Genomic DNA, 70,711 nt, shown 5'->3' with positions numbered 1-70,711 from the left:
TGGGAGCCACACCGTCCCCAGCAAGTGACCACTCGATGTCCACAGGAGGAGGGTGGAAAGCGCTGGTTTTGCAGTGAGAGAATCCAGTCTCAGATCCCAACTCCACCACTTGCCTTGTCACTGCGGGCCTTTGAACAAGTCATCTAACCATCCAAGGCATTTGTTTCCTCATCAGAAAAACCAGGGGGTCTAACTAGATGGCCTTGAAAGCCCCTTCCAGCTCTAAATGAGTGATCCTCTGACCTCTGGTGTCGGGGAATTCACTACCGTTCAAAGTACTTTTGGACAGCTGTCACGGTTACAAGGTTTTTTCTAAGATGAAGCAGGAATCTGCCCACCTGTAACAACCATCCATTGGTACCGGTTCTGCCCTCTGGGGCTAAACAGAGCAAGCCCAATCCCTAGCCCACAAGTCAGCCCTTCGAATGCCCAAAGGTAGCCATGATATCTCCCATTCAAGTCCAGTGCTTTCAGCTGACCCTCCCACAGCCTGATCTCCAGAGCCCTTCAGAGAGAAGCATCGCAGCCCAGTCAGAGGCTGCTCTGTTCAGACCTGGGCTCCTTCCTTGCTGTGTGGGCTGTGGGCAAGGCCTTTCCATTCTCTGGGGCACAGTTTTCTTATCTGGAGGATGTGTGGTTTGCCTCAAAGGTACCATCCAGCTCTACAGCTATGCCCCTGGATCAATTCAGGGCTGTCTTCTCCTGGAAGCCACCCAGTTTAGCTCTGTCCTTCTAAAATGTGGCTGAGACCCAAGACTGAGCACAGGGTGATCCAGCTGAGACACAGCACAACAGGATCCTCAGCTCTCTAATCCCCAGTTTCTCTTATTGCCCAGCTGAAGATGGCCTCTGCCTGGCACAGTGCCGGGCACACAGTGGCTTACCAGGGGCTTGATCCATCAACCTGCTTCAGGGCCATGTTACACTATTGAATCAGTTAGCAGCCTGGCAGCCAGCTGGTGCAGTGAATAGAGCACTGGGACTGGAGTCAGGAAGACTCAGATTCATGAGTTCAATTCCAGCCTCAGACACTTGCTAGCTGAGTGACCCTGGGCAAGTCACTTAACCCTGTATACCTCAGTTCCTCATCTGTAAAATGAGGTAGAGAAGGAAATGGCAAACCTCTCTAATATCTTTGCCAAATGGTCATGAAGAAACAGACATGACTGAAATGGCTCAACCACTAACTACCCTCACTACTCCAGCCCAGCGCCTTTTCATTCAAACTGTTGTCTTCTCCCTCCTTTACTTGGGAAATTGATTGTTTGAACCCAAAGCAGAAGTTTACATTTATTCCCATTATATTCCAGCTTCTTAGAATCCAATCTATCAAGATTCCCTAGTCCCCATACAGAGACATATAGACTCACCAATAGACTCACACACCAACTCTCAGAGACATGTGCATCAACATACATTTGGAGAAGTGCCTTTCCTGGTCCCTTGGGTGGTTAGTGCCTCCCCTTTCAGATGACCTTCCATCAAGTATCTCTTCTGCCTCTCTCCCTCTCCCACTGTCTCTCTCTCTTCCTTTCTTTGTCTTTGTCTCTGCCTTTGTCTTTCTGTGTCTCTGTCTCTCTCTGTCTCTTCTCTTTCTCTGCCTTTGTCTCTGTCTCTGTTTCTCTCTCTTGTCTTTTCTCTCTTTTCTCTCAGTCTCTGTCTCTCTTCATCTCTTTGTATATGTCTCTCTGTCTCTCATTTTCACTCAATCCATATGTCCGTGTGTATTACATCTACCTAATTATTCACGCCTTGTCTCTCCCGTTAAAACGTGAACTCCTCGAGCATGAAGGACCGTTTTTTGGCCTTTCTCTGGATCCCATGACACTTAGTACAGCACAAAATAAGTGCCTAGTGACAACTTGTTGACCAACTGATCAAACATGGCCTGAGACCCCTGGGTTTTCATGACTTGGTTAGCAGCCTGACACCTCTCTCCTGTCTCCTTCCATCCCCCCCAAACACACACACACACACACACACACATATACACATCAGTCCATTACCAGCAGGTCTTGTGTCCAAGAGCTGACATTGGTGGGCCTGGAAATGAGGGGCCACTGTCCCTATCTCAGGTGCCCCTAGGGCAGTCAAGGGGGCCAGGGATGATTGAGCAAATACAGTGGTGGAAGATCTCCAGAAGATCTTCAGATCTCTGGCCAATGAGAAATCAGAGCAGATTTCTTCGAAATCAAACTGTAGACTAAGCATTCTAATAACACCTTACATTTTTATAGAGCTGAACAAATCACAAATCATTTACAGACATTAATAGCTCCCATTTATGCAAGGCTTTAAGGCACTTTCTGCCCCCACAGGCCTGGGAGGATGTCAGGGCAAGTATTAATCCCATTTTATGGAGGACAAAACTGAGTCTTGAGGAACTTAAACACCTTAGCCGAGTCCTCCAGCTATAAGTGTCTGAATCAAACTCGATTTTCCTGATTCTGTTGGAAAGAGAAGGCTGGCTTTGGAGAAGGGGATCTGAGGTGAAATTCGATTCTCTGTGTGGCCTTGGTCCAGTCACTTAATCTGGGCCTCCTCAGTTAGACTGGGAGGCAGGAGACCCAGATTCGAGGCCGGGCTCAGTCAACCAGCTCTATGACCCTGGAGGTATTCATTTAACCTTTGTGGGCCTCAGAAGCTTCATCTGTAAATGGGATCATAATCCCTGCCCTGTCCCCTTTTCAGAAGGGGCAGATGAACGGTAGAATCAGAAATGTCCAGCTGGAATAGACCTCAGAGACCACTAATCCAATCCCCTCATTTTACAGGAGGGGAAGCTGAGGCCCAGAGGGGACTTGACCAAGGTCTTGAAGACAGGATAGAGCAGAGTTGAGATTTGAATCCAAAGTGATTCCAAAATCAGTCCCTGGCAAGATCTGAGGCTTCTTTTGAGAGATCACTGGCTCCACTCTAGGAGGCATCTGCTAAGAAAGGAACCTCTTTCCTTCCCATTTCCAAAATGTTCCTACTGCCTGAAACGATCCCATCAATGAGAGGGGTGGAGGGAAGAAGTTTGGCAGATTGGGTTTCCTGAATTTTCAGCCCAAAGACCCAGGTTCAAATCTCAGCTTTGCTACTTGGAGCCATGTGACTATGGACAAGTCATTCAATCTCTCTGGGCCTCAGTTTATCCATTTATAAACCAAGGGGGTTGGACTGGAAGACCTCCAAAATCTCTTCCTTCTCTGGATCCTTTGATCCTATGGAAAGGGACAGACATGTAAAGACTCAGCAAAGGTGTTATCGGGATACAGTTGGAAGAGGTACAAGGGGAAGAGAGACCTCCCCAGCTATATACCCCAGCTCTGCCATTTACTGGCCGCATGACCCTGGGTAAGCCACTTCACCTCCAGGCCTCAGCTTCTCCATTTGTAAAATGAAAGTTGGACTAGTTGGCTTTGAAGGTCCTGTCTGGCCTTATAACCATCAGCCTTGTCTATTTCTAGTAGCAGAGGGTCTAGAAGAAACCTGGGGAGAGGAGAAAGAGGGAAGTAGAGGCTGGCCACCCTCAGTCCAGTGGTCTTTCTGATCCCTCTCCCATTCCCTGTCCTCCAGGGAAATTAGGGCATCTGTTTTATCCCATTGGGGCCAGAACTCACCCCTGCTCCAGAGGTCTGTGCTCTGTCCAGCCAATGTTGGTGACCTAGCCCTGGCCACCTGGAGAGGAGGAATACCTGGGAAAGGTGGAGCCTTAAACCTGAGCAAGCCTCCCAAGGTTCCAGGTGTGGAGACGGGACTGCCCTTCCCCCCACTCCTGGACCGTTGCAGAATTTGGACCAGCCTGAGCTTCTCCCTGTGCCCAACATGATCACGCCCTAGTGTGGGACTGGAACACTTGGTCCTCTCACCTGTCTCAGGGCTGATCCTGCCTCCGGACCCTTCCTCCCAGCCCCTAGGAAAATGAGGGGGGTCCTGAAACCTGCAGAGGATGAAGTGTCATTGTATATCTGTGCCCTGAGGTATAACTGTTCACGCAGAGGTCAGGATACAGAGGGGAAAGCAGAGGATTTGGGGTCAGAGGAACAGGGCTACATCTCAGCCATTCACTCTCTATGTGACCTTGGGGAAACCATTCAAGTTTTCTGGGCCTTGAAGGAAACTAGATCCATACTCCTCTGGGCAACCTGCACCACCATCTTGCCCATCCCCTCATCTTCCTGATGACAGAGGAAATGAGCTACTCAAGGTCACACAGGCAGTTAGGAGTCCTGTAAATGTGAGTCAGAGTGTCCAGGCACTGTGATTTCATTGAGATAGGGAACACCCAGGGAGAAAATTCCCTCTACCAATGTCAGTCAGCCCCCACTCAGTAACTACTGGCCTTCTAGAGTGGGCTCAGGCCCTGAGAGTCACTTGTCCAGGTTCACCCCTCCAGGATGTGTCAAAAGCAGGACTGAGGCCAGATCTCATTGGTTCTGAGGTCAGCTATCCATCCAGCGCACTGGGCAGGGCCTAGTGGGGTTATGGATTATTATTGTATATAATATCATAACAGTACTAGTGGTGGTGGTAGCTGCAAAGATGGTACTTAGAGCTAGCTCCTCAGACCCCAGACCCAGACTCTGGCTGTTGTATCCCCCTGCCTCACTTTAATAACTTCAAGACTACAGCTTTGAAGAGACTTATCCAAGGTCATACAATATATGACAGTGCCAGGACTGGGACCCCAGGCCCATACTCTTCTCCCCCCTCCCCCACTCTCTGAGGTGTCCCTGGGTCCCCCTGTCCCCAGTCAAGCTTAGTCACAGACCTCTGGAGTTCCCTCAGAGAAGGCATCCCCTCCCCATACCTGATATGTTGAAGTAGATGGGGGAGCAGGGGATCAATGGAGAGCCAGAGGGAGCAGAGCAGAACCTGACTCCCTGCTCCTTCCCCTCTGTCACGGTCCTTCCTCCCACCCTCTTTCTCTACAGAGGGGTGGAACCGGATGGCAAGGCCCCCTCCCCCACAACCCAGCAGATGGCGCCCCCCTCCCCCAGGGACCCAGGGGCTCTGGCTTTTGTCACACCTGAGCTGCTGGTGGGGGTTGATTTATGGGCGGGGCCTCGGCCCCCTCTTTCTCCTCCCCTCCTCCTCCCCTTTCTCCTCTTCTCCCCTCCTCCCTCTCCCTCCCCTCCTTCTCCTTTGCCGGCCGGCCGGCTCGGGTTTTCCACGGAGTCAGGATTTCCCTGGGGCCAGGGGCTGTGGGCCAAAAACAACACCGGACTGGTTCCCCCACCTCTGCCTCTCCCGCCCCTTCCCCCTCCTCTTGGCTCACACGCCCTGGCTGCTGCGCCCCCCCCCCCACCCCGCCCCATCTCTCATGCGGAGGGGGAGGGGTGGGAGCTACGTTACCTCGCTGGTTCGGCCTCTTGGGGAAGGGGGTGGGGAGTCACAGGAGCCAGCTTCAGAGCAGGCAGGTCCCGTCTACCCAGGGTCCTGGGGTCCCCCCTTTCCTGTAGGTCCCCCTTCAACTGTGCAGTGCTGTAAGTAGGTGGGGGAGCCCACCAAGGAGCCGCGCGCCGGAAAGGCAGAGAACCAGAGGCTCTCTCCAGGGTGGCCTGGGGGGCAGGACCAAGGACAGAGGAGAGCTCTGGGGCTCGGCATTCAAGGTTAAACTGGGGGATGGGGAAATTCCAATCAGGTTCCCCTCTTCCCCCCCCCCATAAAAAACTGGGTTCGAGATCTCCAAGGGAGAAAAAGGAGGTGGGAGAGGACTGAAAGACCGTCGGGTACAGAACTCCAGGATCCAGGAGTCCGAAGGCCCGCGGGGTTCTAGGGCCGCCCCTGCAGCGGACACCCGGCAGCTAGAAGGCCTTGACCAATATACTAGAGCCAGTTACAAGTCCTCCCAACAGCCCTTCGAGAGGGAAGATGTTTATCATTCCCATCTAGAGAGGGGAAAACTGAGACCCAGGAAGGTTAGAGACTTGTCCAAGTCACACAAGTGATAAACTAGTCACAATTGGAACCCAGATCCCATCCTTCGGCATCGTCTCAGGGGGAGCTGGAGACAAGAGGCCAGTGCCTGGCCCAGCGCAGGGCCTCGGGAAATACTTCAAACCCAGGGTTCTCTTTCCACAAGCTCCCTCCGGTCTTTTTTGGTAGAGTGGGGCTGATGTCAACAAGCATCTATTATGTGTCTACTGTGTGCCAGACCCTATGCTAAGAGAAAATAGTACTGGCTCCATGTTGTGAGGGTCACAATGAGGTGTCCCATTTAGCATGCTATCTCGAAGTGCTTAGAGGCAGTGTGGACCGATGGAAGGCACACTGGGGCTAGGGTCCGAGGATGGGGCTTCAAATCCTAGTCCTACAACGTGTAAGTCACGCGGCTGTCCATAAGGCCTTCTCTTCCCTGGGCCTCAGCTTTCTCATCTGTAAGATTCCTTTGAGAAATGGTAGCATCCATGGCACACTTGCAGAGGGTCCACTGTGACCCCAAGATCCCCTTCAAATAAAAAAGAGAAGGCACCCCATCTTCCAAGAGAAACTAGTCCTGACGTACAGAGAGTCTTTACAGGATGGACTCTCCATCAATCGCAATCACCCTCTGGCCAGCGGGACAGGAAGGCCCCACGTTCAGGGAGAGGAGCTGACTGCCTACCTGTCTAGACAGCTTTCCTCACATGCAGCCATCTCGTGCCCCCGGCTGCCACCCCACCCCACCCCCACCCCCGTGCCACTCACGTTTCCCCACCAAGGTGGATGGACCCAGCTGCAACGAGCCAAGCAGTTCCTGACTTTCTGACACCCATCGCCTTAGTCCCCTCCATCCCCACGGCGTTCCTCCTCTCCTCTCCTCCCTCCCCATGCTGGAGTACCCTGAATTTCCCAGAGGCCTATGTCTCAGGGGAAAGGAAGGCCTCTGAAGGCTAAGACCGACACTGGGGACCAGCGGGGATAAAGCCAGGGGGCTGGTAGAGTTCACTCTCCCACTGAAGGTAAGGAAGCCCTGAGAAGGACCTGTCAGAGAGCAGACACCTCCCCCACGGGGATGGGGAGAGTTTAACCCGGATTTCCCTGGTGGGTCTTTGCCCCCTGGCTCCCTCACCTCCCAGCAAGATCTTGGCCCTGTCCCAAGGACCCAGGGCAGGAACAGCTGTTTGGGGGTGGGGGTGGGGGTGAGGGAGGGTGGAGCCAAGGGCAAAGATAATCTCTCTCTCTGCCTCTCTCTCTCTCTCTCTCTCTCTCTCTCTCTCTCTCTCTCTCCCTCCCTCCCTCCTCCCTTTCTCCCTCTCTCCCTCCCTTCCTCCCTTCTTCTCTCCCCGCCTTCTCTCTCTAGCCCATGCGGAGGTGTCCTGGCCAGACTCCCCCACCAAAGTGGATGGGACCCAGTTTCCTGCTTCCCCTCCCCTCCCTAAGAGAGGGGGCTGACGCTGGCCAATTTGTTCAGAGAAGGGGCTCTGGTTTCACAGGCTCATTTGAATGATTTCCAACACGAATTCCTGCCTCCTCCCTATCAAAGGAGCCCCCAGTCTGGGCCTCCCCCTCCCCCAGCCTCCCAGCCTGGCCCTGGACAGCACAGGCCCCACTCAAGGGGACTCTGATGGCCCTGGTGGTGGCTGGAGGGGGGTGCAGTGGTGATGACTCAGGACTCAGCTGGAGCCTGGGGCCCTGGACAGGTGACCTGACCTCCAGGAAATGTGCCCAGACTACAATTTGGGGCCTCCAAATGCTGGGAAGCGGTGGAAAGAATGCTGGTCTGGGGATCAGAGGCCCCAGGCTCAAATCTCAGCTCTGCTAACTCACTACCTGGGTGACCTTGGGCAAGTCACTTAATCTCTCTGAGACTCACTTTCCTTATCGGCAGATATTCAGAGGAAACTGGAAAAGGCCTTAATGGATTGCTACAAAGTGAATTGAGACAAACAAGGACAAGAATTTCTACAATGATAACAGCATTACGGAGAAAAAACAACTTTGAGAGACTTTAGAATTCTGTGCAATGAAGTGATGAAGCATTAATCCACGGGAATGAAGATGGAACTCTCCAGTCACCTTCTGAGAGAGAGGTGACGAACTTCAAATGCAAATTTGGGGATCTGGCTAACGCAGGAATTCGCTTTGCTGGGCTATGCAGTTTTGAACTGAGGGCTTCATTTTTTCAAGTTTTTTTTTTTTAATTTGATCAATAAGGGAAGGGTTAGTGGGAAGGACAGATTAATTTAAAAAGCACTTGTTACTTGAAAAATAAAAATAATAAAAGAAAAAGGCCAAACCAAACATTTTTATTAATTTTTTTTAATGAGAAGTTTCAGCTATATGGCCTCTAAGGTCTCTTCCAGGTCTCAAAGGGTTCTCTAATGAGCCTCGGGCACTTTTTCTTCTCTGGGCCTCAGTTTCCCCATCTGTAAATTGAGGAAACTGGCCTCACTGGTCTTTAAAATCCCTTTCAGCTTCAGATACAGGAGGCAGTGATCTATGAAAGGACTGTTCCCAAAGACAAACTCACTCAATCTTTTTTTTTTAAGCATTTGCTCAGCCCAGCCCAGAGCCCGTTCCCTGGTGCCTAGTCACCTTCCCCTTCCCTTGCCCAAACTCCTCCCGGAGCCTGGGAAAAGCTTTCAGTATAGGGGACATCTGAAGGGAGATACATCAGAGCTTCAAAAGAAACCAGGCAGTGCAAGTGCAGAGAGGATGGGGGTTTGGGGAAGGGGAAGATGGGGGAGGGAACCAAGCTCTGCTACGAAGTTAGCCCTGTTTTGGGGAGGGGCACCTTCCTAAGAGAGAGGGCGCAGCTGAGCTCTCCCCCTGGGAGCTAGGACCCTCAGACCCAAAGGCAGAATCTCCCTGGGCTCTTGTCCCCCTGTCCCCCTCCCACTCCCCCAGATTGGCCCCAATCTCTCCAGAGCCAGTGTGACCCCAGCGCCTCCCCCTGAAGCTTCCCCGGGGGTCAGCATTGGGGGTGACTCATCTCTCCCAGAGATGAGACTCAAGAGGCCCTTTGTTCTGAGCTGGGGTGGGGGAGGTGGCTGGGCTGCTGAGGAGAATGCCAGAATCTGCGGGCAGAACCTGGAGCCCAAGCCTAGAACCTGCCCATGACCAGCTGAGTGACCCTGAGCAGGCGACGCTCCCTCTCTGGGCCTGTTAGCTTAGCTGTAAAATGAAGATGCATCCCTCATGTTGGATAATCTCGGACCTTCGCCTCGCCATTACTGTGTAGCCATGACCTGGCCCCTCTCTAGGCCTCTCCGTATGAATCCATCTATCTCTCAACACCCTCTACTTCTCCAGGTCCTCCCTGCCCAGAGTGAGATGGAAGTGGGGGCAGGAGGGGGGGTCAGGGAGGAGCCCAAGGGCAGGGGGAGAAGAGGAGGTGTCTGCCCTTCTCCGCTAAGGCATCCAGGAAGCCAGCCGGGTCGACACCCCTCCCCCACTAGTTCAGCATGCTACATCCCCCCAGGGCAGCCTCGTCTGGTCCCTCTCTAACTGCTGGTGTCTGGAGTCCTCCCAGCTGCCCCCTCCACCAGGCTTCCTTTGCTAAAGGACTGTGTGGCCTGTGCTAGAATTCTGGGCTGTCCTTCAGGGATGTCACGATTCCTGAGCCTTGGGCCAGCAGACCAAGTGGCCCTAATTCTGTCACTGCTCTACTAAGTTCTAAAAAAACAGGGGCTCGATGATCCTGAACAAAACACAGCTGCCTCTTTCCTTCATCATCAGGGGACTGGACTAAATGGGCACTAAGCTTCCACTCACCTCTGGATCTAGAATGGCTGTCTGTTGTTAGCTCACTTTAGAAAGGGAGGTAAACCTTCCCTGGACTCCTGTAGCTAGCTAGTAAATCTCAGAGGCAGGATTTGAACTCAGCTCTTCATGAGTCCCAGTCTGGGGCTCTAATCACTACTCCAGACAGCCCCTCCTGGTAGGCCACTTTGAGGCTCTCCCCAGGGTAGAGAAAGATGACGTTAGTCTTGGCTTCCCCTGTCCCAACCAAAGATGCATATTCCACTTCCTCAGTCTCCCTTCCCCATACCCACTCTGGGGTCCCCATGAGTCTGACAACAAATGACTAATTCTTATTCCACCATGGTGGCCCTGTTGGCACTGAGCCCAGAGGGGTTGGGGCATGAGAGGCCCTGGACTGGGGAGGGGGCCACAGCCCACCCCCAATCTGGAATAGCTCCAGCCAGCTCAAGGAGGCAGCCCAGAGGCTCCTGGTACTAGACTTCGGATATCCTCAGGAGTATCCAGACAGGGACCTCCTGAGCTGGGAAGGCCAAGAAAGCAGCTGGAGCCCTGGGTAAAGGCAGGAGGTAAGCCAGACCTCAGGATCTCCCATGAAATGGAGGCACGGGCCTGGTGACTGACTCCTTGGTTCTGCCCCTGAGGTTTCCTGGATGGTGTACCTCAAGTTGCTTCATTTCCTGGGCCTTGGTTTTCTGTAAAATGGGGAGGGGGGTGGACCAGATAACATCTACATTTTCCTCCAGTTCTAGATCTCTGATTCTATGATTTGCCCCCAACACCAAGCAGCAAATCTTTGCTCCTCTTTCCCCTGCCTAATTGGCTCAGAAATCATACTATGGGCTCATTTGACCAGGAAACCTTCTTTGGGTAGCAGAGAGTTGTCCCTCCCCATTTCTGATCTCAAAATGTATACCAAGGGAAACCAGGGCCCTAAGGGTTAACTGGAAGAAGGTGACCTAGGTGAGTGGGAGGGTGGAATGTCTGAGCCAGACCTTAGTCAGTGGGCACAAAGGGGTACCCAAAGGGCATTCTGTATGGCATTCTACAGGTGGCCTTGAGATCATCCTGAACCCAAGGCTAGCTTTGCTGTCTTATCTCTGGGTGAATTTGGTCCTACTTCTCCAGCTCCCTATCCCCAGCCTGCCCCCAGGAACAGGGTCATCCAGACCCAGCCTGAAGTAGGGGGTGTGACTGGCCCTGAAGACCATTATATAGGATTCACAGGTGCCAAAGGAAACCTATGACAAAGGGCAGAGGAGTGGCCCAAGTGACCCTAATATGTGCTTTCTGCCCCAATTATGGCTCTAAAACATGATGGAGAGCCTGTCAAGACTTATCAAGCACACTCCTGACCCTCAGCTACTTCTGGGGATTCATATGGAAAGAGGACAGGGTTGGGTTTTCTTTGGTTTTGGTTTTTCAAATAGAATCTTCCTGGGTATCAGGGATGACAACATTTCAGAGACACATTCTAGCGTATATGGGGGCCAGCTTTCATGAGCAGTCACTTCCCTCAAAACCTGAGAAGCTCAACTCAGTTCTTTGTTCCTTCTCACCAACCTTAGATAGAAACTGACTATTGAGAGACAGGGAGAACACAGTGCTAGGATTCGTCTCCCTTGTATCGTCCCAGAGGGTTTGACCCTAAGGGAGACACCACCACAAACACAAAAGGTCAGTTGAGGAAGGGATCCCAGACTCTGTAGGAAGGGAATCCCTCACGGTTCAAGGCAATTCAAAAGCAACTCATCTATGAATTACAGAGTTCTTTCTTGGCAATAAATGACCTCCAAAAGTGGTTAGACAATCAGATCACCAGCATAAGAGGAGTCCTGGATGCTAATAGACATAGCGATGGGTTAACTCCCTCCAGCCGGAAAGCACCTCCTGAGAACACGGGTTATGCCTGTTCTCTCCCTCCCTCTTGACCTCTTGCTGTGATGGCTGGCTCCATTAACCATCATTTGTATGGGGCATGGCTTTAGCTGACAGAGTCTGAGTTTGTTTACTTCCTGCAGGGTGTCTGCCCTCTGGAGCACCAGAATATTTCCCTATTGTCAGGTGCAAAGAATTCCACCTGCTCCTACTTATGGGAACAAATTATATCACCAGAAGAAACACGCAAAATATTTCTAGTGACTCTAAAGATTGCTATGGTAGTCCCCCACCCCTATTCCCACAAAGGACTACTTGAGAGCAGGGATTGTTTCATTTTTTTGTATTTGTATTCCCGTCGCATAACACATAGTACGTACCTAATAAAAGCTTTTTGATTAATTAATTTTTCCAACTAAAGATCAGGACTTTGGAAGAAAAGGGAAGATATGGAAATTAAAGATAGGGCTTTATGGATGAGGTTATTGAGTAGTATTTAGTCTTCTTGACTATGACTTAAGATACCAGGATAATGGGCTTCTGGCAAGGTACAGCATGAATCTCTAGAGAACTGGGAAGGAAGTATTTGGGAGGAAATACTGACCAAGGAGACTTTAGGCTGAAATTTGAGAGAGAAGGAGAAATGCCCAGTTATCCTTGTAAAACCAGATACAATGGAGGATAGCGGATATGACCTAGAAATAAGAAGAGTAAAGGTGGTTCCCAGTAATTTGCACGAGGAAATGACCAGGAAGAGGGTTGGCAATAGCACTTAGGGCTTCAGATATTCATACAACAATGCAAAGATGGTAAACAAAATGAACTTGGATTTATTCCATCCAGAAGCAAATAGGATCTCTTAGTCATTACTGAGACTTGATGGGGTAGGAGTCATGGCTATTCTTCAAAAGAAACATGTCTGAAATAAGATGCATGTCTATATAAAAACTCATGAATCTGAGGGCAGAAGCACAGCAGAGAGAAGTTGGATTAGAATTAGGAAAGAACAAGAAAGAGAGATTAACAAGAATGTAGTATAAGCCAGCCAGTCAGATGGGGGATACGGATGATGTTTTCCTACTACAGGTCACAAAATTGACACAGGGACAAAACATGGCAGAATCTATTTCGACTGTCAGTTTACTAGAAAGATTAGATCATAGCTAAGACAGAAGGGTTAATCATTAAAGGTAAGAAGACAGTAAGAGAACCCTGAGCTGCTACAAATGATGTCAAGTCTCTAGCCACTGAAAGAAGTCATAGATGTCAGTGATTGATTGGCCCTATAGTGAATGACTAGGATCAATGGATGAAAGTTGCTCTCTAAAAGTGAAATGGGCTGCCTTGGCAATTCATCGCTTCCTCCTCCCAAATAGAGACTGTTTGGGATAACCATTGTAGGGGGATCTTATCAAGGGGATCCTGATTCAGGTATTTGTTGGACTAGATGCTTCTGAGATTTTTTCCAGCTCTAACATTCAATTTATCAAGATTTTGGTTGAATGCTTACTAAGTACTAGGCCCTGTACTAGGTACTAGGTATCCAGAGACAAAAACACAAATCTCCTGCCCTCAAGGAATTTACACTCTATTGTAGCAAGCAACATGTACACAGATGAGTAAATAGGAGAATATATGTACTTGTTAAATGCAAAATAATCTTGGGAGAAGGGAAACACAACTGAAGGATCAAGAAGACCTCCTATTGGAGGCAACACCTTAGCTGTGCTTTGAATGAAGATAGGGATTCTACAAGGTGGAGGTGAGGAAGACATGGGGCACAGCCTGAGCAAAAACATGGAGGTGGGAGATGATTTTTGCATTGCATAACTGCATATGTAATGACATATTTCACATGATTCAATCATTCTGAGCCTTGGTGTCCAATGTAATGTGATTAAATGGTACCATCCAACAATGTTGAGGCTTGTGACATTTTCCCTTCTAAAATACCAACTGTGAATTCATGTCTGTAACAAGAGAAGAGAAGATGGCAGCTTGGGATCATTCTCCCTGAGGTATGCATGTGGGTCTGGGCCAGGACTGGTTTGGCAGGGAAAAGGAGGAAAAAGAAGGCATTCGAGGAGTCCCAGAGTGAACCAGCTCCTGAGAGTCACAGGACTTTCAGGGAAAAGGAAGGTAATTGTTGGAAGAGGGCAGATGAGCTCGCCAAAGCCAGCCAGACATGTGTGGGTGTGTTCTTGCTGGCAAGAGTTGGATGGGGGAAGGTTGGAGTAGATGGGAGGAGGGAGGAAGGAGAAGGTACCCTTCCTCCTTCCCGGAGAATTGCACCTTTCTCATTAATAACAATAAAAATAGCTAGCATTTATATAGTACCTATTATGTGCTAAGTGCTTACAAATATCTCATTTTATCCTCACAACCACCCATGAGATAGCTGCTATTTCTATTTTACCTTTGAGGAAACTGAGGCAAACAGAAGTTAAGTGACTTGCCCAAAGTCACACAACTAATACATATTTGAGGTAGGACTTGAACCAGGGGACCTCTGGGAGTCACTTTTGCACAGGGGGAGCCCCACCCCTCATCTCAACTCAAGTGACTAGAAGAGTGGTCTAGTGGGAAAGATCACTGGTGTGGTAGAAAGTATATTAGACCTGCAGGCAGGAAAACATGGGTTCAAATCCCATCCCAGATACTTACTAGCCCTGTGACCCTCATTGTCACCTGACCTTTCTATTCCTCAGTTTTCTCATCTGTAAAATGGTCGGGGAAGGGGCGACCTCAAAGGTTGCTTCTAGATATAAATGAAGGCTCCTAGAATACCATGATCAGCTTCCCTTCAGCTTTCTCTGCCTTCCCTGGGCCCTACCCCTCTCTCTGTCTCTGTCTCTGTCTTGCTGTTTCAGTCTCTGCCTGTCTTTGTCTCTCTATCTCTCATCTCCCTACCTCCTCCTCTTCCAGTCAAAGTCAGGTCCGACAAACAAGACTAAGCCAACTATCTCCAGAAAGAAGCAGAGCAAGCTGGTGGTTGCTGCCTGTGCTCCCTCCGAACACATCCAGAGCAGGCAATGCACCAAGGAGTGCATCCCCTCTCCCTGAGACAAAGCCAACTCTCAGGCCACTCTGCCACTATAGTGGAATTCTCATAAAAGCGCCTGACACATCTCTAGCTTTCCAGGGTTCTTTACAGACATTATCTCACTGACTCACAACAATTCTTTGTGGGCAGGAACTAGAAAGATTATTAACCCCACATTACAGATGAAAAAATTGACATCAAGAAAAGTCGAGTCACCTAGGTCACCCAGCTAGTAGGTCCAACCTAGGCTTTGAATCCAGGCCTTCCTAACTTCCAGTCCATCACCCACTCCACTATGACACTAAGCTGTGGGGTTTTTTCCCATAGACACAAGATAATTTTGCCCCCAAATACTTTATTTCTCTAAACCCATAAGAAATTGACTAATAATGATAACCCCTGACCTCCCGACCAACATTTATGAATTCTGTCAATATGTTTCCAAGACAAAAGTCTTGTGTGGCTTAATTAATTTGGGAAATGTCAACTTTGGGGTTTGCACAGTGCCAGTCAAGAGCACGAGTCATCACTCACTGGGGATGTCAGAGATCCAGGAGTGCCCTAATCCAAGCAGTGTCCAGACCTGGGAAGGTGGTAGCCTGCTGGTCCCTAGCCTGGCCTGACCAGCTCAGCAGTATGGTGTCCCATATCTGGGCACCAGGATTTGGGAAGATTAACAAGCTCGAGAGTGTTTACAGAGAGATCAGGATGGCAAGGGGACTAAAAACTACATCAGATGAGGGTTTCTAAAGGTCCTGGGGGTATTTACACTGGGGAAGAGAACACTTAGCCAGAGATATTATGTCTCCAAGTGTCTGGAGGGCTGTCACCTTATAGAAGGATTAAGTTTGTTTTCCTTGACTCCAGTGAGTAATGCATGAACGTTTCAGGCGAAGAGATTTAGGTTCAAACTATAGAAAAGAATCCTCATAATTAGATCTGTGCAAAAGTGAACTGGGCTTTTTGCTAAGTAGTGAGTTCCCTATCGTTGTGGGCACGTAAGCTGAGGCTATATAATGAATTGTTTGAAAGCTCAGGTATGAGTTGCAATAGACGAATTCTGAAAGCATCACGTAAGCTCATGGGAACTGGCAGGGATGTCAGAGGTTGTCTAGTCCAAACCCTCATTGCACAGTTGAGGAAACTGAGGCACAAAGAAATGAGGTCACAGGGTAAGCAGAAGAGTCGGGATTGAACCCTGGAACTCTGATGCCAAGCACAGCGCTCTTCTCTTCTTTTTTCTCTTTTTTTTTTTTTTTGCAGGGGGGAAGGCAGGGCAATTGGGGTTAAGTGACTTGCCCAAGATCACACAGCTAGTAAGTGTGTCAAGTGTCTGGGGCCGAATTTGAACTCAGGTCCTCCTGATTCCAGGGCCGGTGTTCTACTCACTGTGCCACCTAGCTGCCCCATGACTCAGAAGGGTTGGGGGCTTCAGCAGAAAAGAAGCTAAGAAAGCTTCCTAAAAGTCTCCAGACCAAGGGTTACTGATCATGCTAATGCCAATGCTAGGAGGGCATGTGGAAAGCCAGGCAGGTGTTAGCGGTGTTCTCCTTATACAGGCAGCCAATTGTAGACGTTAAGAACTGGACAAGCTGGGAAACAGTGAGAGTGGTTATCCTCCCAGATGCCCAGCGTTGAGCAGTTGGGGTGTCACCAACCTCTCAAAGATGGCACAGGGTCAGACAGTCCAATCAGGTGCCAGCCCCCTCCCAGCACTGCTCCTGACCTCCCTCCTCTGTCTCCCAGCCACACTCTTTCCCATGGTATTATTGACTCGGTCAGCCATCAGCCCCAGGGCTCCCTCTTCTCTCCTGGCTCCCAGAAGCCACCCACCCAGAGGCCACAGCCCTTAGATTCCAGAAAACACTCCCACTGGATTCCAGAGGCCACACCCCTGAGGTGAAAGGGAGGAGGCAAAAAAAAAAAGCTAGCTTGGTCAGGTAGCAGGGTCGAAAGAACGTGTTTTCAGTTTCCTTCTAGGAGGAAAACTTGTCTCAGGTAGAAAGAGAAAGAGTCAATGGGGGAAGGGAGGAAAGAAAGAGAGAAAGGGAGGTGGGGAGAGAGAGAGAGAGGGAGAGAGAGAAAGAGAGAGAGAGAGAGGGAGGGAGGGAGGGAGAGAGGGAGATTGGAGGTACTAGAGAACCAACCCACAAGCATTTATTAAGTGCCTACTGTGTGCCAAGCACTGTGCTAAATGTTGGGGATATAAATTCAAAGAATAAAAAAGAAAAGGGGTTTTAATTGATGGAGAAAGCAATCGTTGATGTAGAGCTGGAAAGAAGTTCAGAAGTCACATAGTCCAACCCCTCTTTTTTTAACTAGTGTGGAAGCTGAGGTCCAAAGAAGTTAAGTGACTTGCCCAAGGTAATAAATTTCCAAGGTAGAATTTGAACCCACGTCCTTTGACTCATGGGGTCCTGAAAAAATTCCTTCCCCTAGTAGAATGTAAGCTCCTTGAGGGCAAGGGCCATCTCATTTGTGCCTGTGTATCTGTGCTTGGCACATAGTAGAGGAGGGCTTCATAAATTCCTGTTGATTGCTTGAAGAGATAGAAAGGGATGGGATCAGGGACATGTAGGTGAACGGGACCAGCCTTAAAGAGGAGGGGAGGGAAGGAGGATGTATGAAGAAGCAGGCAAGTGTGGGGGTGGGGAGAGGATCCGGGGACCTGAAATGCCAGGGTCTCTATCTTCTTAGTCAAGCAGGTTCCCCACCCCTGGTCTAGATCGTCAGCACAGTAGGAAGGTCTGAGGGCAGGGAGGAGTGGGGGAGAGGGAAGCCTGAGGTGACTATGATTTTCCCCACAATGAGCCATATCCTAGAAGTGGGACTGAGAGAAAGCAGATAGATGGGGTGGGCCTAAGAGTGAAAGTCAGACTAGTCAACAAACAATCATTAAGCATTCCCTGAGTACCCGTTTGGGAGAATGCAAATACAAGCAAAAGCAAAGGTGGTCCCTGCCTTCAAGGAGCTTATATTTGAATGACAGAAGACTACACAAAAAGGGAAGTGGAGGGAAGAGAGAGTTTGAATTTGGCTGGCCTGGGCACTTTCTTTATGGAAATTCTAGATGGAACTTACCAATCAGAGAAAGTGGCCCAAGGGACAGTGGGATCTTCCTGGGTGAGAAGGCTGCCATCAGTCAAGGTCAAGGGGTTGAGGGGTTCTAGAGTAGGACCTAGGGCTACGGGAACGGACACAACCGATCTTTTGGTCTTGGAGGGATGGGGAGTCAAAGTGCTATAATGGCCCCAATGGAGAGATAGCTGGGCTCAGAACCAGGAGGTCCCTAATCAAAGCCCTGGCTTTGGCACATGTTGGCTGTGTGACCTTAAGCAAGTCATTTCTCCAAGCAGCTCTAATTATAATTCTCTCTAACTGTAAATAACAGGAAGGATGGATGGTGCCTTTGTGGGGGGGGGTGCCCTTATACTAATGAAATCATAGATCCAGTCCCTATTCCCTATATGCCTCTCTGTCCTGGAGATACAGGGACAGAAAAGATACAGCCCCTACCCTCTACTGCCAAGGAAGTGACTCCAGAAAGGAGCCACTCTGTCAGTTGGGTAACATTGGGGAAGTTGCTTAACTCCCATGGGCCTTAGTTTCCTCATCTACAAAGCGGGAGCATGGGTCCTTCCCAGCTCTAGATGCTGTTCATATCATCCCAGAACTGGGAGACTTGAGACAGTGTGAGCCACAGGGAGTCCTGGGGTCAAATCAGATGTATACTTCTCCCGGTGTGCGGCAAGACCTTTTCCTGGACCAGTTGTGCTCAATGCTCCATCAACACTCATGCCATGCTCATCAAACAGACAGAGGGAGAACCCATATGGAAGAGCATGGAGAACGGAAGCAGTCATTGTGTGGCATCAAGAACATTAGAAGATCTGTAAGCCAGAGAAGAATCACATGATCTCAGAACTAGAACTGGATAAGTCCTCAGAGGCCATCCAGCCTAATGGTTTCAGTTTAAAAAGGAGAGATAGAGGTCTAGACAGACAAAGTAATTTGCCCAATCTCACAGATAGTGGGATTTGAACCCAGGCTCCCTGACTCCAGAGCACACAGATATACTCTTATGGGTTCAAGATAAAGTGACAGAACTCTCTAAATGCTCAACCTATGACTATTATTAAGTATTGAAGAATTATTATAGAGAAATCATGTCTATATTGAAGGACAACAACCCATTGTAGAGGAAAGAGGGAAACCTTGTGGATTTCAGCCTGACAGATATCTGTAAATAACCCAGACCTGCTTATTGTTGTCTGGCATGGCATTGACTTAATCCTAGGTGGAGTTCTCTCTCTTTCTCAGAGAATTCTGCCCCCATATTCCTGGCTCCTGGACCGTGTCCATATGCTCTTAGGGCCCAGTCAGGAGACTGGGAAAATCTTCCACTCCTCCGACTCTCTCACAGCTATGGAATCTGTTCTCACTCTATTATATTTATTAGAGGACAGAGAGACAAGGCTCAGCATCGATATCCAAGTTCAATCTGTTTAGAGAATTTGGTAGGCCCTTCTCTCAGCAGAGACATGGAGAACTATATATAGGTATGTAATGAAACATAGATTGCCAGGCACAGCCAACGTATTGATTTGTTTTGCTTAACTGTTCTCCGGAGTGTTATGTTGAAGCTATGGGGAGGAGGAAAGGGGGTGGGGCGGAGTACTGAGGAATCATGGGGATATAAAACAGACTCCCAAATAAGAGCATCATAACAAATTTTCATTTTTAAAAGAATCTTGCAGGACAACATTCACAGGGTTTTCCCTTTCTTCTCCACAGTGAATTGTGGTCCTTGAATAGAAACATAGCTTCTCTGTCATAATCCCCTGAATAAACAGCTGCCCTGGACACAGAGAAAAGCAACAAAGAAGGCCTGCTGTCTGCCACCCAGTTAAGGACAGATTTTCCAAACAAACTGGGACCCCGTCACTCGAGAGCTTGGCATACATTATGATAAGCTATGAATGTTGGTCTGGAATTGGGGGGAGATCTTGGGGTCATAGGATACCCCCAGGATAAAGAGGAGCCAGAAGCATTTAGGGGCAAAGAAGCAGCACAGTGTCTGGCACACAGTAGGCCCTTTATAATGAGGGCTTGCTGAATGAATGGAAGAAGGCAAATCTATTTTCACACTGTCAAGTTGCCAGATGTAAATAAGTGTCCTTGAACCCCGCAAATTTCATATTTAACATTTCAGAGGGAAAAAGATCTGCCACACCGACATTTTCCTCACCCAAACTCACAGAACCTCAGAACCTGGAATCTGGCCTTGCAAACCCAGCCCCCCGAAAACTGAATGAATAGCCTTGTGAGAGACAGAGGACAGGGATGTTTTTGCAAAACCGGGCAGGGATGGCTCAGAGAAAGCAATGTGTACAAGGTCAGGAGGATGAGGGAAGTGGAGGGAGCAGAACAAAGAAGGCTTACACATCCCTGCCAGCAGAAGTGGGAGGGCCGGCTTGGGATGGGGCGGGTGATGGGGTATGTAAGCCTTTGGAAAAGGGATCTGAGCTGCCTGTAGCCTTGGGCATCTGCTCCCTGGTCTGCCTGGGCCTGAGCTCCTGAACTGTGCTCAGCACCCCCGCAGAAGGAGGAAGGCGGTTGCAAGCCCCTCCCCTCAAGTCCAGGGCATCCCAGAATCGGAGGTGAACATTTTCTAGTCCTCTAGCCAACTCATTCATATCACCCTAAATCATGGATCGTGGATCACGGAGTCTGAAGGGATCCCAAGGGCAGTCTAGTCCAACCTGTAATCTGGCCAAAAAGGCTCTCTAGAACAGTCCCAGCTTTGCTTTGAGAGGGACCCCACTACCTCCTGAGACAGCTTGGTCACCTAGTGGATAATTCTGTATGGATATTTGGCCTCAGAGTCACGACTTTAGAGTGAGGAGGGACTCTGGTTTGTGCCACACCTCCTTCAGCTGCAGCCTCGTGAAGTCAATGGGCTTCTTCTCACAACCGTGTCATTAAATGTATCACATAAGATGTAGAGGGTGGCAGAAAAAAAAAAAAGACTGATTATACTGAGATTCAGTCATGAAAATGCTCATTTCCAAAAGGATCCTGGGGCCCAGGTTCAGAACCCTCGGGGCAAAGTCCATAGCCGTCCTTCATAAAATGAAGAAGCTGGGACTCTGAGGGGTGAGGAGAGTCTAGATGGAGCTACAGAAGGGACCTGAGAGGCATCTAGCCCTGCCCTCTTCTTTTACAGAGGAGAAGTGATGGGCCTTGCTCAGTGTTGCCAAGGTGGCCAGACTCAGAAAAGAGTTCTGACCCCAGACCCTCTGACTTCAGAGGCAGCTGGCACTTTCTGAGGTACCATGGGGCCTCTTGATCAGGCCTCACCATCAGGAGGGCCGTTCTCTCTGAGACTCTGAGACCATGCAGAAGCGGCGTCACCTCTCCTCATGGGAGAGTGCTTCAAATACTTAGAGAAGCCTTTCTCCCATTCATTTATTCATTCACTCACTTATGCACTCATTCAGGTCCTCCCAAGGTTTCTTGTCTCAATCATTCAATGCATCAATGGTTCCCACTCCTTTATCTTGCACTGGAGATGACAGAGGTAGCCAGGTCTTCCTGGGAGCCAGGCCCAAGACTATGACTTACTAGAGGGCAGGGAGCCCCAGGCTCTGTTATATGTCTTGGTGACTCAGGACAGGATCCAGGCTCCAGAGCTGGAAGGGACCTCAGAAGTCAACTAGTCAGACCCTCTCATGTTAGAGTTGCGGAAACTGAGACTCAGAGGGGTTTGCCCAGGGTCACAGAACCAGGGTCAGGACCTTCTAGAGAGCATGTGGGAGCAGGCTTAGACTCATGTGCCTGTAAGTAGACAGGGTCCATCATAGTGATGAAATGAGCAGTGTGGGACCTGTAGCCAGGAAGACCTGAGTTTGAGTCTTGCCTCAGATGCTTGATAGCTGTGTGGCCTTGGGCAAACTTTGTTGGACCTCTGGAAAATAAGGGGGCTGGACTCAAAAGTCCCAGCTCTAAATCTATAATGCTATGATGCTCCCTACCCTGATCCCAGAGTGAGCTCAGCAGCCCAACCCCCAAGAGCATCCCTAGACCCCTGCCTCATTAGCCCAACAAGGCTGTGGCCAGAGAGAGTGGGCTCCCAGCTGAAGAGGGGATGCATTTCCCAGGGGTAATGAGTTCCCAGGTTCAAGCTGTGGCCTTGTCATCAGGCTCGTGGAGATGAAAGTTATTTGATGGGAAACTAAGGGACTCTAGAATCAGGCTTTTTGGACAGCTCCAGGCTGCCATTGAAGTCACCAAGGCCCATGGCAGGGAATGGGGTGGAGGAAAGGACTCCACACTAGGTGCTGAGGTCATGGAGGAAGGTGGGAGAGAGTATGGAGTTCTGTACATGATGGTGATGAGAGGAAGAGACAGAATGAGCAGATGGGCCTCAAGAGAAGAAGGCTTGTTGAGTGATGGTGGTCCAACAAATGTCTAAAAACAGCAAAGGGGATCTGGCCAATCCCTCCTCCTCCTCCAGCAAACTGAGTGTGTGTCTGGGGGGGTAGAATTGGGAGGTGGGGGTGGGGTGGGAGAGGGAACAGCTGGCTAGAGAGGGAACAGTCGGGTTCCAGGGCCCTTAGATTCCAGAGGCCCCACCCTTCGACCCATTATAACCTCTCTCACCTGCTTTCAAAGGGCTATGAAATCAAGCCCCTTGTTTTTCCTATGAAAAACGGGTGGGGGGAGGAAAGGATTGAATGAAATTTACCCCCCAGAATCCTTGGCTCCTATGGTTCTCTCGTTTCAGTTCCCTCCCAGCCTACTGTCAAGTGGGGAGCCCCTCCATCCACCCACCCACTCTTTTCCCCAGCCCCCAGCAGTCAGGGTCAGGGCAGGAACCTCTGGGCTGATGTCAGCTGCAGGCCTCTTGCCAGCTCCTGAGTCTGTTTTCATTCCTGTTCCATGAGACGGGAATAATTAATGAGAAACAGAGAGGGGGTAGGGGGAGAGAGAGTCCTACTTGCCTCTTACTCTGTCCCCCCTGCCTCAACAACCCTCACTGGGGCTAGGCTAACCTCCTGACTGGGCACCAGCCAGGTTCATGTTTCCCTTCCCCAGCTCATGCTCTGCTGAAATGATAGTGCCCTCTGTCCCTGGGACTGCCATACCCTGGCCCCCTGGGTGCCAACCAGCTCAAGGTGCAGTCAGGGTGCAGGCCACCTTTATGTAAGCCAGAGGCCTCCTCCCTCCCTCCTGACTCTGCTCACCGATGTAAACAATCCCCACAGACCAGGGGAGGTGGAGATGAGGGGCTCAGATGGCCTAAGCATATTATCAGCAACCATGGTAAACATTTATCTCGTTGTAGGCTTGGAATAGGGGAGGATGAGAACATGGAAGTCTGATGACTACACTCTCTAGAAGTGGATACTAGTGACTACTCACTGTCCCTGCTCCAGCCACTCTGGGTCTAGTCTGAAAGGTAGCAGGTTCTGTTGGGAATTCCCTCCCTTCCAAGCTAGGGAGCCTTGTTCTCTGACTGAGCCATTGGCTGAAGGGTTGCTGGATCCTAAGAAGCAGGTGGCTGGGGGAGGGGGCACTTTCTCCCTCTGCTGGGCATCAGCCCTGTTGGGGAGGGGCTGCAGAAGGAGGGGAGGGCCCATTGTGGCTTAGGAGGGGAAACTCAAGTCCAGCCACCTGTGAGCTTCTTCCCCAGAATCCCGAAGGGAAGGGATCTCAGGTTAGGCTGCACCTAACTAACAGTCCCCTACAGCCTCCTCAACAAGGAACTAGGTGGCCTTTCCCTGAAATCTCCAGGGAGAGAGACAGAGGTAGGGGCCACTACCTCCCAAGACAGCCCCTGCCCCTTTTGGACAAGTCCAACTATTAGCTAGTTTGTCATCATATTGCCCCTTGGGATTGCCCTCCCAGTACTAACTATCCTCTGGTGCTAGGCAGAAAAACCTAATCCTTCTATGGGATAATCTCCCAAAATTTGAAGATTGCCCCCAATCCATTTTCTGCAGGCTGAACTTCTTCAGTTTGTAAGGTCACAGATTCAGAGCTGGAGGCAGCTCCAGAGGCCATGTAATCTGGTAACCCTTTCATTGACTTGTCCAAGGCCACAAGGATACTAAGTGGCAGAGGTGGGAGCCGAGCCCAGACCCTCTAGTTCTAAATCTAGCCCCTTACTTCAAAACTTTAACTTCATCCATGCTCAGTCCTCATACAGCAAGATCTTAAGGCCCTTCATTATTCTGGTCACACTCTCCAGGGTGGTCACTAGCTTGATGAATTTCAGTGCCAGCCCCTAGCTCGTAGTAAATACTTGATAAACGCTTTTCCATTTTTCCATTCAATGAGGTGCCCACAACACTCCAAGTGTAGTACAACCAGGGCAAAAGACAGCCGGAGTCTCATTTCCCTCCTCCTGGACACTGGACCAGATAGACAGGACTACCTTTGCCAACATGATATCTCCAGCATGGTCTCCTCTATCATGTCTAAAATCTTCCTTTGGCCCCTCTAACCACTGGAATCCCTCCTGTAACTCCACTCAAATAGGATAACCCCCACATCTAGATCTCTGATATCCCTGTGGAGCCAAAAAGAGGAGATTCTGGGCTGGAAGAGTTTGTCCTTTCCACCACATTGCTCTCCCTCCAAAATCTGTTTGGTCAGAGTCACTCCCATCCCCACATCAGAGTAGAGCCTCCTGCCTCTCACAATCTCAGTGCATCCAACGCAATGTCAGGAACACAGTAGGTGATCACTGATTGAGTGATTGATCCCCTAGGATTGAGTCAACTGTGTGCCAGGCTTTGTGCTAGGAGCTGACAATGCAAGATCAAAAAACGAGAGTCTGCCCTCAAGGAGATTACATTCTAACAAGAGAAATAACACAAAAAGTTCTAAGTGGATACCTAATACACACAAAGCTGATACAAAGTAACCCTGAAGGGAAAGGTGGAGTAGCTGGGGTTTATAGGGTGAGGAGGGGTAGCTGAAGCTTCCTGCAGAGCCAAGTTACACTGGATCCGGGACAAGCTAGAAGGTGGTGAAAGTCCCTCTTCTGGCTGAGGAAGTTAGGCCTGGAGGCTACCAGGTTTGGCAAGCCCCAAGCTGGGCCTGAGCCCACCTCCTGCGACCTGTGACCCCTAAAGGGGGATAGTGGGGCTCTCATGGTCAGAGGAGGAGGAAGAGCAGAAGGAAGAGGAGAAAGATGAGGAGGAGGAAGAGGAGAAAGGTGAGGAAGAGGAAGAGGAAAAGGAGGAGGAGGAGGAAAAGGAAGAGGAGAAAGAAGGAGGAAGATAAAGAGGAGGAGGAGGGGGAGGAGAAAAGAAGAGGAAAATAAAGGGGAGGAAGAGGAGGAGGAAGATAAAGAGGAGGAGGAGGACAAATGACCAAGAAGGGTCATTGCCTGCCCCTCCCCATGCTACTCCATTCACCAGGTGGATAGAAGCTGGGCCCAGTACAGGAAAGGCCTCCCAGCCTTTCTCATTCCCATTGGCCCTGAAGGCACCCATTGCTTTCTTTGTTTGTTCCCCCTCCCCCCACCCTTGAGTACCCAGATAGACTAATTTTCTTCACCTAGACACCGGGGAGATGGGTGTGGAATGGGGGGAGGGGATATAGGGTACACCTTCCACGACATCTGAGGATAAATTCCATCACTCCAGGGCAGAAGAGAGAGGACTCGGTGTCGTGGGGAGCCCAGGGGAAGTCAAAGGAAGGGAGAGGGAGGCCGGCTGTTCAAGCTCCTACAGGGAGCCCTGGGGACCAGGAGCGAGAGGCCAAAGCCCGGCTGTGACCTTGTCAGGGTCTCTCTGGACCATTCCATCTCCTGACTCAAGCTAGGGGAGGGGAGGGTGGCCCGGGGTCTATTTCCCCAACACGTCCCCTCTGGGCAAGCCCAGCCGAGCTAGTGTTCCCGGCCCCCGGCCCCATACTGCTCCGTTTCTCACATCAAGGAGGGAAAGACCATTTCCCAGGGAGCCTAGCTTTATTCACATCCTCCATCACCGATTTGAGGGGGATGGTACCTAATTTGGAAGAGGAAGGGGTTGGGGTCGGGAAAAGACTAGGGATGGAAACCTGGTCGTTTCCTTCACTCCTGCCCTAGGGCAAGGAACGAGGGGCAAGCTGTTGCGGGTAGAGCAGGCTCGCATCCCACCCCTCTCCTACGTGTTGGTGTTGGAGGTGGATGAAAGTTCCCCGTGGGTTCTACGAACTGGGGGCGAAGAGGCCGAACCCTGAGGAAAGGGGCGCCATCCCAGGACTCTAAGGAAGGGTTGGGAGGGCACCTTACACCCCTCTCTCCCAGCCCTAGCCCTGCAACATCTCTCACCGGTGATTGGGCCCTGCAGCGCCTGGGGCCGGCGGAGGGGCTTAGGAGGACTTCTCCCCACGCCCACATCTCCCCACCCAGAAGCTGGAGGCTGGAGGCTGGCTAGGGGGCACGGAGACTGGCTTCTCATCCAGTGCTATTTGAGACCCCGGGGTTCCCAAATCTGCGCACACACCATGACTTCGCTCGCGCGCGCGCGCGCACACACACACACACACACACACACACACACACACACCCGCCTCGGGACTCAGGTGAGGGGCAGGAACCAGAAAGAAGAGAGAGCAGAGAAGAGGCAACTGACCCCCACCATCAATCTTCCCCAGACAGAGAGCCCGGACAGTGTAGGGGGTAGGGGTGGAAGGTGGGGAGGCCGAGAAGGGGCCAGGACCAGCCTGGGCTCCTCAGTCTCTCCGACTTCGTCCCTCCCTTCTTCCTCCTTCCCGTCCTTTCCCTCCTCCCCCTCCTCCTCCTCCTCCGCTGCTCGGCGCGGGCACTGCGGAGGCCTCACTCCGTGGGGGGAATATTAAGGAGCCTGGCTCGCCAGCGCCAGGAGAGAGAGAGAGAGAGAGAGAGAGAGAGAGAGAGAGAGAGAGAGAGAGAGAGAGAGAGAGAGAGAGAGCAAGCGCTGGTGTGTGAGATCCTTTGTGCCTGTGTGAATACAGGCATGTTGGCTGCCCGTGTGTGCATGTGTGTATACGTATGTGCACAAGGAACCTGGGCGGGAGCAGCAGGCCCTTCTCACATCCCGGGGTCCCACCAATCCATTAGGATTTTACGGCCTATCCATGAACATCAGCTCTGGATATGACTGGGGGATAAGGAAGAAGTGTCTTCAGTCTTAGAGAAGAGCTGGTTCGGAGGTGAGGAGGGGCCTTCTGGGGCCCTGCCCCATCTGCCTCCCTGCCCCCCTCCCCTTCAGTTGGCTGTCAAAAAGGGCTTCAGGCTCCTACCTGCCCTGCCCGGCTGGGCCCCTGCATGACCCCTAGGTGACCCTCACACCTGGGCAGTCTCTCTGGCTCTCTTTGTGTGCCCCCCCCCAACTTAGAGAATCAGGAAGGTGGGGGTGGAGAGAGGGGTCCTACAGAAAGCCTACGCCTTCCTACCCTCTTGCTGGGCACAGTCTAGAAGGGAAGTAGGCCTGTGAGGAAGGAGCAGGATTCTGAGAGGGGCTGGGGGGAGGGAGCTGTGTCTGGATTCTGGTTTGGGACTGAGAGAGGGTCAGGCCTGAGCTGCAGCAGGAAACTCCCAGGCCTGGGTGGTGACATGGGCCCTGAGGCAGGTGGGAACCGGCCACCCACAGTCCATTAATGTGTCCTCACCCCATATATCTGGATTTCCTCTTGAGAAAGCCTCTCCTGGTTCCCAGCAGGTTCAAATTCCTTCCACTGGGTCTTGGCTTTTTTTCTCTCCCTCCCACCCCCCACCCCCCACTCCTCCTCACCTGCCTTCTAGTCTAAAGCTTCCATGAGATTTGAAGGCAGAAGACCTGGGTTTGACTGTGACCTTGGACAAGTCACTTCTGGGCCTCAGTCTCCTTATCTGTAAAATGAGCTGATTAGACAAGGTGTTCTCTGAGGATCCTTCCAAATCTAGACCTATGACCCTTCTGGTCCAGTCACCTCTAGGTCCTTTAGTGGCCCCACCCCCAGCTCCGCCCCCATGAATCTCCACGTAAATGACACCTTGATCTTTTGTTCCTGTTAGAACCTCTCTGACCAAGCCCATCCTTTGCCCTGCTATACACACACACACACACACACACTCACACACCAGCCACACACACAAACACCCACACACAACACACACTCACATACACACCACACACACACAAACACACACACCACATACACACCCCCACACACAAACACATACCACACACAAACACCCACACACCACATACACACCCCCACACACCACACACAAACACACACCACACACAAACATCCACACACCACATGCAAAGACACACAACCACACACACACACACACACACACACACAAATACACACCACACACACACTCCACATCCCCCCCACCCCACACACTCACTAGTGCTTGAAGCCTCAGATTAGCTGCGGGAGGAGGCAGGTGCTCTAGGCTCTCTCACACCAGCTTCCTTCATCCTAAACCACTAAGGGCTCCAGACTATTCCCAGAGCTCCACTCCCAGGGATCGCCAGGGGCTGGCAGCTCCTTCCCACTGTCCAGAAACAGGGCTGTTACTAAAAGGCTGTTACCTGAGCCCAAGCTATTTGGGGATCTCCAGGAGATTGCACAAGCTCCCAAACCCATCTCAGTGTGCCTCCATCCCAGTCCCAGGGCCTCCCTAAAATTCTGTTGCTGAAAATTGAGTCTTCCTCCCCGTGTTCTAGAGGGAGAAAAAACTGCTTCACCTGAATCCATCAGACGTCGTGTTGGAAGGGACTTCAGAGGCCATCTAGTCTAACTGCCTCATTTTACAGAAGAAGAAACTGAAGCCCCACCTTCAGGGGGTGAAGGTGACTTGTCTAAGACCACAAGAAATATGTGAAAGAGCTAGGATTTGAATCCAAATAATCTGCAGCTCACACACCCCTGCCCGGGGGTTGCCAAGGTCATGCTATTTCAGGCAAAATCCATGCATCTATTAAACACTTACTCTGTGCTAAGCAATGGGGTTACAAAGACAGAAATGACCTCACTCCTGTCCCCATAATCCCTCAAAGGCTACAATAGAGCCAGAGCCTGAAACCAAGACAGGATCTCTGGAGCCCTACACTAGAGTACTGAATTTTGAGGGGGCTGAATTGCTTTTGCATGTTTTAAGTCCTTCACCAGCGTAGCACCTAGTTAGCAATAGCAACTAGTTAGACTAGAAATGACCAGTGAAGCTTGCTCTAATACAGGGATGGGGAACCTGCAGCCTAATCCTTGCCTACCCCATCCTGAATGGGCAGCCTGCACAGCAGTAACCCTGACGCCAGCGTCCTAGGGTCTGTTTCTTCTTGTAGGTGAGTGTCTTGCCTAGGTGCCCTCCATTAAGGGAGTGTTTGCCCTGGGCACAGTTTGGGAACTTTGGCTATAAACAAATTCCTGGTTCCAATTCTGCCCAGAGGTGAGCTGAGTCCCAGGACCTCCCCAGCAGTGATCTTTTGAGGTTCGATCTTGGTGGACTGGGGGGTGGATAAAAGAGTTTCTTATTATTCATGGACAATTTGAGGGGCTTTAATTCCCCGGCACCTCCCTCCCCACTTCCCCAGGGGAATCACTTATAGGATCATAGAACCACAGGATGGCCCAGCTGAAGAGGAGCTTAGAGACAGTCTGTTACCCAAATCCTTCATTTTACAGATGTGAGAACAGAGTCCTAGAGGGGGGAAGAGACTTTTCCAAGGACTCGCAAACAGTGGAAGAGCTGAGGCTGGAACTCCGATCTCCTAGGATTCCCAGTCCCACGTTCTGTCATTCTACATAACACATTCAAGGGACAGGGACAAATTCTTTAACCTCCGGGGCGGTGGAGGGGATCTAGCTCCCCAAACCCTGAGATTCAGTGAGCTAGAGCTGGAAGGAAGCTAGCCCCCACCTCATTTTACAGACGAGCAAACTGAGGTCCACAAAAGGACAAAATAACATGCTAAGGTGGTAAGTGGCAGATTAAAATTTGGATCTCGAGATTTAAAATAACAATGAACCCCCTCAGCCTCCCCACCTCTGTCTATCTCAGTCGGTCTCACTCTCTCCTCCCCTTGTGCTCCTTCCTCTTCCCCATCTCCCTCTCTTTTTCTTTCTTTTCCCCTTCCCTCTTCCTTTCTCTATCTCCCCTTTCTCTTCCTCCTCTCCTTCCTTCCTCTATCTCCTCCTCTTTCTCTCCCCCTTCTCTTCCTCCCTCCCTCTCCCACTTTCTCTTTCTCCTCTCTTCTTCCTCACTCTATTTCCCTCTCTCTCTCCCCCATCCTCTCCTCCTCTTTCTTTCTTCCTTTCTTTGTCTCCTCTCTCCCTGTTTCTTTCTTTCCCCTTTCCCCTCTGAATCTTTCTCTACCTTTCCCTCCTTTCCTCTTTCTCTCTCCATCCCCCTCTTCCCAGCACAAAGACTCCAATCCTATTGGTTTCTTCTCCAACTCAAAGGCCTGGGATAAGACAGTCAGGGAGACCCTCAGAGTCTCTGTTGTGGGGTATAGAAACACCCAAAGCAGCTCACATGAGCAGGGGCAAAGGAGAAGAGGACAAATGACCCAGGAGGCTAGTTGAGGCAAGGAAAACTTGGAGGAAAGACGCTGTCCACAAGCTCCCTGCAGGGGTTGGGGGACAGCAGGAATATGTCCTACCCAGCAAAACTGCAGGCCTGGTAGATGTGCCCAGACACTGGCACACCCCTTCACATGAATCCAGCTTCCAGGATACCCCTGGCCCAGATAACCCACTACCCCAACAGAGGGGAGTCCAGTGGGGGTTTGGTTAAATAGCTTGTTTGATCTAGGGCTGGGGGTCCAACTCCTGAGGCCTACAAAGGCAAATGCCTTACCCAAGTGGCAACAGGCAGATTCCTCTATTTAAAGTGCGAGGGGACATTTGAAGGTCGGCCAATCCAACCCCCTTATTTTATATTTGGGCAAACCGTGGTCCAAAGAGATGGGCTGAGTGACGAGCAAGAGTGCCCTTCCCCCTCCCCCCAAGAAGTGGCAGAAGCTAGATTTGAACCTGGGTCCTGGCTCCAGGCCTAGACTTATCCGCAGCCCCTCGCCCCCCAAAAGGGCTTTGAAGACATTCAATCGCTCCAGAAGGGTCTTGTCATTATCACTGGCCATGCCTGGGATTCTTTGGCGTAGGAAAATTTCAGTGAGGGAAATGCCTTCACCATTTGACCCGCAATCTGCAGTCCCAGAAGGTAGCCTGGGGCACTGGCTAGTTAAAGGACTCACCTAGGGTCACACAACTAGTTTGGGTCAGGAGTAGGACTTGAATCCTGTTTGCCCAGATGGGGTCATGGAGAGTCAGATGTGACCGAACCATGATGGACCTCCCTGACTCTGAGGCTAGCTTTCTAACCCCTATCCAATGTGCTGTTTACGTATCCCCAATGCCCAGGATGGGGGAGGGGCAGGGGCAGCAAGCGTCCCTATTTTCTATGCCTTTGCTCTGGCTGTGACCCGGGCTTGGGGCTGCTCTCCCTGCTCCTTTTCCAATCCCTGAAGCTCCCATCAGGTCAGAGGCCTTGTCTAGATCCTCCCCTTCTTGGATCTATTGCTCTCTTGAAATCAATTTACATCCATTGAGTAATCTGTCTACATGCTGCATCCCAAGCCAGCTCCAGTCAAACATAAGCCCTTTGAGGACTTTTTTGTAGTGATTTCCTGGGTGACTAGCACAGAGCAAGGCTTCTCGGCTGATTGCTTGGTTGTCTGTAAGCACCCTGAGGGTAGCATTTCCCCAACTTTGAGCACCTTTGTGGATTGATTGGTTCTGTCTCCAGGAGGGTGTTAAGTGCCCTGAGGGTGCAGGATGGTTTCGTTTTCTTTTTCCCTTTGTATCTCAAGTGCCAAGTGCATAGTGAGACTGGAGTTGAAATTGTGTCTGGGTTGCAAAGATCGCTCTATGGAATTTGCAAAGCTCAGGACGGGGATCTGGAGGGTGGCTGGAGGTCACACACGCAGGGACCAGGTAGAGGTAGTTTGGAGGTGAGAATGAGTGGGAGGCATCACAGCAATGACTTATTGCCTTTATTGTGCTGACACCCCAGAGGGCCCCCCAGCTGGGCCCAAGCTCTCCCATGCTCACACTCGCACCGGGCAGGTGGGCTAGCACGCACAGCAGACATCCAGACATCCATTCTCTGGCTCTGTGAGTCTCTAAGGGGCAGGGGGAGCTGCTCCTTGGCTGGCCCCCTAACCATTTTGGAAGCCAGCCTCAGCACCAAGCAGGCTGGAGGAGGGAGGCTGGGAGGTATCAGGAAGAAGGTCCTACCCCTCCCCAGAGAGTCCCTGTGCAAACTTGAAGTGATGGTAGGTGGCTCCAGAGCGGGGGTGGGGTTTCACACACAGCCCCTCACTCCCTGAAGCTTTCCCTCCTCCACTTTCTGAGGGAAGGGCTGCTTTTTGTCTGCCTGGGGGACCCTGATGCAGGCTAGAGCACCCCCAGGCTCACCACTGCAGTCACTCCATCATGGAGAACACCCAAGTCTGAGGTGATGGGGGCACCCCCCTGTCCTAGAGCAGGGAGGCCTGGGCCCCATGGGGGATGGGCAGTGGCATGACTCCCATCCCCTAATCCGTCTTCAATATGAAGAGGTAGCATCCGTCCTAAGCGTCCTGGCCCTGCAGTCTCCCACTGAGGGGACACAGGCCACTGCGGGGAGGGGGGGGGGCTTCCGTTGCTGCCCCGACACATTGTGAACTTTGGGGCCGCAGCCCTGACCAAGCATCCAAATGTCCGAATGTCTGGCCACTTGAGAGTCCCTGTGGCACCCCGGAGCTGTCCGGGGCTGCTCGTGGGGGTCAGACCTGCACAGGCAGTGTTTGGTTCATCTGCAACCTCATATCCTGGATGCTACTTAGGATCTTCTTCTGGTGTCCGGCCAAAGTCACTCCAATCCGGAGCAGGTCCCTAGGGGTTGGGGGGGAAGAATGGGGGGGTAAAAGACAATTGGTCAGCCTCCTTTGTGCCCAGGACTCCTCCCCTTGAGAGTGGCGGAGAACCCACCTACCCTTTCTGGCCAGGAATGCTCTCCCTCCTTACTTCTCTGGGCATTCTAGGGATTCTCCCAGAATTCTCAGGCTCCAGGGTTCTGGGTTCAGGCCAAACCCCACCTCCTCCAAGAGGCCTTTCCCAATTCCCCCAGGTGTTAGCACCACCACCCCCTCCACAATCCAAAATGACTCTAAGAATTTTGCCTTGACTTCTCCTAACACATATTTTCCCCCTCTAAGTAGAAGGTAAATTTCTTGAGGGCAGGGCCTATCTCAAGATAGTCTTTTAATCACTAGCACCTCTCAGTGTCATGCACATAGTAGGCACTTAAATTATTACTGATTGACTGATACTCTGATAAACACACACAGACAATGCATGTACCCCCCACATGAATGCATGCACACACATACATGCATACACATACACACATGCATGCACGCACATGCTGTCTCCCTCAATTGAATGTATATACACTCTTTGATGGCCAGCACTGATTCATTTTTGTCTTTGATCACCAGTGCCTTGTACGCAGCAGAAGCTTAATAGATGCTTCTCGAATTGGACCTTGTATTTAGAGGATCTTAAATTTCCAATTAGAAGGGACCTGAGAGACCAAGAAGCCTGATGCCTTGATCTTTCAGATGGGGAAACTGAGTCCCAGAGAAAGGAAATGATTTGTCCAAGGTCGTACAGGTAGTAAGGGACAGAAATAAGGTCTTCTAAAGATGGAGTTTTTCCCACTGTATCACCGAAGATCACAATGACATCAGACTGGATTGAAACCTGGTCCTCATTTTACAAACAAGGAAACAGATTTTCAGAGAAGTTAAGGGATACTGGACCAGTGAAGGGGTCTGGACCTTAGTAGTCATGGAGAATGGCCCTCCAAGATTGGCCCAAGGTCACTTCTACAGTCAGTGGCAGAGCTGGGACTCAGGCCCCTTCCCACTGCTGACTAAACGGACACTCACTCTGCGGTCATCTGGGCAACGAGGTCGAAGGAGGCAAAGCCGGCACTGACGAAGCTTTCCTTGTACCGTCCCATCTTGATGGCGTCCAGCCAGTCCCCCACCGTGGTGAAGGTGGTGTAGTCAGGGACGGTTCGGTCTAACAGTGGCTGGGACACCCTTTGGGCGGAGAAGAGAGGAAGATGTGAAGCCCCAGGGAGGGAGCTAGGAGAGGGTGAGAGCCTGGGGCATATGACAAGTGGGAGGGGGGAGGTGGGACGTACCCAGACTGGACGCTGGCAATGACCTTCAGGCTGGCAGCATTCCGAATGAGCTTGTCCAAGGTGTTGACGATCTGAGCAAACTTGGGCCGAAGATTCCGGTCCCGCACCCAGCAGTCGAGCATGAGCTGATGCAGGGCAGTGGGGCAGTCCATGGGGGGTGGCAGGCGGTAATCCTGCTCCACGGCATTGATCACCTGGTGCCGGGAGGGAGGGAGAGAGATGCCCAGGAGGCATGAGCCATCTGCCCTGGGGGCTCCCAAAGTCCCAAACCTGAGCATCAGGCTGGCGTTTCCCTGATCCATGCTTCCTCCTCACCATCTCTCCATTTCAGAATTGTCCCCTCCCATTGAAACTTAACTTTCCCCAATCCCCTGCAGCTGACAGTGTTCTCACTCTCCTTCACTCTTCGCAGAGCAATGGTTCAGGCCTCCTGGCAAGCACTTAATAAACTGCTTCTGTCCAGTCAAAGGTAAGCTTTTGGAGGGCAAGGACGGGCTCACTTTTGTCTGGTGGGATGCTTGGCACATAGTAGTGCCTTCAGATGCTGCCTTTAGAGCTGGACGGGAGCTCAGAGCTCCAAGCCCCTCATTTCACAGGTGAGGAAACTGAGGCCCAGAGAGAGGGAGAGACATGCCCAAAGTCATAAATTTAGAGCTCGAAAGGATCTTAGAGGCAGCCCACCAAGAAAAGCAGGTGACCTGTCCAAGGTCACACAGTAAGTGAGGACCCTAGGCCCTGGGGCTCCACATTCAGGCCAATTTTCACCGTACTTTTCACTACTCCTACTTAATAAGAGTCTGTCGAACTGAATGAAATGAATCAATGCTGGTCTATGTGCATGGCCCACTCCCTCTCTCTAGTCCCCCAGTCTCCACTTACATCTTGGTTACTCATGTCCCAGTAGGGCCTTTCTCCATAGCTCATCACTTCCCACATGACGATGCCATAGCTCCAGACATCACTGGCCGATGTGAACTTTCGGTAAGCGATAGCTTCAGGGGCTGTCCATCGAATGGGGATCTTCCCACCCTGGTAGGGAGGGACACACGGGCTCTTCACCGTGGATTCAGGGCTGGCTCCCACCCACAAGGTGTCCCCACCCAGCTGGCACCACCTCCCCCGCCTCCTCCCCCACCCCATGATTCCATGACCCGTACCAATGAACTAGTATAGGTGGGGTCGGCAGGGTCATCCTCCAGAAACCGGGAGAGGCCGAAGTCAGAGACTTTGCAGACTAGGTTACTGTTCACCAGGATGTTCCGGGCAGCCAGGTCCCGGTGGACATAGTTCATCTCAGACAGGTACTTCATGCCTGCTGCGATGCCCCGTAACATGCCCACCAGCTGGATCACGGTGAACTGCCCGTCATTCAGCTGGAAAGTAGGAATACACAGGCTTAGGCTGCAGCCTGTGCCCTCCTTTCCGCTAAAGCTTCCCTTTCCCCCAGGAGTGACAAGTGACCTGGATCCCCCCTATTTGGAGTGTGCATGTATGTGTGCATGTGCATGTGTATGTGCGTATACATGCATGCATGTGTGTGTGTGTGTGTGTGTGTGTGTGTGTGTATGGCAGGGTGCCTTCTCTCCCTTTGAAAAATTAAAATTTAATTGATATCCATTGTTTTAACATCATCCATATTTCCCAAGGTGCCCCTTCTCTTCCCCTTCCCAGAGAGCTATCCCTAATAACAAAGAAAAAAAGAGGGAGGGAGAGTGACCAAACAATTCAGAAGCACTAACCAACATATTGGAGAAAAGTGAGTGTTGTATACAATGTTCCATACCCACAGTCCCCCACCTCTTCAAAGAAGGGAGGAAAGGGAGCACCTTGACCTTTGGGGACCAAGGAGGATGACAGTCTGCCTGTGACCCATAGCTTGGTGCTCAGGACTCCATGGGGAGGGGTCAGGGCATGGTTCTTTAAGGTTTATAACATCTTTTATGCTCAAACTTGTCTGAGCCTCACCACCCACCCGGGAGAGGGGGCACTGCTGTCCTTTGGGACCAGTCAGGATCCAGACCTGGGACTGGATCAAGGCGGGGCACTCTCCCAATGCAGCTTAGCCACATCTCTAAGGATCTTAGAGAGGGAGGCGAAGTTCCCTGTCCAGGGTCACAGAGAAGGGATTGGGCATGGATTTTCCACACTCGGAGGCAGGCTGTCTCTGCACTCTGATTTGGGGCATAGTTAATCCCCTCTGCCAATGCACACAGGCACCTGCTCTGCAATGAATACTGTTAGAGATGCCTGGGCATCTATTATTATCCCCATTTTATGGAGGAAGAAACTGAGTCTTGGCATTCTTTCTGCCTCACCACCTCTGCCTTCTCTGGCCGTCTTCAGATAGAGACTAGATGACCGCTTGTCAGGTATGTTAGGGAGGGGATTTCTTTTCAGGTGTGGGTTAGACTAGCCAGACACTGGAATGACTCAGATTCTTTGATCCTAGGCAAGAAGAGGAAGAAGACCGGGGTAGGTGAAAGAACCTGGATTAGGCAGCTGAGGACCCAGATTTGAGTTCTATTCAGCTCTATGGCCTTGGATAGGTTGTTTAATTTCTCTGAGACTCAGTTTGCTCATTTGTAAAGTAGAGCTAAGATTATTTGCCTTGCCTGCCCTCCCAGAACTGTGAAGATCAGACGTGTTAAGAGATGTGAATACACTTGGGGAACACAAACACCACCAGGGAGCAGTTTCTGGGACTGGGGACTCACTCGGAGGAAGGAGTCGAGGGCACAGTTCTCCATAAACTCCGTGAGGATCATGACGGGCCGGCTCTTGGTGACTACACCCTCCAGGCGGATGATATTGGGATGGTCAAACTGGCCCATAATGGAGGCCTCGCTCAGGAAGTCTCGCCGCTGCCTTTCTGTGTAGCCGGCCTTCAGGGTCTTGATGGCCACGAACAGCTCCCGGCGGCCTGGCTGCTTCAGTCGGCCCCTACACACCTCGCCAAACTCCCCTGCAGGTCACAGGCCATGGGTCACATGCTATCCCTTTCGGATTCACTCAACTCGTCCCTTCCCGGCTGGGATGGTTTAGGATTTGTGGATAGAGCCCCAGATACAATGCTTGGCACACAGGAGGGGCAAAAGTGCTCACTAAAGTAGACAGAGTCCCCCCAGGCTTCAGGCTCTAATGCCCACCTGTCTCAGGGACCCTCTCCACCCACAGCTTCCCTAGAGGTGGGATCTTAATCTGGGGGCTGTGAACTTTTCTCTCTATATATTTTGATGAGTGCATGTCAATAAAAATTGTTTTCCTTAGGAATCCAACAGATTTTACTTTCTGTATTTAAGAACGTCATTTGGAGAAGGCACCAGCCCATGCCAAAGGGACCTATGATAAACAAAGGGCAAGAGCCCCTGCCTAGAGGGACCATGTGGCCAACCAGATATCTGCTTCCTCCCTCCCCGATCCCTGGTGACTCACCAGCTCCGATCACCTCCTCAATCTTGACACAAGAGACATCGATCTCTTTGGCAAACTCCCTCACAGCCTCATTGGGGTCTTCATAAGTGAAGGGATCGATATAAACCTTCATGCCAGGGGCAACTGGGGGCAGAAGAGAGGGATCAGGGAGGGGCAGGGCTCCTGGAGGGGGGAGGGAAGAGGTGGCACTCAGATTGGCCATCCTTAAGGGGATGGGCTTGGCAGAACTACAGTGACATTTGGGAGTCTCCTTTTCCACCTATTTTGGAGGGACTGAGAGGACTGTATCGCCCATTTTAGCAGTTTAGGGAGCTCAGAGGGGTCACCTGAAGGAGATCAGAGGCTGACTGGAAATAACTTTTCTTTAACCTTTGCCCCTAGCAGGAGTCCCAGTGAGCGCCAAATTCAAGGAAAAACCCTTCTCATCCTGCCTGCCTGCTGGCAAAAGTGGCAGCCAATGATGAAGCATCCTCTGTGGCCCCTTGTTGCCCAGTCCCCTGGCAGTCCCCAAGGGCTCCCATGTCTTCCCTGGGCATCTCTCAGGCCATGGCCACCAGCTTAGTCCAGACCCTCATAAGCTCCTGCCTGGCTCCAGCTGGACTGGTCTCCTCATTATCCCCCACCCTCCCACTTGGCCTGTGTCCCCACTTCCTCTCTGCACCCTCCAAATAGCCACTCATCTCTAGGGCGCTATGTCCCCCTCTCTACCTGGCCAAAACAGCTTCATCCTTTAGTATCGCCTTCTTCCTGCCCTGAGCACCACCACGTCCTGGCCATAGCCTAATGACTGCAGGACCACACAGTACATCATGCTTCTCCATTTCCCTTCTCCCTGCCTGGAATGTACTCACTCCTCACTTTTACCTCTTAGGATACCTCCACACACAAAGGTGACCTCCCACATGAGGACCTTGCTGACTTGCCCTCATCTCCCTAGTTACCAGTGCTAGAGGATGGGACAGTGAGCAGAGCACCAGACTCAGGTGCGAATATCAGCGTTTTGACTTCCTGCCTGCGGGCCCTTTGGCAAGCCCCTTCCCCCCTCAGCCTCTGAAGCCTACTCTGGCTCTAAGCTTGCAGGCCTGTGACCTGGGTGCTATCCTACAAACATTTCTTTATGTGTACATGTGATCTTCCCTACTAGAATCTGGGCTCCTTGGATGGACTCGAGTCACAGTTTCAAGAATAATTCTTCTTTTCTGGCATTCTTTGCATGTTGAAATGTGCATATTCATTGAGGATTTTCTGGTTCACAATTTTTAAAAAAAAGAATGTAAGCTTCTTGAGGGAAGGGAATATTTCATCCGTGGTCTTGTGCCCCCAGCAGCCAGCGTGGTGCCTGACCCAGAGTAAGTGCCTAATAATTGTTTGCTCATCAGTGGATGATCCAGCACCAGATTGTTCCCAGTCTGCATGTCTGATCTCTCCCAGTGAGACTAGACCCTACTTGAGGTCATGGACCATATCTCAGGCCTCTGAGAATCTTAGCACAGTGCTAGGCACCCAGGAGGAGAGCAGAATGAGTGCATGCTGTTCACGTCCCCCAAACCCAAGTGGGGCTTGAGGAAAGCAAAGGTGGGACAGAAAGCCCCTAGTGGGGAGGAACCTAGAGCTCCTAGGCTCCCTGGGGAGCAGAAAGACTGCCCTTCTCATCACTTACTGTACTGCTGAAGCTTCTCTGTGTATTCTGAGTCAGAACCATGGCGCTGCTTCCTGGAGGAGAGAAAACACAGGGGTCAGTCATGGAGATACCCCCATGTACACACCTCTTTGTCTGGCTCCAAGAGGGTGGATGTGGGCAAACTCCAGCCAGCAGAGAGAATTCATCATTTAATGGATAGAGTGGGACATTGGAGGACCTAGGTTCAACTCCTGCCTCTGGCACAAAGCTCCTCCGTGACCTCTGTAAAGTCACTCACCACCTTCTCAGTAAAAGAAGGGAATTGGACTAGATAGTCTTGAAGGTCTTTCCTTTGTCACTTCCCTCTCTCAGCCTCAGTCTCCTCAGTGAAATGAGGGAGTTAGCCTCTAGCTGAAGCTCCAGGATCCCATGTGTCCAGGCTAGAGGCACCAGGGACACTGTGGGGAGCTCTTGGAAGAAGGTGGTCTCAGAGGGGTTGGGGAAGTGGGACACTGTTTAGGCCAGGGGAGCACTATCTGATCTGGGGTCCCCAGGACTGCTGTCAGAGGGAGGGGGAGCGGACCTGAGGCAGACGATGGCAATGACCACAACCACCACGAGGAAGACCAGGCCGGCGGTAGCTGAGCCCACGATGAGGGGAAGCTGTTCTTGGAGTTGTTGGGCCCCTGAACCTAAAGATAGGAAAAAGTGTTTGAGAGAGCGTCAGGAGGGAGTCCCCTCCACCAACCAACCAGGACCCTGGGCAGGAGGGAAAGCATTTAGGTTCAAGGAAGAGAGAATGTAAGGAATCCTGAGAAACATAGGAAGACTGGCATGAACGCATGCAAGAGGAGTGAGCGGCACCAGAAGAACCATCTCAATGATGACCAAGATCACTCAAAGGAAGCCAGATGCTTCCAGTAAAGGCCCCAGGGGACAGATAATGAAGGATACCTCTCCTCTGGGCAGAAAGGGGTGTGTGTGTGGAGGGGTACTACTGTACAGAATACACTATCAGGTGTAATCATGGTACAGGGTGATCTTCCTTCATTTTAACTATCACAAGGGAGGATTCAATTTGGAGGGAAGGAGGGGAAGAGACATTTCCGGGAATGACCAGAATTCATAGCAATTTAAGAACGAGTAAAGCAGAGGGATTTAGAAGGTAGGAGAGGGCTGCCTGGGAGCTGCTCACCTCTCTCCCCTGTGGTCTCAAACTCAGCAGGGTGGCTGTACTGGCCATAGCCAGCCACAGTCCGAGCTCGGACCTGGACCACGTAACATGCGTCTGGCCGCAGACCATCCAGCTGCACGGAGTTCCTCTGGCTGGTCACCGTGGAAGCGACACCCTCATTCTGCAGAGGTCAGAGAGGGCCATGGGGGGCTCTGAAAGGCACCCCTTCCACCCCTCCCCCCACCCTAGAGGGTCCCCTTCCTTTTAGTCTGGGGACAAATGGAGGAGGGATCTTCACATCCTTTGGGGAAGGAAGCAGAGACATGGCTCTCCTAGAACCCCCCATGCATTGCAGTGCCAGGGAAGTCACTCCAGCCCTCACTAGTCCACTCCTTACTTGTCCCTTCCCATGGACAAATCCACTCCGACAGCCACACTCTAAGCCCCTCCCACATCATCTTTCATTTATTGTTCAGTAGTTTTCAGTCATGTCTGATTCTCTGTGACCCCATGTGGGGTTTTCTTGGTAGAGATACTGGAGTGGTTTGCCATTTCCTCCTCCAGCTCACTTTACAGATGAGGAAACTGAGGCAAACAGGGTTAAGTGACTTGCCCAGGGTCACACAGTTAGGAAGTGTCTGAGGCTGGATTTGAACTCTGTTCCTCTTGACTCCAGGCCCAGTGTTCTCTCATTTAGACTAGGGCAATAACTTCCCAATTGGTGTCGATGCCTCAAGTGTCTCCCTACTCCAATTCATCCTCCTCACAGCTTCCAAAACCATCTGACTCAAGTGCAGCTCTGAGAGGCCACTCCCCTGCTCAAGAGCCTTTAGCAGCTAGCTCCCTATTGCCTCTAAGATATAATGCTACCACCTCTGTCGGCCTTGAAAACCTTCTCCAATCTGGCCCTAATCAGTGTAGAAGGCTCCCCTTCCTGCTGTCTCTGTTCCAGGCTAACTCATCTACTTGAGACTGACTTGGGATTACATTTCCAGCCACCAGGCCTGTGTCTTTGCCCAGGCTGACTCTCCTGCCTGGAGTGGTCTCCCTCCTCATGCAAGCACAGGAGACCCCTTGGGATTCTCCGGGTTGTTAGTAGGTCATCATCACAGAATAATGTTCGGGGACCCCCTCACAGCAGAACGTAAGACCCTGCTCTTGCTTCTGAATAGATGGCAGGTGCTTAATGGATATTTTCTGAATGATGAATGGGTGCTCGATCACCCTCCATCTTTAGCTCCCCCTTTCTTCATCCCCATGGGTCTGACTCACAGGACTCCAACCCCAACTTTGCTTCTCCCAGGCCCTTCCTTGGCCCCTAGCTCTGTCCCCGACACATGCACAGACAAGTACGCACACATGTGCAAACATACCCACACACACTTGTGTGCAAATGAAATGCACGCACAGAGGACAAACCCATATGAGCATACCTGCATGCTCACACATGTGCAGACACGTATGCACATATTTGCACACTCATGCTAAAAAACCTCATACACAGTACACACATGCATATCTGCCTGCACACACCCATGCACTCTCATGTACAAACATATGTGCACACAGTACAAACACACATTGTATACCTGCTTGCATACACAGATGCAAACACAGCCATGCACTCTCATGTACAGACACACATACACACAGTACAAACCCATATAACATACATGTGCAAACACACACTGCACTAACCTTCTCAAAGTACTTCATCTCATAGTCTAAGATGATGCCATTGGGTCGCTCCGGGGGAGACCAGGACAGGGTCAAGCTGCTTCCAGAGCTGCTGTGCAGACGCATGGTGGGAACCTCGGATGGAGCTGGGGGCAGAGGGGAGAAGTCATACTCCAGCTTCCCTGGTCCTCCACTCCCCACCATGAACAGGGCCCATTCCCTAAATCCACCCAGAGACAACACAATGCAGGGGAAAGAGCTCTGACTCTGGGGCTTTGGGACCTGGGTTCAAATTCTGCCTATGACACTGCCTGGCTGACCTGCCACTCACTTCCCCTCCTGGGCCTCAGTTTCTACCTCTGCAAATAAGGGAGTTGGACAGGATGGCCTCTGAGGTGCCTCCCAGGTCTAGATTTATGGTCTCAGACCCACAGGCCAAGGCTCAAGGGCCTACTCAGGAAGTAGTCAGGATTCCACCCTAAGTAAAGAGTCTGACGGCATCCTCCCAGGGGCCTGATACAGCCTTTTGAAGGGCCCTGAAGACAGGAACAGGTGTTCTCATCCTTTACCTCCAGAAAATCCCAGTAAAATGTAAACTCCCTGAGGGCAGGAATCACTTTTCATTCCATCTTTGTATCCTTATCCCCTGACACACACAGCTAGCACTTGTTGGGTTGGGTAGGATTAGAAAAAGCAGCTCTTGAACCCACGCCCCATTTGAGACCATGGTCTAGAGACAATGCGGGGCATGCCTAGGCACCTGTCTGGATGTTGTGCCCCACCCACCCCTGGCAGGCCACTTTCATCTCACCAGTGACCCCAAGCCCTGATCTTCTGATCTAGTCTTGACCCTGAGGCTGTTTGGCACTCTCTCTTCCCTCAGTCCCTGTGATTTTCTGGCTGGTCCGAAGAGCTGTAACTAGGGTGGCCAGGGCGGGCTTTGCCCTAGCCCTCAGAGCCCTTCCTCACCAGCTTGGTTGGTGGTGATGTTCACAGCAGCGTAGCGTGGTGGCAGGGGGCTCTTGCCGGAGACCCCATTAACAGCCTGCACCTCAAAGCTGTAGCGTGTGTGGGCCATCAGCCGGCTCACGTGTACCCGCCGCTCCGTCAGCCCCAGCTGCCGGGGCACAAACTCCACATTGTCATCACAGCGGGAGCAGCTAGCCAGGCCTGATGTCCCAGGGCTCCCTTGGCACTTCTTGCAGATGACGTTATAGAGGAGGTCGTCTCGGCCCCCCAGGTCCCTCGGCTCACTCCACTCTAGCACCAGCGAGGTCTCATTCACATTGGAAATCACGCTGTGGGGTGGGGACGGCACAGCTGGTGGACAGTGGAGAAGGAGGCATCAGGGGGAGGGTGATGAGGTAGGGGAGGGCAAGGGCATGAACTGCTGGGGGGAGGGGAGAGGGAAGCTTCCTCTCCTCCAGGAGGACCATTCCCATCCCACCACCCAGGCTTCTACCTTAATGAAAGTACAGACAGACAGCAAAGAAGAGACAAAGCACCCCCCTTGGGGTGGGCCAGGAAGATTTGACCTCTCTCCATTTGCCCTGTTGCAAAACCGTAGCTGGCTGCCCTCAGTAAGGCTCTTTGCACCAGCTAGCTTGAGAAAATAAGGGGGACTGGTGGAAGAGAAAATACCATACACCGCCGCCCTGCCCCCATCCTGGGTCAAAGTCAGGGCCAGAAGTCAGAGTTCAAGGGTTACTCACTGGTGCAGGCACTGTCAGGAGGGTCAGAGTCAGCACGATAGAAGTTGTTATGGCAAATACAGATGGTGGCGGCAGCAGACGTTGTGCGGCTGTTGGGTGGGCAAGGGAGGCAGGGTCCCTCTCCCTGTTTTGCCTTGAAGCTCCCAGGGGGACAGGCTACCAGAGATCATGGAACAGAAAATCTGGTCATTCCTCTCTCAGGCCAAAGGGAAACTAGACCCCTTTCCCCATGAAAAAAACTCTCTGCATGATTCAGCAAGGTCTTTGAGACCCTCCCTAGTATGGGCCTTGGCTCCCCCTCCCCTCCCTTCCCAGACCCCAGGGTAATGCCAAGATTGCCCAATCCCAGCCATAGTAACAAAGGGCCCTTCTGGCCCCATGGAAACCCAGTGTCATCGGATTTCCCCCCCTCCCATCTCCACCCTGCCCCCAGCCTGGGGGCCTCAGGGACTACGTCAGCCTTGCCACCTGGCCAGCATGGGCTTGTTGGACTTGGAACAAGGCGGAGGAGGAAGAGACCACCGAGGGGCTGGTAGTAGAACCCCTTTCCACTCAGATTAACAAAGGCCTGCCACTTCAGGGGAGCCCCAGACCCCTGCCAGGTCACCCTGTGGCTCCAGAAGGAACTAGCTCTCCAGAATACCCAGAAATGACCAGGATCTTGGGACCCTCCAAACCTCTTTCTGCCCCCCCCCATCAATTCTTTCACTGAGAACAGTGACCCTATTATTCTTGATGGCCCCTGGGGGCAGCAGGGTAAGGAATAGTGAGATCTCCAGGCCCAGCCTGGGTTGTGGGTGGAAGAGACAAGTAATGGCCAAGACCCTCGGGCATCTCCCTAACAAGTTTCTGGAGCAGTCTCAAGGAGACGACCAGTAGAGTGCTCAGCACCCACCAGGGGACCATGCACAGAGAAGCCTGCGCTGAGCGATGGAAAGCTGAGGGGCTCTCAGCATATGCTGAGAATGGCAAGGAGGCCGAGAGAGAAGCTGCTGGTCCTGTCGTAAGATATCAGAGCTTCCAGGGACCCCAGAGATGGTCCAGGACAGCCAACAAGCATCTGTGCATCCCCAGTACTGAGCACACAGTAGGTCTTTTAAGGAACACTTATTTGTTGAGTTTGAATTTGAATTGAACACTGATGAGGTCCCAAAGTAAAGTGACTTACCCAAGGCCACACTGTGTGTAAGTTAGGATTAGAACCCAAGACCTGACTCAAAGTTTGGATTCCAATCCAACAAAAATAGCATTGGCATTCTATTAAAATGCTTCCTTGTTGCCCCAGAGCCTACCTTAACCCAGCTGAATAGCAATAATAATCCTTAAAAAAAAACAAAAACACCAGATCTATGATTTCATCTATGGAGGGAGTTTCCAGTGAGGATTTAGCACCTGGTTCTGCAACTTTTGGTGTTAAGGTGTTGCCCAGGGAACCGAGAGGTTAAGTAACTTGGCCAGAGTCACACAGCCAGTAGGTGACAAGGAGGCTCGTCAGAAAGTACCATAAAATGTAAACTCCCATGAGAATTCCAATGAGCTCGAGCTGACATTTCCATGGTGCTTTAAGGCTGCAAAGACCCTTCACAGATCACATCATTTGATCTCAACAGGAGGTGCTGCAGCTTCCTATGGTCATTCGCATTCCGCAGATTAAGAAATGGAAGTGTCCAGGCTAAGGGATTTGTCTACACCCACATAGCTGGGAAGCATCAGAAGGAAGATCTGAACCCAGGTCCTCCAGAATCCAAGCCCAGCATGCCTGTGATGCTTGCTACCTGGGTCCTCCTCTGTAAAAGGAGGGGACTGGATTAGAGGCCTCGGAAGTCCTTTCTAGCTCTTGACCTATTGTCCTGCAGTCTTGCACATCTCAGTGGGCCTCAGTTTCTTCATCCTTTCAATAAAGGGGTGGGACCACATGGCTTCTGAGAGCCCCTCCAATTCTAGATCTATGAGCCTGTCATCCTTTGTTGTTTAACCTGCCCGTGCCTCAGTTTCCCCCGCTGTAAAGTGAGGTGGTTGGACTATCTAGTTGGACTCGATGGTCTTGGGGTCCCTCTCAGCTCTGATCTTCTGACAGTGCTCACTCACACCCACTGCATGCTAATGTCTCCAATCTTCATTTGCCACCCAAGCCGACCCCATCTCCAACTATATATCCAGCACACTGATATAATGAAATGGCTCCATCACCCACCCCTCTCCTGTTTTCTAGTATTTACCCTTATTCCCCCAAGGCAGGGCTGGCTGGCGCTGGGGACCATGCCCACCCTCAGGGCTCGGCCACACTCTTGTACCCAGGGTGGGTGGGAGCCACCCCTCCAGGCTGCTCCCTTGCTCCTCTCTCTGGGCCTCTCCCCCTCTCCGCTGCTCCATTCCTTGCTAAAAGTGGCCGTGGCCAGTTGCTAAGGGAACCCAAAAGCATTTTCTGCCTGCGCCCTGCAGAGTGCCCTTCCCTGCCAGCCCTCCCTCTCTCCCCGATGAGGACTCCAGACAGCATCCTAGCCCTTGGGCTCCCTAGCTCCAAGTTCAAGCCCAGGGAGCTAGGTCTAGCAGGACTTCCAGCCTCTCCTGCCTGGTCCCCAGAGTCTGTCCACATTTAGGGGCCAGGAAATTAGCCTGGAGGGAGCAGGGAGATTCCTCTTCAGAAATGCCTTGTGTTGGGCAGCTAGGTATTATGGGAAGAACACTGACTACTCAGTCAGGAGAATGGGGCAGGAATCCCAGCTGCCATGCAACCTAAGGCAAGTCCCAACCTCTCTGGACCCTCATCTGGAAAATGGTAATAGCCATCCCATTGATCTTACAGGCTTATTATCAGGATCGAAAGAAATAGTGGAAGTAAAAGTGTCTTAGAAAGAACAGGTCACATGACCCCAAGAGTTCAGAAGTAGCCCCACCCTCCTCCCTGTTAGCCTGCATAGTAACCAATCTGGCCCCCCAAAAATCATTGACAAGACAATCCTGGTCTTGGAGAACAGTTAAGGAAAATACCACCTCATCAAGGCAAAAGGTGGGGGACTACAAGGGCAAAATGCTGTATACATTGTCAGGCCAGACATCATCTCTGTACCAGGTGGCTTTGTTTTGAGGGAGAGGTCAATCTGGGGAAGGAGGGTTGAGTAGTTCCAGAAACAATTGTGATATAAAGAGAAAAAGTGGCTACGATGCCACTTTGTTATTATTATATTTATTATTATTATTATTTTTGAAAAATAATTTTTAAAAAGTTGCTCAGTCAGTGACGAAATAGCTCCATGGTCTTATGTCTCAGCCTTTTCAGTAACAGGCCTAGCAGATGCTCTGACAGGAGGGATCCAGCAATCTCAGGGAGTCTCTATCTGACAGGGCTCCCCTCTTCTCGATCCCCCTCTAATTCCCCCTAAACAAACACCCCCATTCAGCCCAGCCCTCAGGGCCCAATTCACCTTGAGTGGGAACTGGCACCAACTAGGATTAGGGAGACTGGGCAGATAGCCATGAATCTGGGCGAATCAGCTGTCCTTCCCTCTTCTCTCCCCTACTCCCTTACCTGCCAAGGCCAGAGCCATGCCAGGCCCATGCCCATGCCACCTTCACTCACCTTGACACTGAGTCTCCTTGGCACTGGGTTCATAGCCGGCTGCACAGGTGCAGGCCCCAACGGGCACCATCCACTCGCCATCCCCATTGCAGTACAGTTTGAGTGGCACTGAGACCTCCACGGCATTGGGGATACAGGTGCCAGGAGCAATGACCAGAGAGGTGGGCTCAGCCCCTGTGAGGGTCTCCGGGAAGAGGGCAAAGCTGGCAATGGTGCGGGCGCATTTCTTATAGAAGACCCGCACAGAGATGAGGGACATACAGGCCCCCTGGTCCTGGAAGGCCAGGTAGAAGCCAGCCTTGGAGAGGGGCCCAAAGCTGCGCACCTTGGTGTTGACGCGGCCCGCGTCAAGGCGTGAGAAGCTCTCGTCAGGGGCGATCGTGTCTACCTTGATATAGGGATTCTCCATCCAGAAGGGGCTGGAGGCAGAGGCCACATCACTATCTGCCTCATAATAAAAGAGGTTGAATGTCTCCTTGCAGGAGCCAGGGATGTTGGGGATGCTGTTACAGTCCCGGACAGTGAACTTGATCTCCACGTACACCCGCTGGACCTCTCGTCGGCGGATGAAGCCTGTCCGGAGCCAGTTGTTCTGGCTACTCTCACGCACATTGCATACCTGGTAGGTCCGGATGGGGTTCATGGCCGCATCGTAGCCACTGACCTCTTCCCACTGTGGAGCAGAGACAGGAGCTCAGAGCTGGTCAGGGAGGGAAGCCCCAAGCACCAGAGCCAGATTCAACCTTGGCAATCACCCACTTGGACCCCAATCATTTGATAGATCAGGAAAACGGATGACAGAGAGGGCAAAGGACTCATCCTCCCAGTGACACAGCCAGCTAGGGGCCAAATTGGAATCAGATTTCATAGACAAGGCTGCCTCTCGAGGCCGGGCTGGGCTGATTGAGGGACATAGAGAGAGAGGAAAAGCCTGGACTGTCAGATAGAGCATGAGGCACAGACAGGAGTGAGGCAGATGAGCCAAGGTGAACGCCATCAAGATGGTGAGGGTCAGGAAACTGACATCCCGGGAAAGGGAAGAAATGGAGGCCGACAGTGAGCTGGGCTGATGGGTAAAAATGACAGTGACATGGCCCTTCAGGGGCTTTGCCCTAGGGATCAAATACCAACAGGCACACAAAGGGTGGGGGCAGGTGCAGAAATGAGGCCGCCATGCTTTCTAGGCCCTAGAAAAATTCGGGATGACTGGGATCATGCCATCCCAGAGTAGCAGAGGTTAGTGGGGAGGGAGGAAGTTGGTCCCACTCAGCAGAGCAGGGGTGGGGAAAGGGCAGTCTTACCCCAGTTTCTGGATGGGGTGTCCATGCCAGCTCAGATGTCACCCACTTTGTGTCCATGAGGGTCTCTGAAAGTGGGGGGGGGGAGACAATAGGAAGAAGAGAAAGGTCAGACACTCAGCTAGCCTGGGAGGCAGAGCAGATAAGGGCAAGGAAGTTGCCCAATCAGGGAGTCAGAAAAAGGGGAAGCATCACCAGACCTGGGCCTGGGCTGGGAGATGTGAGTTCAGGGAACACCTTGAAGGGACCCTTCACTGATCCTGCCCCAGATTTGGAGCCAAAAGGAACCTCCAAAGCTATCTCTTCCAACCCCTTCATTTTGCAGAGAAGGAAACTGAGGACCAGAGTGACACGATTGGGGTTAGTTATACTGGGAGCAAGGGCCAGAGCCAGCCTCTGAACCCAAGAGCTCAGGCTCCCAGTACACAAGATCACCCGCTGTCTTCCAGCTGCTCCTCAGCAGAAGGCCCAGTAGGAGGAGGCTCTGAAAGGACCCTCTCCCAGGGCCCCACTCCCTCTCCCACCTCTGGGACCCAAGCCCCAAGGAGGCCCCGTGAACTGGCAGGGGTCCTGAAGGTCAGAGCCCTGGGGATGAGGGCTCGGTATCTGTTGCTGACCCTGAAGGCCTGGGTTAATGAGGCTGGAGCTACAGGCGGGTTCATACACCTACGGGCCTTACTAATCCCCACACAAAGAGCCCGCCTGGTCCTTTATCCCTGAACAAAAGGCTGTGTGTGCCCAGACCCCTGCTGTCCCACTTACTCCCCTGACTCCAAGCCCAACACAAAGGGCCAACCACACACACACAGCCCAGCAGAGTAAAGGGGCTACAGGGGGAGGGGCATGAGCCTAAGGGACCCCTGGCCCTTCCTCCCGGGCGCTGGCCAGTGCGGATGGTCCATCCCCACCCTCTCATTACCAGCCAGAGAGAAGGTAGTAGCAATCCTTGGGATCCCAAACGACAGCATGCACCCTGACTCAAGGGACAAAACAGTAGATCTAGCCCTGCCAAGGCTCAGGCCATTCTGGAGGCCAGGGCTGGTCCCAAAGCCCAGGAACAGGACTCAGGTAGAGGGGAAGGATAAGGACAAGGAGCAAATGCTTCTACCTCAGGAAAAGAAAATGCCCTCTGGTCTTTCCTCTGCTTCATATAAGAAAAGGTGAAGTAGCCAAGAATCTAAGAGGGGGAAGGGCCTTGGGCCAAGCAGGCCAACCTCTCACCCCTCACCATCCCAGCCAGTACAGCAGACCTAATAGTGATCAGCCATCCAGGATTTTTTTGAATCTTCCCTAGCATCAGGGAGCTCGCTGGCTTACAAGGAAGCCAAACCATCAATTAATTCAAATTATCCCAAGACTTTCCCCAGCCCAAAGAGAAGGAGACTTCCTCAGACTCTGTCCCCTCCAGTCTCTGAGAAGAGTTGGGCTAGCTCGAGGGTCCTGACACCAGTGGTCTCAGGTACCTATATGAGAACCCAGGTGTATAGCTGTAATAGGTCAGGGTGCAGAGGGAAGGGAAACCTAGGACAGAGTGTCCCCAGAGGCAGGTGGGATGAGAAGCCATTCCCTAGGGAGAGAGTACCTTCTCCTGACCCCTGGGAGATAACTTCACTGAGAGACTGACAGCTCCAGACAGGCCAGCCTCTGAGCAGGAGACAGAGGCAGAGATGAAGCAGCGGAGGGCAAAGGTGGACAGAGATGGGCAGGCAAGACAGGGAGGCCCACATGAAATTGTGCAGAGGAAAGACCCTGGCCTTGGGAGACAGCAGACCTGGGCTTCCAACCAAGCCTCCGCTACTAGCTACCTGTGGGACTCACCTCCAACTGGAGGCAGCCTTGAGAAAGGGACTCTGGGCACCGGACTCGGAGTCACAAAGGTCTGGGATCAAATATGCCATCTGAGGCACTAAGAGTAGTGACGATGATAATACTAGCTAACGTTTCAATAGCATCTTCTGTGTGCCAGTCCCTGTAATGAATGCCTTACAAATATTACCTCATTTGAGCCTCACGACAAGCCTGGAAGTTGGGTGCTATTATGATCTCCATTTTACAGATGGGTAAAGTGACTTGCCCAAGGTCACACAGCTAGTAAGTGTCCCAGGCTGGATTTGAACTCAAGTCTTCCTGACTCCAGGCCTGGTGTTCACACACTATGGTGCCACCTAGCTGCCTCTAGTTACATGATCGTGAGCAAGTGACTTCTCTGATGTGATATAGAAATGTTAGCAATTTATAGATGGCCTCTGAGGTCCCTTCCAGCTCCTGACCAGTCAGGTCTAACCACCTTGTTTGAGGGCAGAGGAAAGGAAGTGACCCACCTAAGGTCACACAGGTAGTAGGTACCAAAACTCAAATCGCAGCACTTCTTCCCTCATAGAAACAAACCTCCACAGACACTGATGACCAGAACAAAAGCGTGGAGACAATCACGAAGCTCCCTAACTAATCAGAGATGCAGAGGCACAGGGATACAGGTTCGGAGATGCAGTGCTGAAACCCTCCCCTTTTACAGCCCAACTGTCTGAGCAGACTTCTAGCTGCCAAGTCCAAGGCCCCAACCACTAAACTCCTCTGTCTCTCATGGAGACTGGGAATCCAGGCTGGGCCAGCAGCAATACACAGACACCAAGACTGTCTGAAGGAACCAGAGAGCGAGATGGAGACAGCAGCAGCCAGTGAGACAGAGACAGAGTGAGAAGCTGCCAAGTGGTCCCCCCTGCAGCCAGCAGCCCCGAGAATTCCTGGCCCTGGGACTGATCGGAGCCAAGCTGCTCCCCTCCTTCCCTCTCTCTCAGCCCCAGAGCAGCAAGGCAGGCAGGCAACTCAGGCTCCCACCCTCGCTGGCTCCCTCTCCCTTCCCCGACTCCATCCCTCTCCTCCCTCCCCTCCCTGCTTGCTTGCTCGCTCGCTCACTTCCTCCTGCTCTGCCCGTGCCAAACCCATCTGGAACTGTTTAAACCCAAATATTCAGCCCCCTCCCCCCTTCCAGCCAGATTCCTCCACAGTTTCAAACAAGCCCAGAGATGGGAGGAGGGAGAATGAGAGGGAGAGAAGGGGAGGGAAGGGGAAGAGAGGAGAGCAGAGCGGAGCAGAGGAGAGCAGAGCGGAGCAGAGGAGAACAGAGGAGAGAAGAGGGGAAAGGAGAGGAGAGAGGGGAGGGGAGGGGAGAAGAGGCCAGGGCTCAGAGGGGAAAACCTTCTTGCTGCTCTTCATCTCGGTATCATTTCTAGAGAGCTTGGGAGGGGAAAGGCCCCTGGCCACTGCTCAATCACGGCACATTTTTCTCATTAATAGAGAGGACTTGGATTTTTTGTCATGTGTGCGGGAGGAAGGGCCCCGGTCACCCTGAGGGGCGGGCCTGGCTCTCCTACCCCGGCCCCCTTTCTCCTGGAGGGAGGCAAGGAGAAGGGGGCCTCCTCATCCCCACCACAGGGATGACTGGGTGGGACTCAGCCCCTTCGGCAGAGCCAACACAACCCCATCCTCCCACCTCTTCCCTGGGGCCCAAGGAGGGTATACACCTCTCTATCTGGGGTTCCGGCAGAGCAAAAGAGCCAAAAAAACACACCCAGCACCCAGTTCCCCAAGCTCCTGGGCAACCCCATTTTGTACCTCTGTGCACATGTGTGCATGAGGGTGGCGGTGGGGATTGGGCAGAAATCCTAGGGGGATGCACACCCAGTAGCATCTGATAGCCCCAGCATGCCATCTGATACCAGTTGATGGTTTCAGAATAGTCCCCCACCCCAGCTCAGTAGGCTGCCAAGGATGGCTGGCAGGCCCATGCACACAGTAGGACCAGGGCAGCCAAAGGCAGAACATACAGCTCAGCCCAGTAGACATGGCCGGCCCAGGGCTAGGGGCCACACTCAGCTTGAGAACCTGCTTGCTCAGAAGAGAGGGAGCTCCCAAGTTCAGGTTTCCACAGAGACACAGAGCCGCCACGTGGCAACAGATGTGCGGCTCCCTGGTGTGCTCCAAGAATACAGATGCACTCAGGGCTTGCCCCCTGGCTTAGCTATCAGGCTCCTCAAATCAACACACACACACACACACACACACACACACACACACACACAATTTTCATTCATTACTCTATTTTTCATTAGTTACAAACTCACTATTGCTGAGTGCTGTCTTTAGATACATAGTTATACCCTTGGTCAGATGCAGGCTCGATGCTACACATACACACACACAGAGAGTGTACATTAAGAACCACACACTATGATTAGAGACAAATAGTTACAGTCTTTGAGACAAACACAGTAACAGTTTTGGTTACAAAGGTACAACCATGCATTTGGACACTCCTCCCTCCCTCTCTCTCTCTCTCTCACACACACACACACACACACACACACACACACACACACACACATACCACACACACTCACATGCACACCACATCCACACACACACTCACATGCACACCACATACACACACACCATATCCACACACACACTCACATGCACACCACATCCACACACACTCACACGCACACACATACACACACATGTACTGAGCCTTGGGTAGAAATAGTCATACATATGTAGAATTTGTCTTCGAAAGTCATGCATGTACACAGTATGTTAGTTTTAGTAAGACCCACTTATCGTTACACATACACAGCCTTTGTTGGACATACACTGTCATATTCCCAGAAAGTCAGTCTTCATTAGACACATACACACAGTTCTAAGGTTCATAGTAAGTCTCTCTCAGGTACTTGGTTTTACACACACACACACACACACACACACACACACACACACACACACACACAGTTGAGGACACCTGGTCCAAGTTGCATAAAGACATAGTTGTATACAATCCCAGCAAAGGTCCCACACATGCCTTTGGCTAGGCCCTCACACTTTTATAAACACATACCACACCATAACAAACACAGGCTCCAGTACACACAGGCCCTACTACACGGATGGTCATGGTCAGAAAGTCACACATGGTCAGAGTCTCCTCAGAACTTACACAGGAACATGCTGGTGCACACACTCCTCGAAGTTCCCACACGGACAAATTCTCAGAGGCATACACAGGTCATAAGCAGATGCCCGCCTCCACATGCCCCCCTCCCATCCAACTGCTCTCCCATATTACTAGAGTTAATCACCCTCCTTCCACCTGACTCCACTGACCATCCTGTCTGTCAGCTCGGGGCCAAGTCCCCAGCCATGGTGGGGGACTTGAAGGAAGAAGCCAACTCTGGTCTGGAAAAGGAGCTGCAGCTCTTTGGTGTCCCTTCCCCCACCCTGCCCGCCAGGCTGCCCGCCTTCCAGCCTGCCCGCCAGTCTCAGGTCCCCCAGGTGTGGCACCTCCTCTAGATAAGACAAAACAGAAGCGCAGACAACATGGAGCCGGCAAGGTGGGAAAGCTGCCGGGGCAGCCCTGGATTGGAGGGAGGGAGGGAAGGCTGGGCAGAAAGGGCTAGGGAAGAAAGGGGTGGCAGGGAGTGGAGCCACCAACCAACCAACCGGTCCTACCTCCTGTTGCCAATGTACAGGCAGGGTTGGGGAATCTGGTCATGGGGCTGGTGCAGGAGGAGCTGCTCAGGATAGGGCTGAGCCTGGGGTGGGGCAGAACCCTCCCCATCTGAGGGAGAGTTGGGTGCTGCTGACACTGAGCCCAATCTGACCACCATGAAGGAACTGAAGTTTTCGGGCCAGCACCTGCCTCTCAGGAAGGACCCCAGGGAGGGACAACAGTCCTCATTCCCTGCCTCTTTTCCCCATCTCTATACCCAAGCCCCAGATGAAGGGGCTTGGCCTATGCCACTATTAGCCAGGGACTACAAATGCCTGTCATGGTCCCCAGAACCCACCATGCCCTGGCCAAGCCCAGAGTTCTAGAACCCAGCCCTCCTCCATGTCAGCCCCAGGCCCCTGCTCCTAGCAGGTCAGCCCAGTGAGCCTCGCCCCGAGAACAGGCGTGTCTCCCAAATCCACAGAGCTTGAAAAACGAGGGAAAGAAACTGAAAGGCTAAACCTTGAACCTCAACCCAAAGCCAGAGAGAGCTCCTGGTAAGCCTTCTCAGGCCAAGAGAGACCAACACACCAAGACCAGGCAAAGAAGCTGCAGGCAGAATAGAGCCTTTAAGGGGAAGGCAGAAGTGTCCTAGACCTGTTCCCCCCACATTGTCAGAACTTGTCTGCCAGGGAGCAAACCACTAGGGCTACTCCATTCCACCTTGAGTTGGCAGCCCCCTCTCCACCCTGACTCCTCTCCCACCCATTACCTCACTCCAGACAGCCTTGGCTCTTCACAGTACCCTGTCTAAACACACCCCCTACACACACACACACACACACACACACACACACACACACACACACACATTCCCCACCCTCAGGATTCTTCACCCCACAGGATGAGAGGAAAGGGCAGCCTGTCCTCTCCAGAGTTGTGCCCTCTCCCCTTACTCTATAGATATAACCCCTCGAGAGGGGGGTGGCAAGATCCCCCTTAAGAATCTTAATAGAGGTAGGACCACAGGGACTTAGGTTTCAGAAGGAATCCTGCGCCTCAGCAAAATTGTCACCCTCTCCATTGTGGAGGGATGGCTGTGCAGTTGTTCCCTACTCTGGCCTACTCCCCAGCCTCTCGGATCGGCCCCTGAGCCCCTAGGTCCAGAAAGGCAGGGAAGAGAAAGCCTAGAGCATCTCAGACCAGAGAACACATTATGTTTTTTATTCTTCCCCCTCAGATCTCTGGGATATGTAATTAAATAAACATGAGAGAGAAAAGAAGCAAGGAAGGAGCAAAGCAGGGGGCCAGGAGCCCGAAACAGCAGGTCTCTAACTCCAGAGCAGCCCCTCTTGGAGGATGGGGAGCCTCAGATGGAGAGGCCCTCTCCTCACTCGGGAACAGGACCTCCGAGGCTCAGCTCAGGCCTTTTCTAAGAGCCCTAACTCATAGGTCTTGCCACTGGGTCCTGGGGGAGATAAGTGGGACACGAATAGGGGGAGGGAAAGGTCTGGCAAGTGGGCCCATCCCACTGCTACCACACATTCACCCACCAGCTCAGGTGCCCAGCTGTGCCCAAGGCTGCCCCTCCCCCGGCCTCAGCGGCTCCATCCTGACAAACCAGTTTGACTCAGCCCAGCAGGCCCAGGTACAATTTTCAAACTATTCAGGGCTGGTGATTCAGCCTCTTCAGGCTGTTTAATTAGCACACCGCCAGGGTGGTAGAGGCCTTTCCCAGGACAGTTGAGTGGCCGCTGTGGCGGTGGTGGCGGTGATGGTGGTGGCGGCTGATGGCGGCAACAGCTAATGAGAAGAAAATGCAGCAGCAAACTGGTTCCCCAAATACCTGCTGCCATCAGTCATCAACCCCACAGAAACGCCAGCTCATGACAAAACTAGAGGGGAGGGGGAAAGAACACCAGCTCCCCAAACAGGTGAATAAGTCACAGAAACCACCAGGGCCCATTGTCCCTTGGGTAGCAGCAGCAGGAAAGGCAGCAGTTGGCTTGGCAAGCACACACACACACACACACACACACACACACACACGCTCTCTCCTCCAGTTTCAGTCTCTCTGGGTCAACCCACCCCCGATGACTGAGTCTTGGAGTTCCAGGGAGAATGTGACCCACTAAGCCCCAATCCCACCCCCTCCCACATCCCCTGCCAGGCCCTGAACAAAGATGGGGAGAGACCTTGGGATTTACCCTTCTTTCCCTAAGTGGTCCCAAAGTGAATTCTTCTGAGACAGTGAGGAATTCTCAAATATGTCCAATGATAGGGCCTGGCATCCATCCCCAGGCCCTTTGCTCTCCTGATTCCCATCCCTAATCTATTCTATCCTACTCATCCAGGACTCAGATTCCTTCCCAAGTGCCCATGCTCCAAAAGGAACAGGGCAAAAAAATGACCAGGAGAAGTCGAATCACTGCACCCAGTAGTCTCTCTGTCCTCAGACATCTGAAGGTACTTGAAAGTCAGGGATCAGTCAACAAGCATTCATTAAACATCTACCATGTGCCAGACACTGTGTCTAGGAAGGAATGTCCCTTCAATTGGTGAGAGATGTTTAGGACCGTGGCCCCAGGGAGGTTCAAAGCAGGAACACTCTAGGGAATCAAAGGAGATGGGCAGTGCTTGGCACATAGTAATCAATCAATAAATCTTTTTCATTCATTCTTTCTTTAATTGGGAGCCTTATTTGGTGGGTCCTAACCTATGGGATGCCAAGGTGGCACAATTCAAAAGAGTTGAATCCTAAGTCTTGGGTTGAATGTTGCACTCACTACCGGTGTGACCCTGGGTATGTCACGTGACTCTGGGTCTCAGTTTCCTCATCTGTAAAATGTGGCGACTGGATTCTAAGGTCCCTTCTAGCTATGATCCCTCAGCTGGCAGGTACTGGGAGGGGGTTCAGGGCCAGGCAGTGTCTAACTGCAGGGAGTTGAATAATAACCCAGATTTATATAGTGCATTAAAGATTGCAAAGCACCAGGCCCATTATCTTACATGAGCCTCATAACAAGCCTGGGAGGCAAGCAATGCAAGTGTTATTATCTCTAGTTAACAGGTGCAGAAACTGAGGCAAGGTGCATTAGAGTGAGTTAACCAAAGTTAGATGGCTCAGGTTGGAATCAGAATTTCCATCACCTCTCATTGAGGTGTGGGCAGCGTGGGAGTCAGGTTTGGAGCCAGAGGACCCACAAGCTGCAATCATAAATACTCTCCCCAAGCTCATCTTCTCAGAAGGTACTCACTGCCACTGCACCAATCTGACCCTGGCAGAAGTCTGGGGAATGACAGGAATTCAGAGGAATCTCTCCGCCTGCTTAGCAAGGCACAGATGGGGGACAGATCCTCATTTCCATCCCCATAGAACATTACCCTGTACATCCTGGAATGACTCAAACAGATCTCTCAAGGCTGCCTCCTGAGCCCTTCCAATGTCATTTTAGGACCCAGGCATTCCAACTCCCCTGGAGACTGTCTCCACCAAGTAGTCAATCTGCATTCGGAGGTCAGGGCAGGAGGCGAGAAAGGGGCTAGCTCTGCTTCTTATAAGACATCCCTCACTCACTCCCTGGAGCTGCAGGAGAGGAGAGCAGGGACCATGTCCTTGAATATGCCTGTGGGTTGAACATCGGGACAAGGTGGGACTCCTGCCTGCCCTGGGTCTACTCTAGAGGAGCAAAGGCCCAAGCTTCCCTACAAGGAGGTAGGAGACAGCAAGTCATAGAAGTGAGCTTGGCCCAGGGTTGATCAGATTTATAGGGCAGGCAACCCTTCCCCCACCCCATCCCTCCCACCACACACACACACACACACACACACACACACACACACACCCCTTCAAACAGACGTAAAGAAAGACCAAGCTGCAGGTGCTGGGGTCTGGAGTACAGGAAGACCCCCAGGCTACAGAGCAGGGAGGAGGTTTGAGAGCAGTCCACACTCTCATCATAAAGCATACGAACACAGTAGGTGATCAGGACAGGTAGAGTTCAAACCCAGTTTCAGCTGATTACTAACTGTGTGACCCAGGCCAGTCACCTCCTGGGAGACTTAATTTCTTCATCAAGAAAATGGGGATAATAGGAGCAACCACATGACTGAACTGTTGTGAGAGCTAATAAGATAAGGCCTATATAAGCAGGAGCTTTTACGCTCATCATCACCACTTGCACCCATGTTTCTGGGGCCCACAAATCAGGTGTGAGGGTGGCAATGGGGGAAGGGCTGATCTAACCCACGGAGGCCAGAAGGTCCAGCACCCATTCGGCACCTGGAGAGCATGAGGCAGGGGAAGGAAGGGCACAGGCTTCCTGACTTTCCTTCCCTCTCCCCACACGATCAAAAGAGCTCCTGCCCCAGAGACTTGTTCTCCATCGTTCAGAACCACCTACCTGCCTTCTTATTATTCAGTTCACAGGATTCTGGAGCTAGAGAAGACCTTAGTAGTCTCAGTATCCAATGCCCTTATTTTGCAGGGGGGTAAACTGAGGCCCAGAGGATGGAAAGTGACTTGCCCAAGGTCACACGGGTAGAAACAAGATTTGAATCTAGGACCTTTGACTCCTCTCCATTAATCAAGCTTATCTGACATGAGGTCTCTAAACGCTCCCCTCCCTCACCAGCTCCCCTGATGTAAGCTAGGCACCCAGGGCAAAGCCCATTAAGAAGGCCATCTACTCTGATGAGACTCAGGCTGAACTGGACAGAGCATTGGGCTCTGTTCAAAAACTAGGAAGGGGCTCTCACCTGCGACACACTCCCCTAATCCAAGCCAAATTCCCCCACCCTTTGACACCCAGCAATGCCTTCCCCAACAGAAAGAGATAGAGAAAGACAGAGAGACAGAGATTGGGGGGGCGGGGAAGACAGACAGAGACAGAAAGAGACAAAGAGGAGAGAGAGAAAGAGAGAAAGAGAAAGAGAAAGAGAGAGAGAGAGAGGGGGGGAGAGAGAGAGAGAGAGAGAGAGAGAGAGAGAGAGAGCTGGGAACTACTCACATTCACACCCTGAAGGCACCCAACAACAAAGACAGCTTCACTGGTTTCTCCAGCCTGTGATCCTATCACAGACCCACATCTTTGTGAGTGTGCGAATGTGGGCCCTGCCCCTGTGTACATCTTTGTATGTGTCTGTGTCTGTGTCTGTGTCTGCCGACTCCCTTGCCCTTGTGTGAGAGTGCAGTGATCTTTGTGTAGGCAGATGAGAAAAACTGGGGAGGGGGGAGAAAAAACATTCCCGGATAGAGACACCCCCCCAAAAAAATTGGAAAGAAACAGGGGGAAAGTCTTTCCCCTTAAAATACACACACACACACACACACACACCCCTGCCCTCCCCCACCAAACCCCTACATCTATGTCTATATACTCCTACCCAAATATGATACTTTTATGGCCAAACCAAGTTAACAAGTTAACAGGATCATTTTGAGCTCCTAAACTTTAGGGGGAAGGGTGTGTGTGTGTGTGTGTGTGTGTGTGTGTGTGTGTGTGTGTGTGTGCTCCCACTTGCTGATGGGTCTGTGTAAGTCTCTATTGTTTGTGTCTGGGTCCCAGTGTGTCTCTCCCAGCATGCCTGTGTCACAGGGCATGTGTGTAAGCAGCTCTCTGTCCAGAGGGGACAAGAACACTTGTGCCCCTGCTCCCCTGGGATTTGGGAGTGCCCCCCCCCCCCGCCCCCGCAACTGCAGGAGGAGGAGGAGGAGGTGTGAGCACAAGCCATTGTGTTGCTGGCCGGTTTTCCACACTTGGCACTGTCGGGAGGACTAGGATCAAACCAGAAACTTCGGGGGCCCGGTTAGGGGCGCTTTGGCCTCCAGTAGACCCCGCCTGCCCGCAGGCCTGCCTGGATTTCCTAGCGAAATCCACACAGGGGTGAGCCCCCGGGCTGGGTGGGGCGGCCCCCCTCGTGCGTCGTTGGCACTTGCTAATATATAAACAATAACAGTGCCCCAGCCCCGGCCACCCCCACAAGCCAGCAGCAGCCCTCACGGTGGATGCCAGGCTCATCCCCTCCACCCGACAAAGCGGGCTAGCTGGGGCCGGGTTCTCACAGCCTCCAGGAGCCCGCGGGTACCTCCACATGAGCACGCAGGCACTCACGCAGGCAAGGCACATATACGGTCGCCCCCACTCTCACTCACATTCGCCCCTCAACTCGATCTCGCCAGCTGTTCACATGCGGAGCCAGCGCGTTTCTTGGGTGCCCCCACCCCTCACCCCCCCAGGGATCCCCAGGACCAGATGGCAGTCCGCAGCTTTCTCCCAGCGGAACCTGTCTCTGCGTGGGTGCCGTGGAGTCCTGGGTTCCCCTGGTCCCGGCGGACCCCATGCCCCTCTGAGAGGCGCCCCGGAGGATGCCCCACTCCCCTCCTCGGCTTGTCTCTAATGGAGCCCCTCCCCCCCCCCCATCCCGCGTAGCGGATCCCTCCTTCCTCCCCTCCCTGGCTGACAGTGGCAGGGCCCCAGCGCCAGCTGAGGGATCCCTCCCGCGTTCCTCGAGCGCAGCCGATCGATTTCCTCCCCACCCCCGCCCCCAACCTCCCCATCCTCTCGGCTGGCGACTATCGGAGGCCCAGGGCCCTTTTCCGGGCGCGGCATCACCCCGGACTCCGGGCAGCCTGAGCGGCGGCCCCTCCGGAGGAGCCCGGGCTGGACATGGGGGGACGCCCGGGCCCGACGCCCGCCTGCCTCCCTCCTGCCCTGCACACCCAGGGGCTCGCTCACCTTCCAGCGCCTGGCTGCCGGCGGGCAGCATCAGCAGCGGTAGCAGCAGCAGCGGCAACAGCGGCGGCGGCGGTGGCGGGAGCCGGAGAGGCGGCCCCTGCAGCCCCGGGAGCCCCGGCGCCCCCGGCGGCCGGCAGCCCTGGCGGGATCGGGCCATGGCCGGGCGGGCAGGGGTCCGGGCCGGGGCCGCCCTCGGGGAGCGCCGCGCGGCGAGGCTCGGGGGCCGGCCCGAGCCCAGGCTGGAGGAGGTGCGGGCGGGACGCGGCCGGTAGGCTGCCAGGCAGGAGGGCAGGCAGGTTCTCGGGGGACGGGGGCCCGGGCCCGGCGGGATCTGGCTGGACCCTCCGCGGACGGGCTCCTGGGAGGCGGTGATGCTCCGAGGCGCACGGTAATCCAGGGGCCGGCAGGCCCGCCCGGGGGTAGCAGGGTTCGCGATCTGAGATCCGAGCGCGCTGGGCTCTGGGCTCCGGGGTCCCGGCTCCGAGGTCTGGGGTGCCTCCTGCACGCCCGCACGCCCGCCCGCCCTCCTTCACTTCTGCTCAAGCCTGCACTGCCGCGGCCGCTCAGGGCGAGAGGGGCCGGGCCGGCCTTCTGCCCATCACCCGCCTCGCCACTCCCCGAGTCTTCCGACGGCCAATGGGCATCGTCCAGGCTCAGGGGGCACGCCCTACCCAGGAACGCCCCCTGCGTCCCCAGTTGGCAGTGGCCCCCTCAGCCCCACCCCCAGAGCCTAGCGACCGGGCGGTGGGAGGAGCTCAAGAAAAGATGAATTAGATTGGGCGGGGCGACGCCGTCCGTCAAGGAAGGAAACCACGCCCTCTAATCCCCATTGGCGTTGGGAACTGAAACCGGGCGGAGGAAGTGCCTGCGGGTGGGCTAGAGTGGGCACGGAGCGCCCCCCAGCGTCCACTCTGTCCACAGCGGGCGCCCGGCGCCGGGCTGTCTTCTTTCGCTCCTGGCGTGTCTCCTGCCCCCCTAAAAGGCTGCGGTCTTCTGGGATAGATCCCAGACCTAGAAGGTCATCTGGCACAACTCCCTCATTTTGCAGATGGCGAAACTGAGGCCCAGACACGTTGAATGAAGGTAACATAGTTAAAGAGGCAGGAATGAATTCAGGTCCCGTAACTTCAAGTTCAGCACCTTTTCCACTGCAGATGAGGAAACTGAGGCCCAGTGGCTTACCCAAAGTCGCGCAGGCAGTAAGAGGCAGGTCGGTAAGGAAGGACCGCGGGATCTTGGGTAAGACCTAAAGCAACCCTCTAAATTGCAAAGAGATCCAATTCGAGTTCGGCGCTCACGTGCGCCGGTAAGAGGGCGCTTCATCTGAAAGCTCTCTCCAGCAGAGAAAATCACAGGTCCAGTTCCTCTTCTCATCGCGACAAAGAAATGCAAAGTACATTTAGATTTTAGGAGTGGAGATTTAACGACCGGAGGGATCTGGAAAGGCCTCTTGAAGGAGGTGGCCCTTGAGGTAAACCTGGAAGGGAGCTACCGGATCCGAGAGATAGAGGTGAGGAAGGGAAACCTTCCAGGCACGGAGCCCGGAGATGGAGAATCAGGCTGGGTGATACAGAGGACAGAGGCGTAGAACTGGAGTCAGGAGGCTGAGTTCGAATCCTGCCTCTGACACTAGCGGATGACCCTGGGCCAAGTCACTTGCTTTCAGCCTCAGTTTCTTCATCTCTAAAATGGGGTTAATAAGAATACTTACCTCACAACGCTGTTTTGTTGATTAAGTGAGATAACATGTAAAGTGCTTTGTAAACATTAACATCCTTTGTAAATGCTCGCTACTGTTATTATTATTAAAAATGTGGAATCCAGCTGGAAAAGGAGGCTTGAGCCAGATTATGAAGGGGAGCTGCAGGTGCCTAACAGAGAAGTTCCTATTTTATCCTGAAGGAAGCGGGTGAAGCTTCTTTCAATCCAGGTGGACTTTTACCTGGATTAGAGAAGAGCCAAGGGAGGGATGTTGGCAAGAAATTGAAGGTTGTCACTCAAAGGAAGCTTCAGTCTTGTTCAGCCTGACCCTGGAAGGCCAGAACTGGGGCAATGGATGAAAGCTGGAAGGAGTTTGTAAGTGTAGACTCCATCTCAGGCAAACCTTCACAGGGATGATGAGGGCTGCTCCAAAGCGGCTCGGGCTGAGGGGGCAGCAGGGCAGCGGGTACCCCCTCGTTGGCCTGGATGACCTCTAAGTTCCTTCCAGTTCTAGATCTATGACCCTCTGACCTCCCTAGGACTCAGACTCCTCCTCAGTAAAATGAGGGGCTTAGATGGCTCCTGAGGTCTCTTCCTAGAGCTAGAATCCTAAGACATTTGCAGCAACTCAGCAGTGTAGAGACAACCGAGTTTAGCACGGAGTGAGCCAAAATCATTAGTTAAAGTGTCACCCACCCCTATCCCTAGGCATGGCTCTCTCTCTCACCTACCCTGCCTGCCACCCCTCCCCCCAAAAAATCTGGAGTCCCAGAGGGGACATTTTACACCATTTGCCTTGGTCTTGTTTATGGTGCTTTCCCCAAGCACAGATGGATGCATGAGAAGTACTGATGCCCAGTGTGGTGCTAAGCATTGTGGATACATCGGGAAAGCAAGCTAGAAGACCCCCGCCCTTGGGGAGCTTCTATTCTAATGTTGGAAGGGGACACATAAAGAGCTTGGGGGAGAGGGGGGAGGGATTGGTGCCAAGGTTTGGGAATGATTGGTGACTTAGAGAGAGCAGCAACTCAGAGAGAGGAGCCTCAGAGAAGAATAATGGAAGGTCCCTGGCCCAGGTTCTGATGGGCTCCATGCTCCCAGAGAGTCAGGATAGCTCCAAGGAGAAACATTCTTGTCCTAAGAGATTGTGACTACTCGCTGGCTGGGTGACCTCAAACGATTCCCGGGGCTTTATTACATCAACTGTAAAAAAAAAAAAATTATGAGGGAGGTAGACCAGCTGGTCCGTGAGGTCTTTGCCAGCTTTCCTAGGATCCTATATTAATAATGTCATCCTGGATCAAGGGCAAGCTGAAGGTGCCAAGGGAGAGACCCCCAAGGGGAGAAGCCACACCTACACTTAGCATGAGTCCACAGAAGTCCAGTTCCCCCAAAGCCCCAGGTTGAAGGGATGATTCCTTACTGGTGGAGCTCAGGCTTACAGGCCTAAATCTAGAGCTGGAAGAATGTTCAGAGGCTACCCAATCCAACCATCTCATTGTAAAGAGGAGGACACAGAAGCAGGCCCAGAGAGAGCAAGTGACTTGCCTGAGGACCCACAGCTAGCTAGAAAATATCAAAGCTAGGATTCACACCCAGGTCCTCAGACCTGCACTCTTCCTCCCAAACTTTCTCCTGTACAGTTCTGTCCTGGCCCCCTCAGAACAGACCTCCCTGTCCTTTTCCCTCCCTAGCCTCTGTGGCTGGGTCAGGTCTTTTCAGGCTCTGTAAGACCCGGGTTTTGGGGGAACCTAAAGGGTTCTGGGGTGTTGACTGGGACTGAGCAGTGTGGAGCAGGTGGAGCTTCCTGGAAAGGCCACCCCCATCCCACTCCTTCCCTAGGCGGCTCTCTGGGGCCAGTTCCCCTGTTTACATAGCATCTCTGCCAGGAGGGACCCACCTTGGGCAAACAGAGCCAGCCGGGTGGCAGGCACTGGGCCCTTTGTTCCAGAGTTTGATAGGAGCGGCAGCAGTGGGCAGGTAACAAGGAGACCCCAGGGAGCTCCGGATATTGGTGCCAATGTTCCCACGGGAACCGTGCCTAATCAAGGGGAGCGAAGGGCAAAGGGGGCAAGAGGATGATGGTGCCTGGCAGGAAGCTGGGTCACCTGCCATGAGAGGAGGGCTTCAGGGTCAGGCTGGCTCAGAGGATCGCTGCAGAGGCAGCATCGCCTAAAGGTAGGGGGCTGGACTGGGGGTCATGCAGAACTAGCTCCCAATCTTAAGCTTTGTGACCCTGAGCAAGTGATGCGATCATAGATCCAGAGATGGAAGGGACCTTAGTGATCAAGTAACCCAACCCTTTTATTTTACACGAAGGAAACAAAGACAAGAAACTACTTAGTCAGGGTCACACAGGTAACTGTGTAGTCCAACCCCTCATTTTACAGACAAGGAAATTGAAGCCCACAGACATGAAGTGACTATTACCAATATTTGTGGATTGCCCAAGGTAATGTGGAGAAGTGGTCTGTGTAAGGATTTGAACCCAAGCCCTTTTACTCCAAGTTCAATATCCTTCCCACTCCAAGATAATGCTCCCACCTCTGGGGCTCTGGGATACTCCCTCCCCAACTCCACCAGTAGGCTCAAGGGGCTGTGAGCTTGGATGGGAGAAGAAGACATCTCTGTTTTCATCCATGTCTAAGTGACTCGTGTCCATAAAATATTAGGAAACCTGACTGAGAAGCGGCCCAGAGCTTCAGTCTGCTGCCCCAGGGAATCCTGGACCCCAGAAAGGCTCTGGAATCTCTGACCTAAGCCAGCCTCCTCTTTGTATAGATGAGGCCCGAGGGTAGGGAGTGAGTGGCACGCAGGATTTTAACTCTGGCCTTACTCCTATTATAATAAGGCCTCCCGTACAGGGTGATTGGAGGATCCAATGAGATGTCTACGGAGAATTTTGCAAACCTCAAAGCTCCATGTAAATGACAGCTATTATTCCTTTTATTGTTGGGCTATGGCTTGGGGGTGGAGGCCTGTCATGCCTCCCTGCCCCCTGCTTCCCCCTACCGCCTCCCCACTGCATCTGTTTCCTCTCCTGCTGTCCCTGTCATAGGGCCGGGGGCGAGGAGGCCAAGAGACCCTGGGGCCTTTCTTGTGCTCAGGGTTGCCCATGGGCCCTGCGCGTTGGGAGCCCACAAAATAATTATAGAGCACTTTTTATATGCTTTATTATTTCCAAAGCACATTGTATAACAATTCCCTCATTAAGCTTTCACAAGTCACCGGTGGCAGGCAGGGTAGGCGGCATTATGATCTTGATTTTACGAGGGAACACAGACTGAGAGGTTAGGCAGCTCCCCCAAGGTCATGCAGCCAGGAAGTACACACAATAGAAAAAACACTGACTCCAGAGTCCAAGGATCTGGGTTCAAATTCTGCTTCTGAACCTTCCTTTCTGTGTGACCTTGGGCAAGTCTCTTCACCTCTCTTTGCCTCAGTTTCCCTATCTGTAAAATGAGAGTGTCAAACCAGATGACTCTGAGGTTCTTTCCTATGATCTGTGAGTTTTATGGTCTCCTGATCTGCATCCTGAACTCCTTCCATCTCACTCTAGAGAGACTCCCTGGAACAGCAGATGGATGACAGGACTCAGTGAAGGCATGAGTTCAAATCCCAGCTTTCATGCTTACAAGCTGTATGACCATAAGCAAGTCATTAACTGGCTCTAAGCCTGTGTCTTCATCTGTAAAATGGAGACAATCATAACATTGACCTCCCAAGGCTGTTCCTAGGCTCAAATGAGATAATGTCTGTCAAGCCCTTTGCAAACCCAAAGCAGCATATAAATGGAAGCTAGTTGTTATTACAGTGCAGTTTCTCCCCACCCCACCCCAGCTCTGGAAGGGTTTGAGACAGGAACTCAGCCTGCAGTCTAAACCACTAAAGTTTAGTGGGGATAGGATTAGGGGGGCAGGGGTAGGGAATGAAGCTGGCCTGCTCTCAGAATCTAGCTCATTTTACATTTGGCCTTCTTCCTTGGTTCATCGGAGGCCAGAATTCCAGACTCCAGAACTATGCCCCAGCCAGGTACCCAGGCACCTATGGCCCCTTGCCCCCTACCCCCAACATCACTCAAAAGGGCCAGTGAATGGAGTCGTTCCTGAACCGAGCTGGAATCTGACTCCTTCTCCTATTAACCAAACACAGAATCTCTTATTTTTAAAAAGAAAACAGAACCCCTAGTTTCTGAGTTGCCTGAGTGTTTGTGTGTGTGTCTAGACGAAGTCTGAACACCTGTCCAGTTTCCCTAGTAGGGGCAGGGAGGGAGCTTGTAATAGAGTGGTGTCAGTTTGAGACCAGGGAGGCAGAGAGATTTGGGGAGGGTGAGGAGTTCTGAAATTTAAGGGGTCAGGGGTTCACTAAGTGAATGAATGAAAAAGCATTTATTATACTCTTACTGTATGTCAAACACTATGTTAAGTGCTAGTGGTGCAAATAGAAAAAAATCACCAACAAAGCCTGCCCTCAAGGAAATCATGCTGTGATGGGGGCGGGGGGCACACTTAGTTCAGCCATTCAGCCACGGGATGGAAAGATTACAGAAGGCCATAACATTGGGTAGATGGGAAGATGCAGCGGCAGCATAGAGAATAAGGCCTGGCTGTCCTCCATCTCACTGGGGATCTTGTAGCTGCTGACTCCTTGTCTCATCCGAGTGGCGTGAGCTGCCATGCTGATCCTCCCTGACTGCCCAGGTGCTGCCTGAGCAGCCTTAGGGATTGTCAGGGGGAGAGGCAAAGAGAAGGAAAGGGAGGTGGGTACCCCCAAGGGGGAAATGGACCTTAGCTCCCTTTCTGAATGTGTGGCTCATCCTCCAGCTCTGAGCTGAAGGAGAGCCAGATTCTCCCTGGAGGTAGCCTGACACCAAACAGAAGGGACCTGACTCTTTCTTGAACTCTCTATGTCTCTCTCCTGCTGCTGGAGTTCTGGAGAAAATCTCAAAAACTGGCCTTAGGAATGGCTCATGTTTGCAGCCTCCCCATAAAGGACTAAAAGGCACCAAAAGCCTCTGGAAGAGGCTTTCACTGTACAGGTATCCCTTCTACATCACGACTTTCCCCATCACAGTTTCAATATATCACAGGTGGTCATCATAAGAAATTTAATGGGAATTTGGGGGGGTTTCGTGGAAGCTGAAGATGACAGAAGGCCAGCAGACCACACAGAAAAAGCTTAGAAACTCAGAAATGCACAAACTGCATGTATAGTATTGTATAATACCAGTATATTTTATCTTTTAATACCATAATAATTCAGACTTCTTCTCTGGTACAAAAGGAAGGCCAAAAAATTTTACTAGGATTTTCTAGATCTCAGGAGCAGTGCCCTCTCCCCCACCCCCACCCTCTCCCTACTCCACCTCAGTGTGGAAGGACTAACTGTATAAACTGTGTAAAAACTGTATAAAGCAGAGAACAGGTGTCTCTCCACTTCAAGAGGCAGCATGACTTGGGGGATGGGGCACTGGACTTGGGGGCAGGAGGACCAAATATCAAATCCCACTTCAGACACATCCTAGGTGTATGACCTTAGCCAAGTCACTTAAGCCCTATGTGCTTCACTTTCTTCATTTTCAAAATGGTCAGGGAGGGAGGGAAAAGGTATGGATTAAGATCCCTTTGAGGTCTAAACCTAAGAAATCATATTTCCTTTAGCACAAAAGAAATGCATCAACAAATACCTAAAACCTGAAATAATTGCACATCCCTTATTGTACTCTCCTGGAAAGTAAAGGCAGCCCTGGAGGAATGCTGAATAGTGTTTCACGTTCATCTTGGATCTGTATCACCTGAGAGCCTCACAAAGTTCTGCTCTTCTGGCCAGCCAGACCTGGCTCTCTCATCTTCTCTAGTGCCAACTAGACTTCTAATAGTGATGCCCTTCTCCCAGGGGTATGCTGGTAAAAGTTTTAACAACTGCTTCTCCAGGGAGGAAAATGAGCAATGTGAGCAGGGCACACTTTTAAGTTAACATTTTTCTCCATCACTTTCTCAGGTCTAGACACAATCAACAAAATCACAAATCCAGCCTTAATTTGTAGCATTTTCGCATTTCTGAGTTGTAAATATTTACACTGGGAATTTAACAATTGGCTCCCCTGAGCCCATTTGAGCTGACTTCAACCCACCCCTGCCTCCTGTTCTAAGACAAGGCTATTGCAGAAATCGCCTCCTATAACCAGCACCTGATTCAAGAACTCTCAAATTCATGAAGTCACCACCAAGGTGGAAAATGTCCATCTCTCAGCATGGTCATTTGTTGCTTCGGGGGAAAACAAAGGACAAAAGAGGGGACTATCCCTGCCCTTTGGGATGTGGAATCCTGCCTCGGGCTCAAAGAGGGAGTCACTTGTGGTCACCAGGGGCATGCCATTGCCTTTGTTGGAGAGAAATCCTCTCTCCCTTTGACTAGAAATCCAAGAGAGACTCTGGTTCCACCTAGGTAGGACCTAAAGAGGCCAGAAACCATTTCTCCTAGTTCTCCTAATAGTTTACTCAGGGGGTTGGCTTTTCCTGACCCAGTCACCCATCATCTTTGAGGTAGTCCCCAGTCATGATGAACAATGTTTGTGTGAACTATTATTATCGACTTCCAAACTGCAAAAAGCTGTCTTCTTCCCCTCGCTCCATCGCACCGCCCAGACATAAAACCTCCCTTTTCTTGCTTCTGGTACTGAAGTCTTTCTCTTTGGGACTAAGGATGGAAGTGGTGAGTGGGAAGTGGAAACCAAAGCTATGTGAGGAAGATGGCAAGAGAACATGTGACTGTCCTCCATGATTCAAGTGGTCCTCCCCAGACAAACTTTGTCCCAAGGTGCTGAAAAAACTGTCAGATGTGATTACTAAATTATCATTGATTTCTGGATAAATCGAGGTGAATAGGAGAGGTCCTCTAGCATTATAGATGTAGTCTTGATTTGAAAAGGGCAGGGCAGACAGGGTGGGGCATTTAAACAATAGACCAATGAGCTTGAAGAGGAAGGAAACATTTAACACCAGGGAGGGGGGGGACGGGGGGGGGGGGAGAATATATACACACTTTAAGCTTGATCCGCATTATTAACACAGCCAGGATTTATAGTGATTGAGGGATGAACACTCACACTGACAATTTAAAAATATGCCCTTCTAGGCTGATTCGAGCTGGCTCCAACACACCCCTCGATTTTTCTGGCAAAATTCTAAGACATTATTTTAAAAATAAATTTTGTTGATGCTTGTTTATTTTTACATCACCTAGATTTCCCCCTATATTCCATCCCTGCCTTTATCACAGAGAGTTACCCCTTATAACAAAGAATTTTTCAAAAGAAAAAGCAGAAGAGAAAAATTAGCAAATTTGATTCATGCCCCCAAAATCTGAAATAATATGCAATGTTCCACCGTCAGGGACTTCTCACCTCTACAAAGGAGTTGGGGAAGTGCTAAGGTGGATTATTAAAGGAATGGGGTGGGGGAAAGCAGTGATCCCTAAGGGCCAGCCAGCATGGCTTCACCAGGAAATAGTCATGCCAAATTTACCGCATTACTTTTGCATGATGGGTTTATAGACGAGTGATCAGAACAATGCCAGGGGTTCTTAACCTTTTTTTGTATCATAGCTCCCTGGGGCAGCAGCTTGGTGAAGCCAATGGATCCCTCCTCAGAATGATGTTTTTAAATGTATAACATAATAAGAGACAGGATCACAAAGGAAATCACTTGTATTGAAATATGGTGATCAAGATATTTTGACACAAATTCACGGACTACAGGCTAGGGACCTTCATCCTAGGCATTGTCTTTCCAGTTTTCAAAAAAGCATTTAATACTAACCTAGATGGTGCCCTTATGGATACAGATGGTGAGATCGAGAGATGGGTGCTTGATGGTAAGTGACACCATTGGGTGGAGTCAGTACTCTGGAGGAACTGGACCATAAGAGCAGTGGCTGATGGGTGGACATGAGCTTGGAGGCATAGCTTTAGTGGACCCAGGGGTCTGTTTGTGGATCAATGCTGACTTGGATGAGAGAATGCTTACCAAATTTGCAGATTGCACAAAGCTGGGAGGGATGATTTAGCTTGGTGGACTTCTGGGTCAGCACCCAAAAAGATCTAGACAAGACAGAATGATGGGCCAAATCTACTAAGAGAAAACATATCTGTCCATGATTCGATTTCAACATTTAGTGTATCCATGCTATCAGTGCTGTAGTAACACCCTCCAAGGATGCAGGGAACAACACATCCATACTCTCTTGTTCTTTAAGCTTCTTGCTCATAAAGCCTCCATAGATGTATGTGGGGGAGGATGTCTCTCCCACCTATCTAAGGCCTTCCTCTGAGACTTTTGCCGATCTGTGGTTACTAGGACAATGATCAGCTCTCCATTTGTCATCTCTCATTCATTTGATTTTTTTTTTTACCTAAACATACATGACAGGTTTTATTTCACCAGATTGAAAATACAAAGCCCAAAGGTCT

At 51.8% G+C, this 70,711-nt stretch overlaps 1 protein-coding gene across 2 annotated transcripts; it reads right to left on the bottom strand.

The window, feature by feature from the left end:
• Positions 1-32,394: 32,394 nt before the first annotated feature.
• EPHB3 (EPH receptor B3) lies at positions 32,395-48,411 on the bottom strand. Of its 2 annotated transcripts, XM_036767276.1 has the most exons (17): positions 48,319-48,411; positions 47,018-47,690; positions 43,438-43,593; positions 42,695-43,045; positions 41,741-41,871; positions 40,070-40,229; positions 39,458-39,560; positions 39,018-39,027; positions 38,914-38,959; positions 37,799-37,810; positions 37,254-37,376; positions 36,536-36,783; positions 34,979-35,194; positions 34,701-34,850; positions 33,822-34,015; positions 33,562-33,717; positions 32,395-32,503 (listed from the first exon to the last, which is right to left on the bottom strand). In XM_036767276.1, the coding sequence occupies exons 1-17, from the start codon at positions 48,373-48,375 to the stop codon at positions 32,395-32,397; spliced, it is 2,895 nt and encodes a 964-aa protein (XP_036623171.1). In that variant the 5' UTR covers positions 48,376-48,411. The 2 variants fall into 2 exon arrangements, with proteins under 2 accessions (XP_036623171.1, XP_036623170.1); XM_036767275.1 differs by lacking the exons at positions 37,799-37,810; positions 39,018-39,027 and having other exon boundaries at positions 38,914-38,966; positions 39,458-39,566; positions 41,747-41,871; positions 48,319-48,378.
• Between the last annotated feature and the right edge of the window lie 22,300 nt (positions 48,412-70,711).

Source organism: Trichosurus vulpecula, chromosome 7 (genome assembly GCF_011100635.1).
Source record: "Trichosurus vulpecula isolate mTriVul1 chromosome 7, mTriVul1.pri, whole genome shotgun sequence".
Taxonomy (NCBI): Eukaryota; Metazoa; Chordata; class Mammalia; order Diprotodontia; family Phalangeridae; genus Trichosurus; species Trichosurus vulpecula.
This window is presented reverse-complemented; position numbering and strand designations above follow the sequence as displayed.

What these genes read in the sequence shown, in the direction of transcription:
- EPHB3 (XM_036767276.1), bottom strand. Translation starts at nt 48,375, where the DNA reads ATGGACACAAAGTGGGTGACATCTGAGCTGGCATGGACACCCCATCCA. An exon ending in CACCCCATCCAGAAACTGGG is followed by an intron (nt 47,691 to 48,318) that starts GTAAGACTGCCC and finishes TCTGCTCCACAG; the next exon opens with TGGGAAGAGGTCAGTGGCTA. An exon ending in TGAGACCACAGGGGAGAGAG is followed by an intron (nt 39,561 to 40,069) that starts GTGAGCAGCTCC and finishes CTTTAGGTTCAG; the next exon opens with GGGCCCAACAACTCCAAGAA.